Source organism: Sparus aurata, chromosome 14 (genome assembly GCF_900880675.1).
Source record: "Sparus aurata chromosome 14, fSpaAur1.1, whole genome shotgun sequence".
NCBI classification, from domain to species: Eukaryota; Metazoa; Chordata; class Actinopteri; order Spariformes; family Sparidae; genus Sparus; species Sparus aurata.
This window is the reverse complement of record NC_044200.1, coordinates 851,960-924,048: the sequence shown is the minus strand read 5'-3', so window position 1 is coordinate 924,048 and position 72,089 is coordinate 851,960. Positions and strand designations below refer to the sequence as shown.

At 41.1% G+C, this 72,089-nt stretch overlaps 3 protein-coding genes and 2 long non-coding RNA genes across 7 annotated transcripts in view; 4 read left to right on the top strand and 1 right to left on the bottom strand.

Annotated features, from left to right (window-relative positions):
• The window catches only part of LOC115595306 (uncharacterized), a 27,870-nt gene extending 7,526 nt beyond the window's left edge, over window positions 1-20,344 (top strand). For 2 of the 3 annotated variants that reach the window (XR_003986679.1, XM_030439598.1), the window contains 10 exons: window positions 10,307-10,408; window positions 10,519-10,677; window positions 10,851-10,895; window positions 11,011-11,103; window positions 11,604-11,692; window positions 11,784-11,886; window positions 11,978-12,355; window positions 12,524-12,670; window positions 13,865-13,922; window positions 19,947-20,344. Coding sequence is in view for 1 of the 3 variants with exons in the window: in XM_030439598.1 (XP_030295458.1) it covers window positions 10,352-10,408; window positions 10,519-10,677; window positions 10,851-10,895; window positions 11,011-11,103; window positions 11,604-11,692; window positions 11,784-11,886; window positions 11,978-12,130 (699 nt within the window). In the remaining 2 variants the exon portion in view is untranslated. The remainder of the gene's footprint in view (window positions 1-10,306; window positions 10,409-10,518; window positions 10,678-10,850; window positions 10,896-11,010; window positions 11,104-11,603; window positions 11,693-11,783; window positions 11,887-11,977; window positions 12,356-12,523; window positions 12,671-13,864; window positions 13,923-19,946) is intronic. The other variant, XR_003986680.1, reaches the window with a different exon arrangement.
• A 4,541-nt stretch (window positions 20,345-24,885) lies between these two features.
• LOC115595307 (beta-2-microglobulin-like) lies at window positions 24,886-29,913 on the top strand. The gene is made up of 4 exons (XM_030439600.1): window positions 24,886-25,144; window positions 27,602-27,874; window positions 28,961-28,993; window positions 29,095-29,913. The coding sequence occupies exons 1-3, from the start codon at window positions 25,078-25,080 to the stop codon at window positions 28,972-28,974; spliced, it is 354 nt and encodes a 117-aa protein (XP_030295460.1). The 5' UTR covers window positions 24,886-25,077; the 3' UTR covers window positions 28,975-28,993; window positions 29,095-29,913.
• A 12,966-nt stretch (window positions 29,914-42,879) lies between these two features.
• Window positions 42,880-44,539, top strand: LOC115595195 (uncharacterized). Its single transcript, XR_003986658.1, has 2 exons — window positions 42,880-43,265; window positions 44,030-44,539. It is a non-coding gene; the product is annotated as an uncharacterized LOC115595195 (long non-coding RNA).
• A 70-nt stretch (window positions 44,540-44,609) lies between these two features.
• LOC115595194 (uncharacterized) lies at window positions 44,610-45,850 on the bottom strand. Its single transcript, XR_003986657.1, has 2 exons — window positions 45,400-45,850; window positions 44,610-45,047 (listed from the first exon to the last, which is right to left on the bottom strand). It is a non-coding gene; the product is annotated as an uncharacterized LOC115595194 (long non-coding RNA).
• Window positions 45,851-46,440: 590 nt separating this feature from the next.
• On the top strand, window positions 46,441-70,470 carry hspa14 (heat shock protein 14). The gene is made up of 9 exons (XM_030439289.1): window positions 46,441-46,566; window positions 59,090-59,170; window positions 64,024-64,106; window positions 66,007-66,055; window positions 66,265-66,370; window positions 66,453-66,543; window positions 66,649-66,753; window positions 69,183-69,344; window positions 70,162-70,470. The coding sequence occupies exons 1-9, from the start codon at window positions 46,510-46,512 to the stop codon at window positions 70,319-70,321; spliced, it is 894 nt and encodes a 297-aa protein (XP_030295149.1). The 5' UTR covers window positions 46,441-46,509; the 3' UTR covers window positions 70,322-70,470.
• The last annotated feature ends 1,619 nt before the right edge of the window (window positions 70,471-72,089 follow it).

Below are 72,089 nucleotides of genomic sequence, written 5' to 3'. Positions count from 1 at the left end.
TTAATCAGTGTTTTATTAATTTTAACTGTATAATGTTAAACTGTTGAAAGGACAATAAACCATAAACATTGACACTATGAAAAGCACTGAAAATATGTAAAACATAGCTTTATTGCTTGTAGATCTTGTTAAGTTGTTAGCCCAATGTCCTTCATGACCAAATTGGAGTGTGGGCACGAAGAAAGGTGCATGTTGGCACTTTAAACACTTTAACTCTGGTGACCTGATTTGGGGGATGTCATTATAGGTAGAAAGGATCAAAAACTGTGAAAATAGCAGATCTACATGCTCAAAACACATCACATTGCAACATGTGAGTTGTACGCTTGTAGATCTGCAATTTTGTGTGGCATCCTTTGATGAAAGTATGAAATAGGGCTTAAGTGGTTAATAAAAGCAACTAATGAATTAATCAGGATAGTATATGAATATGGTTATTGTTTTCCAATACTTTAGATAACTAGATTTAGTTGTAACACACCACACCATCCAGAGTTTGCTATTTATTATGTCAAGTAAAGTTCATAGACAGTTAAGCAACCGTTCTGAACCATTTATTTTAATGAATGTTATCCACACCATTCTAGAAGGCACATACCTGCTTACCACGGTATCACTGCCTCCTTCACATGGTGGAGAGTCTTCCTCAACACTTATGTTTTCAGCCTCCTCCTGCACCATAAGGGCAGTGGTAATGGGAGCCTCACTCTCTTCAGACTCACTGTCAGACTCACGTGAAGGACCCGCAGCTGAAGCTGCAGCATCGGTGCTGCTAGCCCCGGCCAGGCTGGCCCCTGCAGCAAACATCTGCATAATTGTTTTACTTTTAGCAGCCTGTGCTGCTAGAGCTTTTCTTTTCCTTTCCCTCAAGTTTTCCGCATCGCCTTTAATTTTTTTACTTTTCTTCTCCATTTTTGTTTTTCGTGTGTTGTTGTTTTTTTTCTCTCGCTCTCTCTCTCATCATCGACTCCTCATCATTAAAAGTGATTGGACGAGGGGGGGTCTAGAACATGCGTGGGTGGGACTCCTGGGCCTCTGTAGCCTCTCATTGGGGCCATTGGGCCAGGTATTCTTTAGACAGACAAGCCACTGGGCCAATCGTAACCTCTCTGCTGTGTCTGCAGCTGACCACTGTGGGCCGAGCCGATGCATGTCTCTCTCCCCGGGCCGGGAGAGTTACAATAGTCAACAAGGCAAGGCGAGTCATGGCAAGTTAAATAAAATAAATAAATAAACAAAAATAAAACAAAAAACGGCCTTTCATCTGCCCATTAGTGACCGGCCCACCGAGAAAAGTGCCTGCTACCCGCCCTATCATCCTCTGCCATGGTGGCACACTGCAAAATCTATGTCTATGTCAATTCAATATCACACGTCCTCAGACCACAACAGGACACAACAACAACACCCAGAAGATGTTCAGAAAGCAACCAAACGAAACATATTTGAACAATAACAGTCTCATTAGCACTTGAGAATTCCCTCCCATGAGTCTTTGCGCCATCAGCGCTCACCGTCCGCATTCGGTACCCCTCCAGTCACTACATTTATAATCATCAGAGAAGATCACAGACGTTGTTTTTGGTTCCTATCTGTCTCCTGAATATATCCATACATCTGTGAATGTGTAAATGCGAGACATTAACTTATTGAGAGAGAGGAGTTGTCGTCATGGTACAGAGCCCCTCCCCTCGATATCACGGTATCTCGCGGGATCTTCTCCCTCTCCGCCATGATGGCAGGAATGCCGGTGTTGTGCCAGAAAACGACTGCTTGCCAAAAAACGACTGACCCCAACGGGAACGCCCATTGGGGGTGTTACTGCAGTCCACAGCATAACTGCGAGGATATGTTGTATTGAGAAGTAGGCTGTCATTCTGTCATACGCTACAACTTGTTTTTAAATTAACAATCATGAGATGAGTTTTGGTGGTATACTTTTATTGTCGTTGTTGTTTATGCTGTTGCTGCTGTTGTAAGATAAGGAAGCATGAGGCTGCCTGACAAGGTTACAGGGGGCAGTCACTTTTTGGCAAAGCCTTGCCAAAAAGTGACTGCCCCTGTAACTCAGGAGCGCAAAGGGCAATATTCACAGAATTTTCTGGAGTTATAGTAGAGGGTAACAGGTGTATGTACAGTGAATTTGGTCAGTGTCACCCTTTGCACTCCTGAGTTACAGGGGCAGTCATTTTTTGGCAAGGCCTTGCCAAAAAGAGACTGCCCCCTGTAACTCAGAAGTGCAAAGGGCAATATTCACAGAATTTTCTGGAGTGATAATAGAGGGTAACAGGTGTATGTACACTGAATTTGGTCAGTGTCACCCTTTGTACTCCTGAGTTACACGGGGCAGTCACTTTTTGGCAAGGCCTTGCCGAAAAATGACTGCCCCTGTAACTCAGGAGTGGGCGTTCCCGTCGGGAGCAGTCATTTGCTGTGGAGAGACCAGTAACACCACCGATGGGCGTTCCCGTTGGGGTCGTCGTTTTTTGGTCTCGTGTTTGAGTAAGTGTGTGTGTAACCCTCAGTCGCTGTGTTGTTGCTGGTTGTTACTGAAGACGTAAACAGGAAAAGGGAGAGTTGCTTTTCCTGTGAATGTTTATCTCTAATAAACCTTTATTAAATACAAGTACCCGTCTTTGCTGTCTGAGTAAACATGCATCACATATGGAATTCTTTGAAACAATAAATGGAAAAAAAAAAAGAGGTACTGGACTCGAACTCGTACTCTGTGAGGGAAAACAACTGCAACGCGGCATATATCTCATTTAACCAGCGAAGCCACAATTCCAATCGGCTTCATCACCTATTTCACTCTTCACAGCATACACACAGCCACTGTTTGGATGCAGAAAGAGCCTCGATCAACTTGTGACCGTAGTTTCTTTTCACCGTGACTGTACTGTGGTGGCTCATAACACAAATAAGCATAACCTTAGTGAAATGCACTTACTTGTTTTTGCTGTCTGTTTGAGTAGCATGCATCACATATGGAATTCTTTGAAACGAAAAATAATAATTAAAGAAAATGTACTGGACTCGAACTCGTATTCAATGAGGGAAAACAACTGCAACGCGGCATATATCTCATTTAACCAGCGAAGCCACAGTTCCGATCGGCTTCATCACCTATTTCACTCTTCACAGCATACACACAGCCACTGTTTGGACGCAGAAAGAGCCTCGATCAACTTGTGACCGCAGTTTCTTTTCACCGTGACTGTACTGTGGTGGCTCATAATACAAATAAGCATAAGCTTAGTGAAATGCACTTACTTGTTTTTGCTGTCTGTTTGAGTAGCATGCATCACATGTGGAATTCTTTGAAACGAAAATTAATAATTAAAGAAAATTTACTGGACTCGAACTCGTATTCAGTGAGGGAAAACAACTGCAACACGGCATATATCTCATTTAACTAGCGAAGCCACAATTCCGATCGGCTTCATCACCTATTTCACTCTTCACAGCATACACACAGCCACTGTTTGGACGCAGAAAGAGCCTCGATCAACTTGTGACCGCAGTTTCTTTTCAACATGACTGTACTGTGGTGGCTCATAACACTAAGCTAAAAATAAGCTGCCGTTCGAAACATTTTCCCAACTAAATATAAGCAATTTATGTTAGTTTCAGCAAGATAAGATAGATAAGAAAAGCCCAAAGTACTGAAGTACAACTAGACAATACCAAAATCAATGAAAATAGCCATATTTGTTTTTTAAATAGCTATTTTTTGTCTTCAATATGATACATTCAAATCATGTGTATGATGTGTATATATATATGTATGTATGTATGTATGTATGTATGTATGTATATACATACATATATTTAAATGTGTATATGTGTATACTATATACATACACAAACGCACACACACACACACACACACAGGTTACTACCAAGAAAGCCCAGAGAGAAAGGAAATTAAATGTCCATTAAAACGTTCCTTTGTGTTTTTGTGATTTATTTTCAAAAAAGTCACAACAGTTGAGACAGCGCCAGACTCTTTTACATTTAGAAGATGCTGTTTTCCAAAGCAATTTACAATAAGTAAATTTGTCATTTTGACTTTGGTGGAGTTCATTCCACCATTGAGGCGCCAGAACAGTTGTGATGTCGCTGAGAGACCGTACTTTTCTCTCAGCAATGGTGGTACTAGCCGGCCAGCCTATGTAGGGCAGCAAAGAGGGACAGCTGGCGGCCCTTATCTGCAGGCAGGACAGAGAAACTCCTGCTGCACGCTTGGGTTCCCGACACAGTCCACATGAAACCACAGATTACAGGCTTCACATTCAATCTGAAAGATATGCAAGTTAGATTTTTAGAGAAATTACATCCACACTTTATGTAAAGAACTGTAGTCTCCCTACCCAGTTATCCATAGGCGTCTCTGAAGGGCCCCCTTCTCCTGTGTCCCTCTTACCGCAGAAGCGGCACAAATCTGCCATGTTGTCTATTAAAAGATATTTCAATGTCACACTGGTTCAAGTGTATACAGATTTCAGCTAGGCTGATAAATCGATTGAATCTTACCAGAGTGGTCCATTAGGGCATGGGCTATTTCTCTTCTTATTTGGTTGATTCCAACTTCAACAACTGGGAAAATTATAGGTTCCCCTTTCAGCAGAACCTCTGCTATCTTAAAGCGCATGTTATCGTCAGTGTCAGTGTCTCAATTCACACATTTAAAATACTTCATTAGGATCCATAATCTTACTTTGCAAATTATTACTCCACATGATGTGGAATCCTGCTGGCGGGGATGTGTAACAGTCTCGCAGGTCCAGCGAGATATATTCACAATTTTTTTTCGCATGAAGGCCCTAAAGCACAAAGGGAAGAAAACAGTTACATTTGAAACTTGCACATCAGAATTCATTTAACATACTTTAAAGGCACAATAAATCCTGATTTACTGACCTTGTTGAATCCCTGCACTGTTTTATTTGATCTTCTGTGGCTCCAAAAGGGTAAAAAAAAAAAAGGCAGCGCCTCTCGTTTGGATACATTGCCTTTTACAGATAGGATACCTCAATGCACTAGAATTGACTTGTGTCTATATTTGCATAAATGGCACTCATCAAACTGAACTTGCGACTAAAGTCCAATGATGATCCTTACCGACGGCCCCAATCAGGACATGCCAGTCCACCACATCAAGCTGCAAGTGAGAATTTAAGATTCAAGATGTGTAATTGTAGTGAACACCTTTGAAAAACAACCATTATTCTCACCATTCTCATCCCCCTTGATGTCCTGTTCCATATAGCAGTCATTTCATATGAGTCGATAACCCTCACTCTCGATGGATTGCGTTTGGTAAGTAGTGTGAGGTAACCATTGATTATCTGCACAAATCATATTTAAATAATTAACTTGCATATCAAGGAAGGAAAATTTGAAACAACTCACAAACTCACCTCACACACCAATTCCCTCCCAGGTGCCAGGCTTTTGAGGTCTGCCGTATATAGCTGATAAGGCCCCACCTTGGCCCACAGAAGCTCGCCCTTGCACCTCCATATATGCTCGAGTGCTGAAAATATAAAACAATACAGTAATTTTAAAGCATATATAGTGTTATTATACCGTGTGAGATTACTGAACAGAAAGTACCATTGTGGATAGGTCGACCCTCTGGTGACCCGGCTGCTTTAGGGGCACAGGTAACAGGCATTCGGGGACTGGCGAGGCTGGTGGGGGCTGGCGGGGCTGGTGGGGGCTGGCGAGGGCTGGCGGGGGCTGGCGAGGCTGGCTGGGGCTGGCGGGGCAAGCCAGAGGAGAGCCGCTACCTTTACGGAGCTTTGACAGGATTCTCTCCTCTGGCTCGATGTAATGAGCCAGCTGGTCAATGTTGGCCATAAGTTTGCAAGTTTTGCTGGCCAAACTCACATGTTTTCCTTGGATCTCAGTCACTGTGAATGGCCCCAGCATATCTGGAGCCATTTTGCCTCCCTTCCTCTGTTGCTCCCTGATGTTCTGTTTCAAAACAGTGTCACCAATCTGAAAATTGTCATCTTTGCCCTGGGCCAATTTCCGTTTTGAGATTTTTTTGTGGCTTTTAAGCATGTTCTGTTGGACATGTTTAAAAGTGTCAGGCTGGTCTTGAAGGCCACGAAACACCTCCTCCTTCTGGACCAGGTTCTCCACTCTGTCTGTTGTCACCTAAATTATGAAAATGCCATATGGTGTTATATTCCAAGCCATTTATCAAAATTATGACCATAATCCCTTGATTTCATAAATATGAAACAAAAACTTATACACACTTACCTCATACTCCTGTGCCACCTCTGAAGGGTACCTGGCCTCCCTTCCAAACATCAGGTAGTATGGACTATAGTTGGTGGTAAGGTGCTTCTTTGACCTCAGGCCAAACATCGTGGCCTGCAAGAAGGTGTCCCACGTTTTTGGAGACTTGTAGGCCATCTTGTTCAGGGATCTGACAATGGTGCACATTGGTCAACAAAAAAGCAGCCATTTTGTCTCACCAATTACCTACCAATAAAACAATGTGCATCTTACCTCTGAATGGTGCCATTTAGTTTCTCCACCAATTCATTAGTTTGAGGGTGATATGGGGCACAGAAGCTCCTCTGAATCCCCAGTGATTCGCACAGGTTGCGATTCAGCTTAAAATCAATTTTGAAAATAATTCATCATCTGCTGTATACCTGAGTGAGATATAAATGTTTCTCATATCTTTACCTGGTTTTTGAACTCTGTGCCCTGATCTGTAAGCAGTCTCTGAGGTGCACCAAATTTGTATACAAAATCAAGAATACACTTGGTTACCTCCACTGCAGCCTTACTCTTTAGAGGGTAGGCCTCTGCCCACTTTGTGAAATAATCAACCATTACACAAATGTATAGATTACCATCCTCTGTAAGTGTCAACCTCATGAGGTCCATCCCCACAAGTTTCAGTGGCTCTGAAACCTGAAAACGGCATAGGATAAGTAGACATCTATACATGAAGTAGTTAGTGGGTAAGCACATTTTGCTGCATGTGAGGGTCAGTTGCACAAGTAACCTCACTTGTATTGGATTATACTGCACTTTTTCTTTCAGACTGGCCCGCTTAGCCGGGCAGTCTGGACACTGGGCAACCTAAAGCCAAAAAATGTTCAAATGTCAATCATACGCCTTTGGTTTAAAAAAAGACAGTGAGTGTTTAATTCAATCCAATGTATTATTGTTTCAACTTGAAAGATTGTTTTTACAAAGTAGGCCTTAATGCAAAAAACTCACTTGCAAATTTGGGTGATCCCATTTACTTACCCATTTGCGGATGTCAGCCTCCATCCCAGGCCAGTAATACCTACTGATTATGGCGTGGTGGGTTTTCTCCACTCCACAGTGGGAGCCCAGTGGACTACAGTGCAGTTCATGGAAAATCAAACCCGCTTCTTAGGCCGACGTGACCACTTTTGCCAAATGCTGTTTTTTGTCTTGACGCCGTCTACATATATAATAAAGACAGCCATCTGGACAAAAACATCATCAAACATTGTAGTCTTAATACAACACAACAAATGTACTTATTGTAACTGATGGTACATCCATTCAATACTTACCCTTCAGTACATATGTCGATGCTCTTCTCTTTATTGTGTACCTCTGATGCTTAGTCAGGCCCTCCGGAAAAGAGCAATTAACTTTGTAGTCCATTATTTCCTTAACCATCATATTATCCATGTTTTCTTTCTTTTTGTTGACCATACTCCTTACTCCCAACACATATTCCATATCTGCATAGCCTTTTATATGTTTTTTCTGAATTGTTTGCTGATGAGATGATTGGAACAGGCTTGCACTGATGCATGCTGATTTGTCATGAGGCCTATTCTGGGGAACAAAGCCATAGTACTACCCATGTCATTTTGATGGATTTCTCAGAAATCACATTTGGATGTAATATTTTGGTGTTCATATATCTAGTCAGATATTGTATGTTTTAAGTAACTGATTTTTACATTTTAAAACTTTTTTTTACAAATACATATTTTATATCCTGCTTTGTTAAACATTTGCAGGTTATCTGTCCGTCGTTGCATGTCAATCATCCGCCTAGGTCCCTCCCACAACTTCCTGTTTCTGAACAACCAAACTTGCTGCTTGGACACTTTCGTGAAAAAAGACAGTTTTTACCATTTCTTCCTGCACCAGAAACAAAGCAAAATGTGACGGCGATGTTCGCGAAAAAGCTACGCAGACATTATTTACACTAGGTCCAGTTTTGGACGTGCCGATGCTTCCGGTCCATCGCCTTGGGAGGTGGGCCGTGTAGCTAGCCGCTAGCTTCTAGCTAGCGGCTAGCTACACACTAACATCCACAGATTCCGATTCCACTTTGTTGTCCGCGCGTCTCCGGATCTCCTCAGACCCGAACAGACTCGGTCAGGACTCGTTTAATCTCATTAATCCACAACAGTCAGTTTAGATGCACAGAACAGAACAGATCGGGACCGAACCGCCGGCAAAATCCCGGTCCAGCTCGCGCCGCTGCAGGTATAAATCTGCTTGTTTCTTAAGGTGGGGGGTCGCGGTGGGCTCTGCAGTGATTGGCCCTGGTGCGCGCGTGGCCACTGTGTGCAGTGATTGGCTCTGGTGCGCAAGTGAGTGTAGTGGCTCCGGTGGACAATGCTCATGGAATTTGTAAAGCATTTATGAAATAATTTATTAACGGTATCATTGCAGTCCAAACAAATGCGAAATATCAACCCATTGAACCACGCAGCAGCCATGTTGAAACTCTCAGGTCAGTCTGATCCTGATCCGCAGAGATATTTGAGGAACACACACACACACACACACACACACACACACACACACACACACACAGACAGACAGAGGTTACTGTATTTATAGATAGATAAACAATTCCATTAACACAAGTACATCTTACTGAACATTATTTAATATTTTCATGCCAATTATCATAGTAGAACAGCTTTATCAAGCAGTTTTTGATGCATTTTTGAAACAGGAGATGGGCTCCTGGTCTAATGGACCAGCTGGCCTGAGAAACCCGTTCTCAAGGACTTACTTCTGGTCATTATTTAAGTAGCACACACATATTTTGAATGCCTTCATCAGAATTCAAATGAGCCATTTTAATCTAGATTAATCTAGATTAACTCCAAGATTGCAGTGAGATTAATCTAGATTAAAAAATTAATCTATGCTCAGCACTAATTTTAACAGAATTTTGAATTTATATTTAAATTCCTTTGCATCTTAACTGCAAAATACATTGATTATTTCAGCCCTCAAAGAAAGAACTGCAAGACGCTTGTGGAGCACTTGGTGTCAGTTCCGAGGGATCAGTAGCAGACTTAATCAACCGACTAGAAGAGCTATTGAACTTCAAGGAGCTGTACCCAAAGCTCTTTGTCAAAATACAAAAAACAGGAGGTGAGAAATAGAAAACAATCCAGTGTTTTAGGCTGAATCTGCGAGAGATCATGTAGATGGCCTCCTAAGTTTCAAGAGTTTCCCAACAGTTTACATTTCTGATGTTGCAAGCCAGGTTGCACGGCACATCAATAACAGAACCCAGCAAAAGTACTTCCAACCCGATGATGGCCGGCTGTGCGCACCATCAAAACAAAACATCCAGTCAGCCTTAGATAAGAAACTTGAGGTGGGCCTTGAGTGGGTCAGTAACCTCAGGTCTCCAGCAGCACCACATCCACAAGGACAGGACAAAGACCGGTACACTGCAGCACATCCTATCACAAAAACTCACCACAGATATGCGCTGTATGACAGGTTTTATCAAAAGAATCAGAAGAGACCGGAAGAAAAACTGAGAAGCCTTAACATCTGCCCTGCTCTACATTCAGAGATAAATTCCTCTGTGGCAGAACAGTTCAACGGTGAGCTGGCAGCATTCCGGTATTCTGTGTGTCAAATAAAGGAGGCACATTTTAAACAGACTGTTGGAGTTCTCATTGAACTGCACAATAACAAAATCAACCATCGCTTCATCAAAAACATGTCAACGATTTGCAGCACACCTCTGACGTTAGGACGGTACGGCACGCTGGTGCATTTATGTGATAGACAATCACAGGAAAAAAAACATTTCATCATTTAAACTAAGTCTATGTGTACACATGCAGCAACATTTAAATGACCCACCTGTAACAACCTGTAACAACATTCAAAATACTCATTTGTACAATCTTCTTAAAAAAAAAAATGATGTGACCTATTACATTTTTAAGTACATGCTGTGAGTATGAAAGAGATCTTCATTTGGTCAATTATGATAACGTGACAATACACTCTTTTGCAGTTGAGCAAACAGCCACTGGCAAACATATCAGACTCGGAGCCAGCCATGGCAAAGGTCAGTGCATTCTCAGCCCAGAGGTACATCATCGATGACACAGCCACGGTGAGATTTGCTATGGAAAAGATGAATTTCCCTACTAAACAGTCACAGAAATGTTTGTGTTTGAGTACCTGGCTATTATACACAAATTTTCATTGATATGTCTCACCCAGGAGAAGTTAAGGACTCTTCTGACAGGCTCGCGTGATGAAACAAAGGTGATAACCACCATCAACAGGAAGTTCCCATTATCCATAAAGGATATCCGCAGTGTCTGTCCTGTTGAGTTACTAGGCGAATCAGCATGGGTTATGCCATGGCTCACAGATGATGTAAGTTGTGGACTATGTGGATATAGTTTGCCGAGAATGTCGGTATGCAAGTATAATAATTACATATGTATACATTTTTTAAAACATTTTCAGCAAGTAAACTAAACATAGCTAAGCATTTATATGTTTGCATTTCTGTTGTGTTTATAATTTTGATTCCATACTTTTTTTAGGCCGTGAACTATCGGGTTGCACAGCTTGCAAGGGGCAACTCAGAGGTAGGTGTTGTCACTTGGTTGCTGTAATATATTTTGTCAGTTTAATTATGAAAGTGATTTTGTACTTGTCATTGAGCATGTCTATTAGGTTAATTTGCCTTATTTCATTTTTCAGACAGCAGCACTTGGTCATTTCGACTTCATATTGTGGCACAGACAGTGGATCAAAAACAAAAATGTAGATGACAGCCTACTAAATCATCTCCCTGTAAGTTCACACACAATTCTCGACAACATAAAGACAATGACTGTTAAAACCTTCACAAACGGAATGAAGTACTTTTTACAGTGATAGAGTAATGTTGTAATTCTATATTCCACAACAAGATGCTAAAATCATCTTTCTGCCAAGACTTGTGGGTCACGACAGCAAAGAAACTGGCAATCACTTCATCCTGTGGGTATGCGATAGCTGTTATTTACATCTTTAATGATGGCTTTGACAAATAACTGTAAAGATGTGAACGATTATATGAGTTGCAAGACCAGAGGAATGCTGTCATTCAAGGAAAAATATTGATGGAACCTCTTCATGTTAAGCAGCATATAATACATAATAATTCACGTTTCACATGTTGTTGTGTAACGCTTTTCAATAATTTTTTTTATTTCTTTGCTCCACCTGATGAAATGATCTAAAATATATTAGAAAGAAGGAAATATAAACAATTTAGGAATAACATCTTTACATTATTGTTTTTCTGCAAGGTTCTGGATTTCTCCAAAAAAGAAATTTGTGTCTATGACTCGTTGAAGACCATGACGAGTATTGATGAGGATGATATGGATCTTCTAAGGTTACTTTACATTAACAAATTCATAACTTTAGCTCTGAAACTCATTTTCATGTGTTTGACATTGCATGTTTTACATTGTTGGTACCACCAGAAATGTCTTCCGGAAGAGGGGAGGGTTGAAGGACTGGAGGGAGACGTACCATGTCCAGTGGCGTCAGAAAGACTCTGTCAATTGTGGGATTTTTGTCTGCTCAGTGAGTAAAGTAGTGTATTATGTGTACATAAAAAATATTTTATATATATATATAAACTTCAGTTCAGACTCTCTTATCATTTGACATGTAGGCTGCTGAGAATGAAGTCAACAAGTTAGATGTCCAAGAGGAGGGACTGACAATGACCCAATGCCGGATTCTACGTAGATTCCATGGAGCAGAAATGATAAAGAATGTTGACGAGGCTATAAGAAATGTTGATGGAAATACAGCTATTTTTTAGCGCTTTTTGTTACACGTATTTGTGATGTGTTGTATAGACTTGCCAGTAACCCTTTCTATTTCTTGAAAAAGGCCTTCCCTCCCACCAATGAAGACTTGGAGAAAATCAAAGGCGAAGAGGCTAGGCTGCAGAAGAAAGAAGAAAATGAGGGGGACTCCAACTGTCACTGCATTGCATGGCCCATAAAAGCCTGCATTTACCAACACGCATTGTTGGGTCAAGCAAGTATGTTACAAATCAGCAGTCTTTACTATGAACAACACATACTTTTTTAGTTATATTAAGTTTGAGATTATAAGACTTGCACAACATTGAGATTGAGAATATTTAGCCAATATTTAACATTTGGTGAGTATTACAAGTCTTTAAATGACACTTTTGTTTTGGACTTAGATGTCTTCATGGAAACATCAAGAACTACCAGTGGCTTCAGTGTAAAAACTGCAACAAATGGATTCATTTCCATTGCGCTGGAGTAATAGGAGAGTGGACTGAAAGAGACTTCGATTGTGGCTGCAATAAAGCACCCCAAACAAATGTGTAAGTGCTCCTGCCTTTGAATGATTTCTGTATTACATGGGCATTCCATGATAATGCAATCCTTTTAAGATTTGGGGAATATATTTGTGTATTTATTATTTACAACTAATTATTGTGGCTTGAAAGAAAAGATTGAGGCAGTTTCACCACAAGAGGGAGATTGTGGTTAAAGGAGAACTTCGGTCGATTTAAACATGCAGCTTCATTGCTCAAGCTACCCTTGACTTGCCAGTACAGAAGACGCGAACACATTTGGTCCAGCCATTACAGAGCTCCATGAACTGAGACTTAGCATTGAACGCTACCAGCATGGGGTCAGAACTTTACACTGTGTTTTAAGCGTCTTAACATGCTCCAGATCTCACACCAAAAGTTATGCAACATCAGCAGACACCTTACAACACAGCACTGTAGCGTGTATGACTCAAAATGAATAAAAAAGTAGTTAAAACAGTGTGTTTGTGCAAGCAGCTACTTACCTGTTTGTTGACATCCGCGTCTTCCAGTAGCTAGACCAAACCAGCATATCCATCGAGTGTGCACTTAACAGGCTTAACAGGCTATTGTAAGGCTCATGGCTCATGACAGGCTGTAACATGGACATGTACATTATGAACAGAAACACGAAAATGCTGGAATACGTTTCCGTGTCCGCCAGTGAGGGTGTAAGCGCACGCTCGACGGATTGACTAGTTTGGTCTAGCTAACGGAAGACGCGGACCAAATGTGTTCACGTCTTCGGTACTGGCAAGTCAAGGGTAGCTTGAGCAATGAAGCTGCATGTTTTAATCGACCGAAGTTCTCCTTTAAGGGTCGTTCTTGATCAGCATAGGTCAATCTATGCATTGTGTTGCTCTGATGAATCTCAGAGAGGAGTGCATGATTTACAGTGCCGCTATATGTTTATGTTTGCAGGCAAGCAAGCCACAAAACTCACATCTGTAACTATGAATCAGTGTCTCTTACGGTCTGAGTAAGAAAGTAAAACAACATACAACTCCAAGCGCACTGTGGTTCATTCAAGTGTGCTACAGTCAGACTGGCACAGTTGTACCAAAATAACCAAATACATTAATATTTTAAACCTAATATTCCTACATGCTAATATATAGCATGGATAAAACCGTTAAAGGAAATTGTGTAATCACTGTTTTGCTGACAGGTGGTTTAAATGTTTTATCTGATTCTCAACAGTAAGTCAAGACTGGACTCAACAGAGGTGGACAGCATGTTGACCGACCAAGAAATACGGGTATGAAAAATATGTGAAGCCAAGTTGTATAAAGAATGTATAAGTAAAAGAACCGTTATTAATGACTTTAACCTAACCAGTAACACAAGTCAATCCTAAGCATGTTATATTGGAAAAGAGTTGGCAAAGGATTTAAAAACTAATTCTTTAAGCCATATATTGGTTTTCACAATTCTCAGAATTACTTAGTTAATTACACAATAATGATTTTTTGCTAATCACAAAATTATGGTTTTCAATTGTAGTGTAAGATATAATGGAACTTACTAAGCTGTAAAGAGCAGCTGTTGTTCATATTTGCATCACTACCCTTCAATGGGGAATATGAAGACTTGTACATTGTTAGGTTTAACACTGAATGAAACAATCACAAACAGACACGGACTCAGAGTTTGTCTTTCTTTGCAAAGGGGAAGCACGGAAGTCAGCACTGTGAGTCTGATCATCAGCGTTCCAAGGAGTTCTTCCCCATGCACATCTTTTATTGTCATACATTTGGGCGTGATCGCATATGATTGGTTCTTACAAGATAACAAGTTGCAGAGTGTTGCTATGCAAGATTCAGGCACATACACATTTCTGTGGTTAATGAGGTGTAACGTAACGTTCCCACCTTCTTTGTTTCAGGCATGTTCTGTGCTTTGCACGACATAAATACATACATAGACAGTTGTTATTCACACATAAACAGTATAGCTTCACCCAGTGGTTGAACAGCAAGACGCTGTTCCTCATAGTATTTGTCCACTCAGGTGACCTTGTAGCCTTGTAGCAAGAATGTTGATTAAATACAAAAGCTATGCGAGAAACTGATAATATCTTGGTTACATTTTTCCAACATTTCCCTCCTGTTTATCAGTTTTGAACTAGCTTTTTTTTCAGACATTTACTACCTGTTATTCACAGTTTCAGTAAGGTCATCATTGTGCTTTGGTTAAAACAACACTTTCTGACATTCCAACTTTAAAGTTTCATCCTTCAGTTGGTACAGGCTCATAGTAATGTGACAGTAATTGCATTTGCACAAAACTTCTTTCAATCATTTTTTCAAACATTGATCGAAGACATGGCAGTAGACATGATACAACCAGGCAAATTAATACAAGTACAATGATAACGGGCTAATGCTTTGAGTAAGACTTGCCACCAGGAGCCGGAAAACAGTCTGTCTAACCAGACAGCTGGAGGTGACGCCCCTGGGGTGTTGTCCAGTACATACCTCTGGAGGTCGGTGAGATTTTGTAATGCTCTATGTATGTCTTCTCCATCGCTGAGACCGTCCGGAATATATGTACAGCAGGTTTCTCCAATGATGGTGCACACTCCTCCTTGTGACGCTGTCAGTAGATCGAGGACGATGCGATTCTGCATCACCATTTCACGGATGCTGTGTTGTTCTTTTGCCAGTGAGCGCCCAAGGGCTAGGGTGACGTTGATGTGTCTTAGCAGGGCATAGCGGTTGATTTCCACATGGTCACGAACATATCCCAGTCCCGACATTAGGAACAGACTTTGTCCGAACTTGGCTCCTCCAGACCAGATGCAGTATTCCCAGGGTACGGAATCAGGAAAAGTTTCCGTCTCCCGCTTGCTCCGGTGAGCTGAGGCCAGGCCAGTAGGTCCGTACTGCCCGAACAGTTTTGGTCCGAGAGGGGTGAGTCACTCCAAGTGATATTGAGTGGCTGCTTATAGTTTGCGTCGTACCATGCCACTCCATTTCCTGGGTGAGTGGAGAATCCGACGAGGCAGGTTGTCCTCCTGGCCGGAGCGTTATACGGCCAGAGTCCTGGTGAACTCGCTGAGACAGGCATGTGTGTGCACACGTAACAGTTCATTCTATTGTTTAAGTGTGCAGTTGTGTTCATAAACCTCCACCATTCGTTTGTAGAGAATTCATGTGGGTACTCGTGTGGTTCACCTGGCTGTCCTCCAGGGCTCGTCTTTTGATGGGAGCCAACGTTTCTGGTAACATGAACCAGATGAATATTCCGAGTCCCACTAGTGTAATTTACCCTAGACAGCACCACAGCTCGTGGCACCAAAAAGCACATTTCATTTTTCCTCCTCCCCGTCTTTGGCGTTGGATGCCAGGGTTTTTGGGGTCGCTGGCCACGGCGTCCTGCATTGTCTGAGCCTTTTCCTGACCTCCTAATAGAGCAGGGATCGGTTGGTTTCTTCACTGGGTTTGAGACGCTTGGCTTCTATACGGCCAAGCCCCTTTATAGCCCAGACTTCCCCACTACTCAGTTGAGGTAGGAAGCAGCTGTAGTTTGCAGTGACTGAGATTAATCCACATTTGAATTGAATTGAAACATTGAATTTCTGCAACTTTCACAGCAGTGGGCGTCGTCAGTAGATTCCCACCGTGGGCTGGACCAGCACTTCCTCTTTATGACTTTTACGAATACCGAATCGCCTGGCACTACCTTCGGGATTACCTGGGGGAGGGGAGAGGAATCAGAGGGCAGTAAATTTGCATTTGACACTTGTTTTTCTGAGAACAGCTTCCTCATGTGTTCTGCTAATGTTGTTTCTTCATCTGCTTTCTCGATTTCTGAGGAGAAAGCTGGAAGTTTAAACGCCCTTCCGTGTACGATTTCAAATGGGGTTAACCCTTTGTCAGTGGGTGCGATTCGCATGTACAGTTCTTTACCGTGCCGTTTGTTCTTTCCACCAGACCTGCACTTTGAGGGTGATAAGCGCAGTGGTTTTTCAGTCGTATTTGTAAGTGTTTTGCCATCTGTTGTACCACTTCGTTTACAAAACGAGCGCTGTTATCGCTGTATAGTATTTCAGGAATACCATGTTGTGGGACTATGTTTTTACACAGCGCTTTGGCCACAGTTAGAGCATTGGCATGTTTAGATGGAATTATCTCAACCCATTTAGAGAAAGCATCTACAATAACTAAACAGTATTTGTAGGGTCCGCTCTGACTTAGTTCAATAAAATCCATGTGTAGGATCTGAAACGGGTGCTGTGGCTCTGGGAATTTACCTCGTTTTGGTCTTATATTTCCCTGTGGATTGTGTTTGATGCAGATGACACATGACCTACAAAAATTTTTTGAGAAGGTGTTAAATCCATATGTGACAAAATGTTTGTTTACTAGGTCTACCATCCCTCCTGTTGAGACATGGCAAGGCCCATGACTCAAAATTGCAGCGGCCTTAAAAAGGCTTTTAGGGAGGACGGTTTTACCATTGTCACTGTACCGGCCGCATTTGTCAACTTTGGCGCCATGTTTCACCCAGAACTGCTTTTCGGTGTCAGGTGCGGCCTTCTGCATGTCTATGATAACTTCACGGGTGATAAGGGAGTCATCAGGCTCAGAGATATAAGTATCTGATTTCCCGAAAGAGCCGACCGCAGCTGCTTTTGCAACTTCATCTGCAAGTTTGTTACCGCGCGTGACGTCATCTGTGACCTTTTGGTGTGCAGCACATTTACAAACAGCTACTTTTTTAGGCAATTGAACTGCTTGGAGTAGGGAAGTCAGTAACTGCACGTGTGAAACAGGCTTTCCTGTCGACGTGACCATCCCTCTACGTTTCCACTGGGCGGCAAAGAAGAATAGAGTGGAGAACGCATATTGGCTGTCAGTATATATTGTGACAGTTTTATCTTTAGCCAAAATGCATGCGCGAGTTAGCGCGATTAGCTCTGCTGCTTGTGCGGAGTTTTTAGAGGGAATCTGTTTAGCCTCTATGACAGTATCAGGCAGTTCGACGACAGCGTAGCCTGACTGTGTTTCGCCTTTATCATTTTTAGTAACATGAGCCGTCAACAAACCACCCCATGCCTTCCTTTAGCGGTTGATCTGTAAGATCTTGTCTCGGCAGTTGCAGTTCAATAGAACTGTGTGGTTCGCCCTCCGTGGCTATTGGCAGCAGTGTTGCTGGGTTTAGGGTGGTTGTAGTGTAAAATAACCATAGTTAGTAGATAGTGGTCAGTATAAAATAACCACAGTTAGTAAATAGTGACTAATGGTAACTGATAATGTTATAATGATAAAAGTAAGAAACAAAGGGTAACAAGTGTGAAGGAGTTGCTGAAACATACTACTGGGCACCAGCTGACTAAAAAGTGCATCTACTGTTTAAAGCTGCTATAGTCAGATGATGTCAAGTGTGAAAATGTAACCACAAATCTAAGAATAACATCATATAACCAAATATGTAACACTTTCATTATGTTTAAAAATGCAGTGCCAAGAGTGGTCAGATATAATGGGATATATCAAGGAGGGGAGTGAATTATTAAAAACCTGAAGGCCTCAAGGCCAGAGTTTCTAAGAGCCGGTGATAGCGGCACAGAGCAAGCCCCAATGTAAAAAAACAAAGCGAGGCGAGGTGCAACTGGTTGACATGCAGTTCTGCACGTACGCCAATCTCCGCGCAAGCGCAGAAGGTAATACAGGCTTTTTCCACTAGAGTACGGGGTTTTTCCACTAGAGGTATGGGGATTTTCCATAAGAAATATGGTATTTTTCCATCGAGAATTAACAGTGTCAGCAGAAATTAAGCAGAATAATGATTGGTTGAGGCCATGTTGTCCGAACGGACACACCTACTTTTCTGTGTTTAAAAGAGGACGTTCGGGGCTTTGAGCCTCGGGTCAGTTTGTTTTTTTCACGGATTTTGTCTGTGTCTGATCCCGTTCTTTTTTGCCGGCAAATAAAGTCCTACTGCACTCAGCCTTGAAGACTCCTGGTGACTTTTTGATCCTTGAAATCTTTTGGACCAACCGAGAAAATAGAAGTCTTTTTACGACATTTTGGCGACCACGAAGGGACTGGAATCGAGCTAACTTAGAGGGTCTGCCTTAAGGGTCGGAGGATCAACTTGCATTCCAGCACCAAGGCCACCAAAAAGTCAAAGGTAAGCAGAGCCTTTAATATCTGCCAATTTGAGTTGGTGACTGAATGCAGGTGTGATTTCCACCCAAAGGTAAAGCCCATAAGCTCACCAGTTTCGAACCTAATCAGAATACTAAAATTAACAACTGAAAATACATCACCAAAGGAGAGAGTCAAGACTGGGTGCACTTTATGTATTGTGTGTCTTGTATGTCACTGTGTTCATGTTTGTATGTTTGTAAGAGGGCATTACTAAATGGCGCGGAATAAGAATGAATGATACAGAGTATTGGGATAGAGTAATATTAAATGTGTGTGTTTCATGTTGGCTCGCTGCAACCAGGGTGTTTGCGGGAGGATTGATTTGGATGACAATTAAAGCACAGAAGCTATCTAACCAGGAGGATAAGGCCGGAGCTAAACAAGGTCAGCTGTTGCAGCTGTGTGAAGGTAATGAGCAGGCGGTGTGAAGGACAGAGAAAGAGAGTGTGTGTGTAACCGAGGTGTAGTGCTATGGAAGATTAAAAGCTGCCGCCTGAACATTGGAAAAAAAAGAGGAGAGAGAGAGTGTTTCCAAATCAAAATTAAACAAAGCGGGTGTGTGTAAGACAGAGAAATTAGGGAGAAACCGTCCACGTTTTAGAATTTTGGCTCTGTTCCCCATTTGTCATCATTTACAACCACCAAATCAACCCGGGCAACACACCAGCCCTGTGTTACAGCAGAAAACAAATCCAAATCTTTGTGGACAATATTTACATTCAAGATGAAATGCAAGCCCTATGTCCTCTCACACAGTACCAAGAGTGAGCCACAGTTGTTACAAAAGGAAAGAAAACAGTAATGTCAGCAGGACTTTATTTTAGCTGTCACAGCCTTCACAGAAGTAGTCCCACATAGTAGACCAACACTACATCCAGCATGTGGTTCACTCAATCTGAACGGGAAACAGATGATTTTGACAAACAGGTAAGCTATTTTGCGCCTCTGCAGCGGCTCCCTGAGTGCCTCTTTACATGAAAATTAATCTTCTTTTTTTTTTTTTTATCATCATCAGTGTTTTAGGCCTACAGTGATTCTGTATTTGTATCTGTTTTTATCAAGTTGTGATTAATTGAATGATCCAGAGTTAACAGCACGGCGATCGGTATGTTTTTCCCGGTTAGCGGACATGGCCGAGGACCCCTCTCCAGACGGGATTCTCAAACCACACCTCCAGCACATCTGGGACCCTCGCCAGTTAAAATGAACGCCAGTTAAACTGTCACACCGGTAATGAATCGCTAGCAACTTTTATATTAAAGATGTTTGGTAACTAACAAGCAGAATTTACATGTATTATCAACGGGTTTTATTTATTTTGGCTTTTATCTGCTTAACCTGACCGTATCAGCCATCGTTAGTCGGTTATGTGTGTGATATAGGACTCGTTCTAGCTGCAATAGTAGAAATAAGGGGGCGTTTGTGTGATAAATATGTCATTTAATATTTCATTGAATTTTGGGACATACCTTTTTTATTATGTGACGTGTTGTTGGCTGCATTTAATGTTTTGTGCTGTTCTGTGTTCAGTTTAACATGGTTACTCTCATTACTTCATGTAGGCTAATGCGCTTTATTTTAAGCGTCTGCTGCTGGAGGCCACGACGGCTGACGATGGTGGTCACAGCGGCTGACGGTGGTGGTCACGGCGGTTGACGGTGATGGTCACGGCGGCTGACGATGGTAGCGGTGGGTGCTGCTAATGGTCTGCGAATTGGCTGCTTATTTGGTCCTTCTCCTGAGGTTTTTTTTTTTTTTTTCATTTGGTTCTTCATGGTTGCGATGTCATGGATCACCTGCCCCTGGTTTTTGTTTTTCTTGTTCACACACACAAACACACATTCTTGTTGTCTGTCATTGTTTAATAAAAAACACTTTCTTTGAAAACATGGATTTGTATCAGCCATCCTTACACTGATGACTCAAGAGTTACAAGTGTTTTGTTATTTGCTTAAGTTACTTGAGTTGAGTTACAGCTAACGTTACGAACCCAGAACCACAGAGAAAAATCTTAATAGCTCTGCAGTTACCTATAGACCTAAGCATGCAGGCGTAAATTAGTTTTTTATTCTGTAAGAGTTTTGATAATATATGGCTTAATCTTCAATATTCTAGTAATATTCTTAGTCTTAACGTGACCATGTTTCAAGTTGTGGTCCTGGGGTGACCATGTTCATCAGAAGAAGTGAGCTAGCTGCTAGGTGAATGCTGAATGGACCACGGCAGACCTCTGCTACCACAAAGGTAAGCAAATGGCTGAATCGGAAATTTATAAGCGAAATCACGGTAATCAATAATACAGGCCAGTTGCGCTAAAATGAAAATCATGACGATTATCATCACATGAATGATAATTAAAAGAAAAGTTAAACATGAACCCTAAGCTTTTCCCTCCAAAAATGTAAAAATTAAAGTAATACACAGCTTTTCGTTGTCACCCTTACTCTCCAAATGCAAAACTGACATTAACAAAAATGCAATAATGCAATAACTGCTGAAAAAGTACTTGGATGTATGTTTTTTTTATATTTTCCGCTCAAAAACGCAATCACTGCTGTCTGTCCCATCTAATAACATGACAGTAGTGTTGTGACGTTCACGAACGAACCGTTTCTATTGAACGACTCGTTAACATGAACGATGGGAACCGAGTCGCAGCTGAGCAGCTGCAGTGGTCCTAATTAGGAGGAGGACAGTCACTGTCGTGTGTCGTGACGTCGTCGCTTGGACAAAATGAGCCAAAGGAAACGGAGCAGCATTTGGATGCACTTTTCTCTTGTGGAAGACAGTAATGCAAAATGCAATATTTGTCATAAAAATATTTCTTTTAAGTCCGGTTCAACAAATAATTTGCATAGACACTTCAAAACACAACACCTAACAGTAAAAGTGGCAGAGGTGAGAAGAGAGCCAACTGACTCAGGCAATAGTGACAATGAAGTCTCCATTGACACTGAAAATGCTAGTGCTTCCCCTGCCTCCACATCAGGTAGTGCTTTGTTTTTTAATGTTTATTTGTAAGTGTTAAGGTCACGGTGTTGCATGAATAACAAGTCATGGTAGCTTTACACACATACAAACAATTTGTACAAAGGGTAAATCCAAAATAGCGATGTCACTGTCAAAGCAGAGTGATATGGCGCAACCTTGTGGAATATTGACAGTGAATCCAGATCAGACTTTAAAATCTAGTCCACACATGTCAAATGAGGTTATAATCAATATTTCAGAATAATTCAAACTCAGATATTGGTGGGATATCTAATTTTGTATTATTTTGTTACAAATCTCACCCCATCATACCTACCAGTGATTATTTCCAAGATAAAATGAGTTACCACCAGGCTGGCTTCTTAAAACTTAATAAATGTAAAATCAGTCAAATGAGCCAGTTTTTTTAATGACTCGTTGAAAGGAACGGCTCACCAAGATCCGGCTCCCCTCAAAGAGCCATAAATCCCATCTCTACATGACAGCCAGCCTGTGTTTTGGAACTATTTGGGCGTTTTCTCTTAGACAGTAGGGGTTTAAAGTGACCAATCAGAAAGGGGGGGGGGGGGGGTTGCGGGGCCGTCTATTCAATGCCCGCCCCCAGAGTGCCAACACTCAGTAGAGTCAAGCGAGCAGGAGGCAAAGAGGGAGACAGCAAGCGCATAGATACTGACCGCGAGCGCGCAGAGAGTGACCGCGAGCGCGCGAGAGTGATCGCGAGCGCTCAGAGAGTGGTCTTTATGCGCGCTTATTATGGTTTTATGCGCTCGGATATTGGCACTGAAATGATGCCATAGGTCTAGCCTTTGGAGCACATCCTGGTTGCATCACTAGATGTTTTACCCCAACATCACCATTTCTGCTGCCCAGGCCCGCAAAAGCGATGATCTACACCACACGATGTCGCTATTTTCTCTCTTTCTTTCTTCCTTTCCGGGCACACAAAAAATCTTTGGATATGTGAGGCCACGAAACCATGCATCCTCCAAAAAGAGGGAAAAGAATGCCGCATTTGTGGGCTGCATTTGGAGGAACCTTCGGATTGGGACAGCCTTAGCGCAGTGTAGTGACGTAATTGGCCTTCAAATGCGACCTCCAAAGGATGAAGACCCTGAATTGAAACACAGCACATGTGGTTACGTCCACTGGCTCTGTTGCAGCTTCGGCAGTCAGGATGCTCCAGGGCAGATACACAAACAAAACAACATTGTTACAGCCTAGCTTAGTATCACAATGTCAAATACTACTTCCACAGCAAAATTTGTGATTCAGAAGTATGGAGCCAGAACGGTGACTTTAAAATTTGGCATCCAAAAAAAAAAATTGGCATTGAAAACAAAACCAGTACTGAAAAAAGAACATTGTCATTGAAACATTTGTATTGAAAACAGTTGTATTGGCATTGAAACAAGTATTGGCACTGAAAAAAGAAAGTAATTCAAATAATTCAAATCCGAAAATATTATCATTTTATTTTATTGGGATTTTTTTGTATTTTTCAATGACAATCTTCAGATTTTTTCTTCATGTCACTTTTTTTTCTGTGACAGATTTTTTTTACAATGTCAGTTTTTTTTCAGTGTCACTGATTTTCAGTTTCAACTTTCTGTCACTGTTTTGGTGTCGAGAGGGAGGGGCCTGAGGGGAGGGGCAAGTAGAGCGTGGTTTGCATATCATTTGAGAAGGTGATGGCAGCAGCCTGCCAGAAGGCGGGGCTGGACGGTCCAGCCATAATACCGTTGTAGCCGGCCGTCTCTGGGCAACACAGAGCCCAACTACCTCGCAGACTTTTCTTCAAGCTCTCTCCTGATGTGTCCAAGTCTCTGTGTATCTGGTTCTGTCGCGGAGCTCCCGAGCCCCGCTCCTATATGCGTATGGAGTGTGGTAGTAGTACCTGGCGCCGAGCACGGAGCATTAGCCACAGTTAGCATAACAGTAGAACAGCCTGTTGCTCCGAGCCGGGACTGCAGCGCCGACAGCAGCGCTCTGGTCTGCTCCCCGAGCTCTGTGCCACCGCACCGCTACCGGAGACCGGACCTCCCGAGCTCCAGTATATATGCGTATGGAGTGTGGTAGTAGTACGGAGCTAACGAGCATTAGCCACAGGTTGTTCTACTGTTGTGCTGACTGTGGCTAATGCTCCGTGCTCGGTGCCCCGGTACTACTACCGCACTCCATACGCATATAGGAGCGGGGCTCGGGAGCTCCGGGACAGAACCAGATACAGAGAGACTTGGACACATCAGGAGAGAGCATGAAGAAAAGTCCATCTGTCACTAAAAAAAAAGTGACATGAAGAAAAAATCTGAAGATTGTCATTGAAAAATACAAAACAAATCCCAATAAAATAAAATGATAAGATTTTCGGATTTGAATTATTTGAATTACTTTATTTTTTCAGTGCCAATACTTGTTTCAAGTGTTACAATGACAGTTTCTTTTTTCAGTACTGGTTTTGTTTTCAATGCCAATTTTTTTGTTGGATGCCAAATTTTAAAGTCACCGTTCTGGCTCCATACAGAAGCACCTGATGTTGAAATTGCCGTCTGCCATTATGACCATGTCTATGTAAAGTAACTTTGCTTTTTATATGCATATCTAATCAAGTAGGCCTCGGCCTGTCATCACAAGTTGTGTGTGTTATAGGAATAACAAAGAGAAGTCCTATGAATCCCTCTTAACTCTTTTCTTGACTTATTATTATTAGTAGTAGTAGTAGTAGTAGTAGTATTAGTATTATTATTATAAACAATATTATCATTGTTGTTATTGTTATTATTATTGCTATTATTATTATTATTATTATTATTATTATTATTATTATTATTAATAATAATATTACAATAACCATAATAATAATAATAATAAACTACATAAACTATCAAATAGGGCCAAAGCTCTCACAAGTCCCAACTTGAAGGCAGATGAAAGAAGCATGAGGTGATTATTATTTGAAACTACGTAATAGAGAACAACATGATGGACTCCACTCTACATAGCAACAGCTCCTCTGGAATTGTTACTGGTGGAAATTATGTTACCGCCCTAGGTACGTCGAAACATGATATGTGGGCGGGGTTATAGCGTTTCACTAGTTGCCTGATTCGTTTAGAAGTAGGAACACCACCCGAGCGTCTTGCTGCTGGCAATACCTCTAAGATATGTCTACTTTCGTTTTTGGTCACGGAGCAGCTTTCTCGTCTCTAACCTGAATACATCTTCAGTAACTTCTCCAGTGCTCAGAGACCAATTAAAGGTGAAATCATGACGACATCCGTCTTCGCAGTTGTTTTTGGACTGCTCTGTCTTCAGTGCTCAATGGCCAAAGAATGTAAGTAGCCTTCTATACCAGTTTATAATTTACAAATGGCGAGTTGTTATATCTAAGTCTCCGACATGACATGTCGCCTACGACTAAGAGCCTCGACATTTACTGCAGATTCAGTGTCAAACTTCGGCTATACCCAATATGTAGAAATAGCCCTGGAAATAGTTCCCCTTGAAAGAAAGTAAACACTTTCAGAAAGGTGGCTTCGCACGAATCAGGACGTACAGTGTAAAGGTTAATGTCTTTCTAGAAGCTGTGACGTCGTAAATAAGAGGCCTACCAATCCACGCTGTGTGACGCATATATTTTTAAAAATCTGTCTTTTATTAAAATCAAAACCCATGAATGCATAACAAATATTGTCTCCCTACCCTTACCCTTTTCCTTTTGCTCAGTATCCTTAAAGTTAAATATAACCAGAATATAAAATGAAAAGGATTGTTTTAAAGACGTGTATCCATATTAGTTTACTGGACATTTCGTGGACCCAGAAATTGTGTTTAGTATAAACTTTTATTATTGAAATGTAATCTATAGGCCTAGTGGAAAAAATTCTACTTGGTTGCTAAGAGTTTCATGTTGGGCAATTTGCGCAATTAGCATAATTAACTAAATAATGGGAGACACTACAAGTGAAGAACAGGGACAATTTTTTAACTAATATATATCACCATGAAACTTACCCAGTTGATTACTTACAGCACAAAGGAAGCAGAGGATACAGACAGTCAGGGACATCCAGACCGATCCAGCTAAGAGAGACCCTGCTCATAGAGATGCAGACAACAGGATATGTGTTCCTCACATTAGGATGAGACAACAAATGTGTTTTTTATATATACTGAGGTATAAGGAGATTAAGGTAAAGATAAACATAATAACAAGAAAAATACATAGGATTCCCTGGTTTTCCCTGGTCTTATGAAATATCTATTTGAAAGTAAGCAGTGTCACGTATATAATTATATTATGGTTATAGAATTTGCTTATTCTAATTTATAATAGAAAATGAATGTCTACATGAAACAAAAAATTGGATTGGATTGGATTGCATTGTAACCAAACCGTACCCAATTCAATTTTTCCAGCCTGAATCATATTGAATTGTTCTGTAATCAAAAGAAACATCCCTGAATTGTACGGTAGCCCATGTATGTAGCTACATAAGGAATCGTCTTATAAGGGATAGATGCACACAAAATCATGTAGACCAAGACCAATCCTAGGATTTATAACACAGAAATGTCAACCTTCTGAATAGTTTGGTCATTTATGTACACAGTACTTGGTTGGGGCTGTTATTGCAAGAATTACTGCATCAATGCGGCGTGGCATTGCTGAGGTTGTTATGGATGCCCAGGTTGCTTTCATAGCAGTTCTCAGCTCATATGTATTGTTGGATGTGGTGTCTCTCATCTTCCTCTTGACGGTACCCCTTGTTTTCTTTATGGGGTTAAGGTCAGGTGAGTTTGCTTGCCCAATAAAGCACAGTAATACCATGGTGAGAAAACCAGTTACTAGTCCTGCTGGAAAATGAAATCAGCATCTCCATACAGTACAAATCTGCAAAGCAAGAGTCTTTAAGGATTCTTTAAGGTTCTTTGTGTAACACTGGGAATGAAGAGGAGGAAACTGTATTTCCTGCATAGTGAATACCAAGGAAGAATTGATATGGTAAGAAAAAACATTGAATCAGAGAGGACCAAGCACAGAACCATAAGGGATGCCTTGGGATGGAGGAGTGTTGGAGGATGTGCAGTAGTTGATGTTGATGAACTCTACACTTGTCTGTCCTTGGTCAGAAGAGGGCAGTGCTGGGGATATTGAGGGATTATTCCAGGTGGGAAAGAATGGTTTCTTTCCCCAACCAGCTGTGTTTTGACTCCAACACGGCGCAGCAACAGCGAGTTGTGAGACCAAGAAGTTCCTGTTATAATTAAAAAATCATGCTCAAATGGAATTAGAGGTATGTGTTATATAAACAACAACACAAAATGTTCCATCCCGAAGGATTAGAATAAGTGCTTGTATTTGTCTCTTTTTGGAGACTTTAGTGTTGGCGTCAACATGAAGAGATTAATTTCGGATGTTATGTTGTTTCAGTGTGTGTCTTCCTGTCTGCTCCGTGCTGAATTTGGCTGAATTGCTGCACCTGGCTCTTGCATATCTGCTTCGGCCAGAGTGCTGGTGAAGCAGATACGCAACGCAGCAGTGGAAGTAATCATATAGACTCGAGTGAAACCTATTGGCTCTACTGCCGTGGCGTAGCCATGATGGAGCAGAGCTGCACCAGTTGTGTATCTGGTGGAATCTAGCCGTTAGTGACCAGAATCGTTGGTGACTTTGAGGAGTGCCGTAATACTAAGATATTTTTTAAATCTGAAATTAGTTTTTTGAGTTTTACTATGATTTCATCAAATTGTTTCTGCACGTGTCAAAGATGTTTCTGTTTCTATGTAGCTCCACCAAAGGTTCAGGTGTACAGCCGTGTACCTGGAGAGTTCGGGAAAGCCAACACGCTCATCTGTCATGTGAGCGGCTTCCACCCACCAGAAATCACCATTGAGTTGCTCAAGGATGAAAAGGAGATGCCTGGAGCCAAACAGACTGACCTGGCCTTTGAAGAGAACTGGCACTACCACCTCAGCAGACATGTGCGCTTTACTCCAAGCGAGGACGAAAAGTATGCCTGCAGAGTGACTCACATGGGAACTTCAAAGACGTTCATTTGGGGTATGTGTCTGTCTCTCTGTGTACTGTCCTTTATTGGCATGACAACAAATACAGTATGCAAGTATTCAAATAAGAATTTCAAATAAGAAAATTATTATAGTCGACAAAGATAAATGATTTTTATATACATTGTTTTTTTTACACATTATTTCGCTATATAACTCCAAACTCAAATAAATTCAACTATAAAGTGCAGTTTGCTGTTGAATTTTAACGTTTCTCCGAACAGAAACTTAGTCCCCCTGTGTGTAAACCAGCCATGATGTTGGGTAAATAAAAGTACCTCAACAGAGTGATATGTAATGGACAACAATGCAGATTGAATGGCAAGTCTTCTGCTTGTTGGCTTAAGACAATTAAGAGCTAATCCAGACTGCTCCATAGGTTAACTTATTGAAGGGCACCACCTCTCACTTGTGTCAAAGTGGGTGTCAATGCATGCTCTCCGTCATCAGGCTGTTGCGCCAGAATTGACGATGCGTTCAGGTGTGCTCTCAGTCAATGGGAGAATAGAGTTTCAAAGCTGGGGCACTGTAGCAACCAGGCATAGCATAAGCCACTTTAGCCAGGACACTGGCTTTGCTGCAGGCTTTGATAGTGCTTTGAGGCAGCATTTTAGGTTTTGGTTTACTTTAAGGCCTCTTTATTGTAAAGACCATATGGTGGTGGGGTCCCAACACCTTGCCACCAGGATCTTCCTCAGTGTCACCCACATGTATGTACATGTATGTATATGTATGACATGTGCCACTGCTATTGGATTACTGTAGTAGCGGGACTGAGAACGAACAATGAGAGACATGATTGAGCTATATTTGTTTAGTTTTTTGGTCTTTCTATGGCTTTATTGATTGAACAGTTTAAGAGGATGTAGAACTTGATTCACAGATGCATAAATGTGACTTTACTTGTATATTTGTGGTGAGAGTTATATTTCTATAACTATTCTAGTTATCTAGTCTATAACTATTTTATAATAAATGAAAGCTGAGATTGTAAAGACTGAAAATACAGTTTTGAGTTAAGGTGCAAATTGATATAACAGATTCTTATCATGTTTGTTTCTTCAATTATGTATCTCTACAGAAGCAGATATGTAAGTTCTGTGCCTTGCTTCAGGTATGTACCACATTCATCCTCAATGTCATTTTCTCAATTTAGCAAAACAAGCAAAATATTGAGTGTTGATAACAATGTTATCCTTTGTTTATTAATCACAGGTCTGCTTTGTCTGAAGAAAATAAGAAGATTGAAAAGTTTCACCTATAATCTGAGCATCAGCAAATGAGAGCAAAGATTGTGATGTGATTTCTGTCAGAAATTTAAAATGGCAATAAATTCAATAAGTGATTGTTGACCACCAAAGAGCAAAAGACTTACAATTTCATAGAAACAAAACTGTGGCTTCCAGATTTCATGGGTTCATTAGGAAAATCATTTTTTAAAAAGGGCTTAATTAATACAAGCATCCCCCATCACAATTAACCTTCTGTTTAGCCTCTATACTGTTTGACCCATAGCACATGTGTTTTACTTTTGTACATGAACCTGCTTGCTCATACTGCACGTGATTTCAGAAATAATGAAAAAAATTAAATCAACTTGGTTAAAAAAGATATGAATTAACTGATCATTTGATTCAATAATCAGATAGAAAGTATTGTTTCATGGAGCTTTAAGATAACTAACACTGATGATTGGGAATAATGTTGGCATTCTTTGTGTGTTTGAAACTTGCTCTATAAAAGCTTAAAGAATAATTGTAGCTGTTATCACTGGTTTGTCAGTGTAAATTATCTTGTTCTTTAACACCATGAGCACATTTTATTTTGTGAAATATTGATAGGAGTAAGTTTATTATCCAGTTTACATTTATAGTTGTAGTATGAAGCCAAAACCTGAGCACTTGCTTATGCCATTTCTGAAGTAGTAGGTTTTAGTTTGACTCACACAATACATAAACATGTTGACTTATACAGTGTGGTCAGATCATATGATCAAGTGTTAATGATTCATTAAATAAAAATATTTGAAAATAATCTGATGTGTTTGCTGTGTACTGTCACAATATTTTGAAATGAATAAGGCCTGAGGACATTTAGAATTTACCTGTGGTTTAGGGAGGCCATTGACGATTTACAAGGTAATCTGTAATTATACAACACAAGGTTGCACAATGAAATTAATTTTTTTGTTCCTTCATGCTGCACAAACATCTGTCTATAAATACAAGGAATCTCTGTCTGTCTGTCTGTGTGTGTGTGTGTATGTGTCTGTTGGTCAATTATCTCTGCGGATAAGGATCACACTGACCCGAGACTTTCAACATGGCTGCTGTGTGGTTCAGTGGTGTACATCTAAGCATTTGTTTGGACTGCAATGATACCGTAAAAAAAATTATTTCATAAATGCTTTACAAATTCCGCCGAGCATTGTCCACCAGAGCAACCACAGTCACGTGCGTACCAGAGCCAATCACTGCACACCGTGGCCATGTGCACACCAGAGCCAATCACTGCAGAGCTCAAGCCCACGACATACCTGAAGAAACAAGCGGATTTATACCTGCAGCGGCGCGAGCTGGACCGGGATTTTGCCGGCGGTTCGGTCCGTTCTGTTCTGTTCTGTTCTGTGCATCTAAACTGACTGTTGTGGATTAATGAGATTAAACGAGTCTGGACCGAGTCTGTTCGGGTCTGAGGAGATCCGGAGACGCGCGGACAACAAAGTGGAATCGGAATCTGTGGATGTTCATGTGTAGGCTAGCCGCTAGCTACACGGCCCACCTCCCGAGGCGACGGACCGGACGCATCGGCATGTCCAAAACCGGACCTAGGGTAAATAATGTCCGCCACGCTTTTTCGCGAACATTGCCGTCACGTTTGCTTTGTGTCTGATGCAGGAAGAAACGGTTAAAACGGGCTTTTGTCACGAAAGTGTCCAAGCAGCAAGTTTGGTTGTTGAGGAACAGGAAGTTGTGGGAGGGACCTAGGCGGATGATTGACATGCAACGACGGTCGGTGTGTAGACAGCGATATTAAGAGTTGAGAGATTTGTAACATTTAGCGTGTTTGGAGTGTGTAGTTAGTGTGTTATGTAGTGTTTGCTGTAGTGTGTTTAGTGTGTAGTGGAGTCGGTTTTTTGTTTAATGAGTCAGAATAATGAGGAGAAGCTGAATGTGGAGCAGGCAGTCCAGCTATTTATTCAGCTGGAAGGAGCTCAGGCAGACCTGAGCATTGCCTGCATTTAAATGTAAATAGTTACATATAACTTTGTACATTTTTTAAATGTATGCACAATTTAGCAAACAACAATTTATGTTTGCATTATAAGTAAAAAAAAAAAAAAAAATGGTTTGTTAAACATATTTGTGGTTTTCCCAGTAAAAAAATCTAACTTTTTCTACGTTTTTTTTTTCTATGTTTTTTTTGTGATTTTAGGTCCATTGTGTTAATACAGTATGTCAAAATGAAAAAAGAACTGTACAGTCACACATGTGAGGTTGTGCTGAAAATAATGACGCCAAGTAAATAGCTTTTAAGGTGAAATATAATGGCAAAATCAAAAATAGTCAAAAACAGCCAATTATACCCTGGAATATCGGATTTCACAACAAACCTAAATATCCCTGACGTCCCACCTTCAAACACAGCCTCATTTGGCCATCCATGAAAAAGCTGCTTAACCTCCCACTTTTTTTATAGGAATACACTTTTCTTACGGGCACTGCACTAGTATATATATATGTACAGTTATGTATTTACAGTAGGAACCACAAGTCTGACACCACTTCTTGTGACTTCTGTTTTGCATTTGTTTTGAATTACATTTTTTTCCTTTCAAATGATAATATCAGCTTAACAGAATCTTGAATGTCCTTGAATTGCGTTGTTTCACCCAATGAGAAGTGGTACTACTCTTCCCCTAAGACCACTTGTCAAGTAGGAGATTCAGAATAAATTGACCATCATCAGTGGCATTTGTCAGAATGCAGGACAGCCAGGAAAGTTTGGCAATTAAATCTTTTAAAAGGTTTATATCTTCAAAGTCCAAGAATTCTTTATATAAGCTAGGGCCCAGGAAAACACACAAATGTTGAACCTTATTCACTTGAATATGTTTTAAGCATTTTGGAGTCACACGCACTGCACCCTAGAAATCTTGAGTCTTGCAATGATTTGATGCTGAGACAACCACTCTGCATAGAATTACAATTCGACTTCTGACAATTAAATGTTCTCAAACTTTGTGATAATTTCCAGGTTAATGTGACAATATGAGATTTTCAATGTGGTGTAAGACCCCATTGTACACACAAACAGGTATGCACCCCAGAATTCTGCCTGTTGGGCATTTTTCTTTTTAAACCAAATTAATAGAAAGCACCAACAACATAGCAGTGGAATCTTGTCTTTACCTTTAAAGTACAACACCAGGTAAACACTGTACAAATTTGGCTGCGGTTGAATCAACCACGTAAACAATGTGTCCACCTTTCCTTGTCCTGGGGGGTATTCCAGAAAGCGGGTTTTGTGAAAACTCTGAGTTTGTTAACCCTGAGATGAGAGAAAAGTTTTCAGTTCTAGAAAGAGAGGTAACTTGAACTCTTGGTCTGTTACTGCGGTAACTTTCTCTGTGAACATAACCTGCTCACTGGAAGGTTTACCTGAAGAAACCCTGAGTCTGACGGAGCTGTCTGACAGCAGCTGTCCTTTCCTTCTCAGTCCGATCATGTTGAAGCAGAAATAATTCACATAGTTTTATATCAGGAGGAGAATTTAGAATTATTTAGATGTGCTCTCACTCCCTGACGAGGACTGAACCGAACAGCAAACCGCTTCTCATTAGGGGTGGGCGATACTGCAAATTTTGGTATCGATCTGATACCAAGTAAATACAGGGCCAGTATTGCCGATACCGATACCGATACTGATACTTTTTACCTGAAAATTCCTGATCAATTAATAATTTGGAACAATTGCCTTTAATTAATTGACCATGATTATAATAATGATAAACACAGGACAAAGATTTTAGCCAAATAAGAAAATTATATTTAACATAATTAAATATATAACCTATCTGCATGTGGCCCAAATAGGAATACTAATGTTCCTTCAACAGATACACAAAAGGGTTATTATTCTTGAGGTAGGTTATATATCTTAATATAAGTATATATTTTTGAGTTACAGTGAACCTGAGTGAGCGGAGTGAGAGAGGTGAAGAGGAGTGCTGCGCTTTAAGGACTGAGAGAGACACTGCACTCACACAAACTCTGTGAAGAAATACGTGTGATTTGCTGAATTTATAGAGGCAAACTACAACAAAAATATCAATCTCATCACGCTAGTATCGATCCGATACCAATACTCACCTTGGTATCGATACTATCGATATTTGGATTGATCCGCCCACCCCTACTTCTCATCAGTCCGTCATTTATATTCTCCGGCTGCACAGCGAATGTCAGGCTACCATTGGTGACGTGCTCTCAGATCTGAACAATCCTCTTCGTTTTTTCTTGTTTTTTTTTTTAAAAATCACTTCGCAGGTTAATCAATCACCTTCCAGCAGCCAGAAAAAGAGTAAAAAACTCACATTTCATTTGGTATTCTTTATTTCCCACAGATAACTACAAAAGTAACCATCAGTAGCCTATTGTATTTTTTCCAACAACGTTATTTCAAAGTCCGTGTTTCTAGTTTGCTGCCGCATTGAGTATAAGATTAAATGACTTCTAGTTCAATCTGTAGACAGTAAGTGTGTGTCTGCCTCTAATGTTGGCTCCTGGGGGTGAGTGACGCCCTCAGCCTCTGGTCACCCAGCGACCTGACTCAGGACCAGCTCCTCTGCCTCTGTTGGACGTGCTGGAGGTGGAGGTGAGCACCACTTCATGTTCATCTACTGAGCAGGATGTCAGGACACAGATGTGTGTTTAACATTATCTGTTGGTGGTAAAAGCTACTACAAGTTAAAATATCCACTGAATAAACTTTTCCTTTGTTTAATATGTGAAATAAAACCGAAGGGAGGAGCCATCGTGAGATTGTTTCTATATGTCATTTTCAGCTGATTTAAATAAAATAAAACAGCCTAAAATAAAATTAAACAAAACATTTAACAACATTCAACCACTTCCTTAAAGGCTAATATAAAAGATGAAGTGATGTTAAATGAAAATGAAAAGACGACCTCATCTAAAACTCTGTCAGTGGTTTTTATTACGGCCGCAGCCGTGTTACTTTTTTTTCCCCAGAAAATGTCTGTTTCCTGTTTTCTCCCGTGGCCATGGTGAATCACTGTATCGGAGCCCAATTGATGATGGCTTTTTACTAATTGTCAGGCACAAGCTCAACTCAGAGTTAACAAACTCAGAGTCAACTTACCTAACTCAGATTAGCTGTTCTGGAACTGAAAACTCAGAGTTTCACTTCACAGGGTAAGTCAACTCAGAGTTCAGGTTTTGACTCAGAGTTTGTTAAACTTGCTTCCTGAAACAGGCCCCTGCTAGAGTCATGTGCTCTGTCATCTTAGAACACAGTCTACCTGTTGAGTGCAACAGTATGATCCAGTATGTTGTAGTGAAGACATAAACGATGTGGGCACAACAGTCTGTGTTGTGCCTTTCAGCAGTAAACCCAACTTAATCTTCAATCTCTGTCTTTAACCTGCATAATTCAATATCAGTCATTCCAATATGCTCAATAAAATACTTTTAACTGCATAATATTCTGACTAATGTATACACTCTACCACTAACCATTTTTGAGTGCCAATTGCTTCATTATAAGTTCACTATCAAGGCAGACACCCTAAAACATAAATGGAAGGTATTGTCCTTTTTGAATTAGATGGAGTTTAGTGTAACGCCAAATCCTTCCTTCCCCAGTGTACTTTGTCTTCCAAAAATCCAAATGTCTTTTCCCCAATGCCTTAAACCAGTGGTTCTCAATTATTTTTTGTCATGCACCCCCTAGAGGACAGATTTTTTTTCGCGCCCCCCCAAATTGAAATACTATTAAGGACCTGATAATACTTATTTATTTATCTATATGACACTGTATGAGTTGCAGCATTCTGCATACAATCACCTGATTATCAAAATAGTTTCATGCTGTCCGCTGCCAGAGTTTTTAGCATAAAACACAAACAGGTCTTTCCCCATTTCCGACCGGGTTCATGGTAAACCCAACCTCTATGCAAGCATCGTCGTATTTCCTGCTGCAACCGAGAGATTAGCAGAAGAGCTTGTGTTTGTCTTTTTTTAGAGGTGTCAACACGGAGTGTTTTATTTTGACCGGATGTTACGTTGTTGTTTTGTCGCTTGACTTCCTGTCTGCTCGGTGCAAAATTCAGCTGAATTGCTGCGCCGTGCTCCGGCATCCGCCAGACATATAGAAGTCCTGCGTAGCTGTTCTGGAGGGCTCCGGACTGCCGGAGCTGGACGGAACAGACACGCAGCGCAGCGGACCTGGTGGAAGTAAACACATAGGTTTCACTTTCACTTTAGTCGATCAGCTCCGCTGGCGTGACGGAGAAGGAGACCTTCGCGTCCTGCCCTGCTTCTCACGCCCCCTCTCTCACTGCGCCCCCCCAGGGAGGCGCGCCCCACCATTTGAGAACCACTGCCTTAAACCCAGAATGCTCAATGACATATGCTGCATTCCATTGTACTTGGAAACGAAGAAAAAAAAAACCTCTGATACCGAAAGCACAATGAAATGGTCATCAAAGTCCAAAATACAAGTAAGAAGCTTGGAAACAATCAACCAGGCCTGACTTCAACAACATGCACACATGATGTCACAGCAGAATTTATCATAAATGACTTGATGTAGTGTTTGTGTTGTCAAATGTGCTGTAACAGCTTTGTAGCTACTATTTTGTTTTGTTGTTGTACTTTGTTAGGCGTCTTTGAATATTCAGAAAAGTGCTGTATAAGTTAAATGTATTAGGGCCCCCAGTGCAATCAGTGGGAGGCCCTAATGTATCTGTAAGTTGAAAGTTTTTTTCTTTCCTTAAATTTTGTGAGTCTGTTAACATCCTAGAGTCCTCTAAAAAGTGTCGGAAATATGAAAATTGAAGCGCCATTCAAGATGGCCAACTTCCTGTTAGGGCAAAAAAATCCTCAAAATGAATTCTTGGCTATATAATCAGACCCTGCAAGTTTAATGAAGATCAAAGAAGGGTCAAATCTGGCACGTTTTTCAAAGTACATACACTGCGTAAGTGTAAAGAGAATGCCAGGTAGACATCATCCAACATTAATGGATAATAATGTTATTAGTTCCAACTTAAAGTAAGCCGACTGTCAAGCTACATGCACCAAATCCAAGTACCAGAGAAAATAATACAGATACACAAATTAAACCACACCACCTAAATCAGCAGCTCCATCATTGCGCTACCATCATGGCAAAGCCAGAGTAATGTAATTTATTTTACCTGAATAATCCCATACCATTAATGGTGAAATTGCAGGTACAGTATAATGTCTACAGTAGAAACAATGTAGAAAAAATTTACAGTGTTAAACACCTAACTTGGTCACGTTCTCTCCACATGAAGAGAAGAGACTGATCCTGATAAAATACATGTAATGTGAAAATGTGCATTTAAATGACACATTTAGGTGGTCAATTTACATGGGTGCAAAACTGTCTACCTGGCCATTTCAGTCTGGACTGAGAGTCGCTGACTCTGTCCCTGTCCCTGTCCCTGACTCTGTACATGTCCCTGACTTTCTTTCGGCCTTGCCCTTGAAATCAGAAACAGGAGGTGTCTGGCCATCTCTGTGGCTTCACGTGCATCATACTGGAAAGGGATTTCACATTTATGGACATTGGTAAAAGGACATCAGTACATTACAGTACATTACAGTACAATGCATTACTGTCACTTAGGCTGTACAGAAACAAATTAAGCAATGACTTACCCTAGCTTGTGACTGCTATTGGTTTTCCATTCTGGTATTAAAAGAAAAATGGACGTATTATTTTGACAGTATTTATGTAACATTGCATAACAATAAAAGTCATGGTCAATAAAAAACAACAGCGAATGAAGATCAATGTAGTGTTCCCAATGACTCTCTAGATCCATTCCATAATATAACAGACACATAAATCTGATTTTGGTAATGTGCGTTCATTTGTTAAATTATTCGCCACATGTGTTTGTTGACATTAGAACAGCTGTAGTGAGAACGGGAGCCAGGAGGAGTAGCGGCAGCCCGCTACACAGTAGAAACTGGCACCGCGTTCAGTGGTAGTTTAGTAATCCACGGTCAGGGTTCTCCCCAGACGGTGGAACAACGGCGCTGCGCCGCTATACTGCTAGCTTAGCGCCACTATACTCATTTTCAATGTTAGCTGCTTTATAGCGAGTGTTTGTGGGCTGCTGCGGTCTTCTCTGACCGTCCGTCCCCTAGCTGACAGTACTGTTGTGTAGGAACAGTGACGTTTTGGCACCGCAAGTACCATGCAACACTAAATGTTTAAATCACAGCCCTACGTTGTATACACCTCCCTGTAATTCACTAACTCATTAGGCTACTCTGCTCAGGCCGTGACTAGCAGAGACAACCATGTTGCTGCTAATCAGTGTGCTTGCATTCATTCATCATGAGCAGACGCACAAAAAAGTCCCAACAGGGGCTGGCTCAATTTGCGGCAGCGGCACCCAGCTGCAGCATCTCTGGTGGCACTCCCAGATGCCGCAGCTAGGTTTGCCGGAGGTGCCACTGCATGCCGGGAGGTGCCACTGCGTGCCGGGAGGTGCCAGTGCTTGTGACACTGCATGCCGGGAGGTGCCAATGCTTGTGACACTGCATGCCGGGAGGTGCCAATGCTTGTGCCGCTACTGGTGACATCTGCCATGGCATCCAGGAGTGCCAGCAGGGGTGTCGCAGAACATGTTGTGGCAAATGCCGCTGTTTGGGCGAGATGTCGCTGCAGAAGCTGCTGTTTGGTGGAGGTGCCACTGCTTGTGCCACTACCCGTGACATCTGCCGTGGCATCTAGGAGTGCCAGGAGGGATGTCGCAGCAGATGCAGCTGTTGGGGGGAGATGCCACTGCTTATGCCGCTGTTTCTTGCTTCCCTTCATGGGCTCCCAGTAAAATACAGAATAGACTTTAAGACACTCCCTCTCACATACAAGGCCCTTCATGGTCTTGCCCCTCCCTACATTGCTGAACTCCTACACCCTTACTCCACCTCTAGACCACTCAGATCCTCCGACCTAGGCCTCCTATCTATACCCCGGTCCCTCCTCAAATCTAAGGGTGACTGCGCCTTTGCCGTCAGGGCCCCGTCCCTCTGGAACAGTCTACCCGATTCTGTCAGATCAGCTGAATCACTAAATGTCTTCAAAAAACTTCTTAAAACCCATCTCTATCATCTTGCATTTCCTACAACTGAACAGTAATCTTCCCTGGCACGTATTTGTTCATGTATGTTTGTTTTACTTTATCTTGTTGTTTACTTTCATGCTTGTTTTTTATTATGTTTTACTTATGTTTTATGTTTACTGTACCCTGTACAGCACTTTGCAAACATTGATTTGAAAAAAGTGCTATATAAATAAAAATTTACTTACTTACTTACTTACTTACTTTAGGCGAGACAAGAGGGTCTGGCTGCCTCCAGTGTGAGGCTGCTTCCTATACAGACTCCGCTCTCGGACCGCATCCAGCATAGACTATACATAGACGCCTCATTCAGCGCTGGACCAAACGTCGACGTCGCCGCCATATTGGAAGGCAGCTCCGCCCCGTGAACTAATACAAGTCAATGGAGTGAACTTTATAAAGCGCCTTCTACAAAGTGCTAAAAGTTAATGCCTCATTTACACATTCACACACATACGCAGGGCCGCCTTAACCTAATGTTAGGCCCCGGGGCTGAGAGGTTTTGTAGGCCCCCCATCCCCTCGATTTATAGAGTCTCATTTTAAAAAAGCATAATATCTAGGTAATCTACATCACAAAATGCAGTAGTTTCTTTCGAGACATACAACAGTGAATTTTCCCTCTTTGAGCCAGAAAACACCATAATATTGTTATTAACATATCACTGAGCCCACTTGAGTAGAAACACAATACACTTTATTTAAGAACCACACACAGCAACTTATGGTGATAATAAACCAAAATGTGTGCAAATATGATTTCAAACAATATTATGAAAAACATCACCAACCATCACCTGTCTGCACAAACATTGATAATAACTAATAACAGTATAAGCGAAGAACAGCAACAGATCAAAGTTAGTGACCTGTTCTCCGGCCTCAGTGGGCCTGTGAACCAATCACATGCACCTGCACAGACACACTCCATTCAGCCCCATGGATAGCAACATGGCCTAATGCCAGGTGCCAAAAAGATGAAACTGAGCAACATTTACAGGAGGTTTGCAGTATAATCTAAAAACATAATTTAATTGGCGGAAACAGAAATATATTCTGTGCTCAATAAATGTATTTGCATGTTTGCTTTTATGCATTTTAAGGTGCAATAATAACCCCTGCACTCTCACAGACTCTTGCTGGCTGCGCTGCAGACCGCTCACTCTTGCTCTCAATCTCTCCTTCTGTGCGCTCAACTTCGCCTGCACACTGGCTCAAGTTAGCACTACGTTAACAACAGCTAATCTGAATTTAGCGTCTGATCTCCAAGTCTCCCACTGGGTTGACTTTGTAGCACATTTATATGGCTGTGCCAACTTTGAGAGTTCGAGTATTCGCCATCATTGCTGCACTCTGGCCTCTGCTGCAGCGGCGCAGTTACGCGCGTCTCCAAGCTACACCTCCATCCCGATACAAGTCCAGCAGGCTCCACATTGATATAGTAAATAGCTACCCGCAGTGACTCCACCTTGCTGAGTCGTTTGTCTTTCAGCTCCTGCGGCAGATGCTTTCTGAGCCGCGCGTGGCCTTCATTTACGCAGCGCACTCGAGCCGCTCCTTTTGCGGATGAACGCAGGCTGAAGGAGTAATCACACACGCCGAGGAGTCCGTGAAAGGAGAAATACGAGAACCGTGTGTAGGGTAAACTCTGGCCGAGTACGGGGTCGAGGTATGCGGTGTCCAGGTGGAAGGGCAGTACGCATCCTTGTTGTGCGCTCCGGTGTGGATAGGTCATGGAGAGCAAGCGTGGACATATGAAACAGGCTCCACTAACGCCTCTCTATTAATTAAAAAGGATAGAACATGTTTGCATGGGGTGTGATCCATCATGTTAGCATCTTTACTTTGACAGGACTCCATTTTCGCCCAATAAGCGCGCACTTTTGCATCAGTATTGTTTCCCCTGCGGCCCGGGTCACTGTTACATGGGTCATTTGACTCGTCTCCCCCTGACTGCTTTGCAGCCTGGTCCTTTCTCTGGGGCCCGTGTGCTTCCCCCTCCTCCTGCCCTCCACTGCTGCGGGCGGTCCCCTGCTCCTCTCCAGCTACATCCACCTGCGGGGCCTGCGCATCCTCCGCTCCGTCCGGTGTGTGAGATAGCGAGCTTCCCCTGGTGCTGGGTCCATCTTCAGCAGCAGCTGGTTTAAAAAAGCATTGGGATGCTCTTCAGTAATTATTTTTCGCTCAACTCTTTCTTAATAAGTTTTTTTCTTTTCTGGGCACCACTCTCAAACGTCCTCCCCGACATTTTCCACTAAATGTCAATCAATGGGCGCGTTCAAGTTGACCTCCTGCTGCCTGATCACATCAGCGAGATCTGCTGACGACAGCGGGGGCGGGGATACAAACGCTGCTATGAAGTCGGACACTCTCTCTTCCCGTAGACGTGACGAGACCTGGCTGAGGTTGCGGTGTTTGCCTTCTTCGTCGGTGAAGAAGTGGAGGAAATTGATTTGAAAAAAACATTTGGGCTGAGGGAATAGAGCAGTGGAACTGCTGCTGTGTTGCATGCAGACGACCGGGGATCAAGACCCGTGTCAAGCCTGTATTTTTGCAGAGGATGTGTTCATCTGATTACTTATCTGATTACTTCAAGAGTAGATGAAGAGCCTAAATGTTGTCTTACTGTAAATGATCATGTTCTGTTTTCCTTGTAATGTCACCATTAAATACATATGAACTTTGTCTATCTGGTACATTATAGTAAGTCTTGCACAATAACAATACAATTACAACAGTTATTCATTATTATGATGACAACTGTGCTTAGGTGCATCATGATTAAATCACAGCTGAGGGGAATTTGCTGACTACATTTAACAAATAAGCATAACTATAGACACATAAGATGATGCATTTTCTCATAGCAACATTTTTCACAATGAATTAAATACATTTCACTGAATGAATGAAATACAATAATCAGAACAAATGACTGAATCAGATGCCTTGTCCCGCTGCGCCATCTCATCACATGCAGAATAGCTCAGGATAATTCTTTGTATTGTTAATGTGACGGGAACAGAAAGGGTTAATTAATAAGAGTGGATAGTACAGATAACACTGGACACAGCAGTTAACCACTTCTCCATCATCACCCTAAGCTGACAGAACTGAGCAGTTTATTGACGACATCTTTCAGGGTTGTTGCGTTACATGAAGGATTTTATAGGTTTATTCATGGTGACTATCCCATAGGTGCAGCCACACGGCTGCTACTTATCTGAAAGTATTTGATATTTGAGTAGAAAAGAGGCAGCGGCCTTATGGATATGGAAATTCATCGAAACACACGTCATATACGTCAGCGTAGATGAGAGCCAATTAGGGCAAAGTCCTGACGTCATGAAGGTGGGTCTGGGGTCGCGCAGTACCTGGAGAGCAACTGCGCGAATGCTCTGCAGCAGCCTCGCTCCCGCGATAACTTAAGGTCATGTGACATCAGATGCGGAGCAGAAACCACTCCCATCCAGGTCATCGTGGACACATTTTAACCAGCATGCATCACGATTTATGCAGCGCTGCGCAGCAGACCCCGTACTCGGCCAGAGTTTACCCTACACACGGTTCTCGTATTTCTCCTTTCACGGACTTGAACTCGCCTAATCATAGAGGGACACACCCCAAAACTAAATATAGACATTCTGATAGGTCAGCCCACGGGCCATGGGGCCACGTGTGTAACTCCTAATTTGGATCAATCAGCAGCCACCTAAGGTGCGATTAGAGTGATTGACAGAAAACCTGACAAGTTACAAAACAATATGATCTTTTCAGCTCATTGTGAACCTGAACTTGGGAGGCCCCTGAACGCGTGAGGCCCCTGGGCTTCAGCCCAGGTAAGCCCGTGCATTAAAGCGGCCTAGCACTACGGATATATTCAGGAAACAGAGAGGAACCAAAAACAACGTCTGTAACATTCTCTGATGATTATAAACGTTAACTACTCCTCATATGTTCTGTATACAGGTCCGCACCAAATCATTTTATATTGTTTTTATGAGTGTTAACAGCTGCTAATGTAACGCTGTTACTGTGATGATACAACATGACAGTTATATGTCACATTATGTTACATGACAGACATAGCATGCTTTGCCTCTGCTAATGTTATGTTGGACATTGTACTGCTTATTCCAACGCTAATATACTACATTCAGCTTTCCAGCCGTTTCAGACATTCTATAATACCTACAGGAGGAACAGCCCACCAAATCACAGGACAAACTGAAACGGAAGGTGTTGTGTGGGTAAGCCCGACGGCAGCATGCCCCGACACACGTGGACTGCGAGGGCCCGTTCATCACTGCTTGCAGTTTTAATTCATTACTTGTGTTGCTGTTGTTGTTGTTGTTATGAATGTACGGCAGGCTGTAGCCAACGATTTATATAGCGTAATTCATTACTTATGGGAAACATTTTAAAAGCAACAGGCTTGCCTCCAAGCAGCACAGCAGAAGGGAGAAGTGCGTGTAATGCGGAAGACGTCGCTGGCGCTGGAGCCAGGTCAAACCAACCAATAGAAACTCTTCTCTCATCCACCAGCGTAGGCCCCGCCCATCAAGTGCAGTTGAAGTCCCGCCCCTTCCGGTGGACCCCATGGGACCTCTGGGATCGTAAAATATACATGGGATTGAATGGACAGAAAGTAATTATTTTCTGGTCCCAGTCGTTATATGCCTTGGATTACACAAATGTTGTTTGTGGGTTTAAATTATATTTTTTCACGTCAAGAGTTTGACAGTCTATTGTGCAATTGTTCAGCTAAAGGCTGTAGAGAAAAAATGATGAGAAAGACTACATGTCGCGTATGTGACGTCACGTCATCAACTTTTCCCTCCGCTGTCAAGTGGCTAAGTCAAGGTTCCTGTATTTCAAGATGCTGGTGTGTTTTGTACCAGTCCTCATTCGAGCAGGCACGGCTGTTGTTTCTTTCGGATCCCTTCAGATGTGAAGAATCCCTGGCTCAAACTGATCAGGTAAGAGATTTGTATATGCGAATTTAGCAAAGATAACTTAGCTGCTACCCAGCTAGCAGCTAACAACTGGCGTAAGCTAACACTAACTTTAACATTAAGTTCAGCCTTGATTTTCATAGTTTCAGTACATCCTTATCCTTATCATTATTTTACACAGTTGGAAAAAAAAAGAGTGAACCTTCTGGAATAGTGTGGATTTCTGCATGGTATGATGGTGCAGATGTTTTATGCATGACTGCTCATACAGTGTGACATGTTATAAGCGCAAGAAAAAATTGTCCCGCTTAAATTGTCTTCATTGAAAACCCTCAAGCCAGTGCTCCTGGTGACAATCAGATATCCACATTTTTATAACCAATCAGTGCAGAAAACCACACAATTCCAAAGGGTGCACATACTGTGATAGCCATACGTTTCATCTGACTGTGTAAGAGTACTTTGGCTTCAGAGTTGTGATGAAGGTAGTGAGCAACATGTAATGATAACATTTACTTTTTAATCCGCTCTTGTAATCTTGTAAATTTAAATACAAAATCAGACTGATCAGAGAGAGTCGAAACTAAGGAGACCAGCAGCCAGCCTTGCATGAAATTCTACTGGATTGTTTGTTGCCTAGAGTTAGACCAATAACATACACAAATGATTACTGCAACCGTGTCTGAATCAGTCTTTAAAGAATTAATTAATAAAAGGGATCTACTCATCCTTCATCAGACTTTAAAAGAAATCATGTTCTGCTTTGTTCACTTTCTCTCTTTTTGTAGGAACAGCTAAAGCCCCCAACCAGGACTGATGGACACAGGAATTTTCAGGTCAAGTGTTTTATTAATTTCACTGCATCACAGTTAGCAGTGTCAGCATACACAGCAGTATCTACAACTGACCAGTGACCAAATTAAGCACTTAACAACCACGAACATGTCCACAAGTCTCCCAGTCCCTCAAATTGTGCACAATGCACCACCCCATGTCAATCATATTACACGCAATATGTGGGATAGTGCCTTGTGCATATGTTGTGACTTTTCATCATGGCATTATTAATGCAATTAATTATTTAAGCACCAATAAGACCTCACATGAACGTTTACACACCAAAAAACAGTGTAGCTTTTTAAGTGAGTTTAAGTGAGCATTAATTCCATTTTTATCACAAGTTTATGTTTTCTATATTCTTCTCTCCTCAGCACCATCATATCCTGTTCCTGTGTGTCCTGCTTGCAAGTCAGCGCCTTGGATTTGTATACCATTTCAAATAAATTAAGTTGACTGTAGTTATGACCTTGAGCTGTGTTTCTTTGAGTCAAAAACAATGTTTGTGTTTAAAAACAATCAGACACAGTCTTTAACAGAATACACGCTTACTTTATTCCCAATGTGAAAGATGACAGTCATTTACCTAGATTAGTGTTTATAACTTAGATTTCATTCAAATCCTCAAGTTCAATATTCATGTCAGATAAATTGTATGGGCTGTAAGTGTGATTTTATATTTTATCACCACACACACTCATTTGTAAAAATCTTACCTGATGTTTCAATGGCTTAACTATGATATTAAGCCTAATTGCAAAGATATAATTACAGTGTAGGACAAAAGACTGGCAGAACAAAGTGTGTTGTACATGTCGCACATGATATGTCCATCTTATGAGATATTTGCTGACGTCTCCAGAAGAGTGAGAAAACAATACTCCTCAGAGCCATCTTCAGGCACACCGCTTGAAGGGACCATGCTGAAGCTCACAGTGAGGGTCATGTCTTCACTGTCCTGGCACGAGTCTAAAGGGAAAAGGAAAACAAAACACACATATAGGCAAGAATATACAATAGGACTAACACCACTCACTACTAGCAATGATAACACACTGACCATGACGAGGGCATTTGATGCATACTCATATCGGGAGCTTCATTTAGCTACTAGAGCTACGGCAGTTAGCTGGCTAGCAAAATATGTGAGATGATTCAGACTGGGTTTGGGTATATTAGTATTTGCATGTTCTGCTGGGTATAACAGACGCTAAAGAAATTGGTAACTTTGCTGACTCTCTTATCGAGAGCTTAAGTTAGCCACTACACTACAGCACTTGCAATTAGCTAGCTAGTTAGCTAGCGAAGTCGTAACACTCACCGAAACCTTATAACGATGCTCCCTGCGACTCGCGTGGACAAGACCGACCATCTCCCCATCGGCATGGTTGCAGCTCTCTACATGCCCCGACTTATAATGATGTTCGCCTCTTTCTAGGCTGTTATCCTCCCCTTGGAAAAAAGCGGTGAAGTAGTGCAGAGAGATCGCCAGAGAGCGGGTGGTGACGTACATCATTCGCGTCGAGAGCGGCGAAGGGCTGTAGTTCACAAAGCGGCCTCACACAAAACCTAACATTATCAAGCTTCTTCACGCTAAATTGTAGTAATCTTTGCATGGAAAATTATCTTTAAAAACCACAAACAACATATGTGAAATTCATAGCAAAATTCAAACGGGACCAGAAAATATTTGTTATCTCTCCATTGACTGCCATTCATAATAATTCGCAACTGAGGTCCCATGTACCGGAAACTGAAGGGCGTGACTTCGCCACTCTATTCTCAAGCAAAACTTTAGAACTTGCAAGCAAGGAGGATAGGACTGATTTGCAAACAAAACTTTATAACGCCCAAGCAAAGAGGACTGATTTGCAAGCAAAGGTTTTTAACTTGAAAGCAAAGAGGACTGATTTATAAGCAAAATGGTTGTATGTTTTACTTACACACATTAGTTTTCATTGAAGTTTTTTTTCGAGTTGAAGAAAGTTGAAGTTGAAGAAATATGTTCTCTCATATTTTTTTTTCAATTGCAACCTGTTCTGTTTCGATCTAAAAAAAATAAAAAATGATTGCCACTTACTCTTTTTTGCTCTCAAATTATTTTGATTATTATTATTATTTGATTGAATAATAAAGGAACAAAATTCTCTCCATATCTATTTCAGTGGGAACATTCTTAAAGTTATCATATAATGTTTGTGCCTTCATTTCTCTTAGAAGTTTTAAAGATTTCATGTACAATTTACACTCATTAATGAAGACAATAAATGTTGGGGATGACTTCATAACTCTATTCTTGTGGATGAAAAATTTGGCAAGAAGAAGAACTAACACGCTTTTGTTCTGAAAAGTATTACCGGAAGTGGACCCAGGGAGCGGAAGACGGGTCGCATGCTTGTGCTTCCGCCAGTTTGAGCCGAGGTCTTTCAGCATGGCTGCGATTGGTGTTCACTTCGGTTATACATGCGCTTGTGTGGCTATATTTAAGGTGAGTCGCGCTCAGTTTAATTCTACGTATTATTCTGTTCGATAAAGCCGTGATCAGTATGATCTTAATTCGAAAATCCCTCTGTAAAGGCGCCGTTTGCCAGTAAATTTACGTAACGGAGTATGACAAATTAAGTCATTCCATGTTGAATACTTTCGACATAATAAAAGATCCGTAAAGATTGTCTAAATATACGAACATCTATAGATGTCTTTTTTTGATATTTCACCGCGAATGGGAGTTGTTAAACAATTTACTTTTCTTTGTCCTTACCAATTGCGCAGTGCACACTTAAGTAGGAAAAGTAGGCCTGCTTGAACTATTTCAAAGCCGTTTCAGAAAGTTTAACCCCCCCAAAAAAGGTTTTCTTTTTATAGGCGAATTGGTTATGTGTTTAGTGTGCTGTGTGTTTACAACAGTTCATAGTGACAAGGATGAACAGTATTCTGAAGTTCCAGTGCAGTTTTGAGCCACAGCACCAGAACGAAATGCGGCTGAGATTCATATAAACCTTTTAAATGAACATCTTTCTCACGATTGCCCTCATAATTATTATGTTATATAACTATTATTATATTACTAAGGGGAGCCCCCCTCCTCACCGTTTGGGAAATGAATAAGGCCTTATCTAGGACCTAATATCCCGTAGTCGTTGCCTTGAATCCAAAGCATGATACATGCTGAGATACATTGTATTGTATATTCCACTGCGTCAACGTTTCCCTCTACTTCATCCAAGCCCCTCAGACCAAGGATTTATGGAGGGGCACGAGCAAATCATGGGAGTTGAGAGGAAATGAGGAAATGTGTTTTAAGCAATGTTGGGCACGTTACTTTTACTTACGATAAAAGTAGGGCACGTTACTTTTTTTTGTTGTTTTTTTTTTTTTACTTGAAGTATATCTAAGAATTTTATTTTTTTTCTAAGCGGGTTTCACAAGCCAGTTGCATAGAGTAGAACTGCATAGACTGGTGTCACAAGTTTTTGTGAAGCTGGAGCAGAAGAATCCAGCTGTAGCTGCTTGGAGGACTCTGTCCTTCTTTGTTAGCAGATCTCACGTTAGCCACACTTGGCATGCTATCATCAACAGTAGGGCTGGGTAAGAATCTCACGATTCGATTTGATTCTTTAGGTCACGATTCGATTCAATATCGATTCGATTCAATATTGACTTAAATGCTTCGATTCCGTGTTAAGTAGCAATAAACAAATAATTCATTAGAGTACCTGTTGATAATTTTTTAATTAAAAAAAGTCATCCTAAATGATAAATCTTTCCTCTAGGAAGTTCTAGTTCGAATTGAAATGTAAACAAAGGTATTCGATGTGTTTAGTTATAAAATAGTGTAGTCCATGAGCCAGGGCCCCAAATTTGGGCCATCGGTATCAACGGGGGGACAAAGTCTCATAGTGATTTTTGGCAAGGTGTACACCCCTAGTACTAGAAAAATCACGATAGCAGTGCAGGGGTGGTAGCCAAATCAATTTTTTCAGCTCATGAAGTTACTAACTCCCTTAAATAAATTTGTTTTTGAAATCTGGTGTATATCTGGTTTAGGCTCATGGTACGGATATTGTCAATATTCCATAATATAGTGCTTGGTATCATTGGAAAGGGAACCTTTTAGGCTTTTATTTAAGCCCAGTACTGAATCTGTCTGACAAACACAGACGTCACATGACTTCTTTAAATCAGAAATAACACACATTTTCTCACAATTTCCGCCCAAACTGTATGCTATCTTTTATCCCTGTGGCATGAAAGAACACCAGGGTGACAAAACTCAAAAACTTCAATACTCAAGGGACTCTGATGATTCAGAAAATGTATAATATACCCATACTATTTATTAGTTACAGCCTTAAATTAGACTTGTAGAGCCAGCGCAAGTCTTTAAAATAGAATGGAGCCAATAGAATGGACAAATAGAATACCCTATTAGTCCAGGGCCAAAAGGCCTATTCATTCATGTACAGTTGTAATAAAAAGTAAATGTTTCAATAGTGTTGTCAACATAACACTTGTAAGTGGTTTAACAAAATGTTTCTATCATGTATTTTGATATTCACCCATTTTCAGTTAGAATGTCATAAAGTAGCTCATGCACGGAATATTGATGGATTTTGACAGTTTGACAAGGTTTTTCTCAGTTTTGTGAAAAGATCGTTGGTTGAGTTGAGTGGTTATAACAACACTACCATCTATGCCATCTTCAATCAACTTCCAAAGCGTTCCAGGGGTATTAAATTTAAGTATAAAATGCTTTTTCTCTTGTGCTTGTGAATTGATGGGGAATAGACAGAGGGAGATTATACCTATAGATGTACCTGTAACAGTTGCTAATGTTAGCTTGGTGTCTTTTACAGGCTAGCTATCTAGCAGGCTTGATAGCTTGCAGGTTAAACCATAGACGTATACATAGACACCTCATTGAGTGCTGGACTGTATGTTGATGTCGCCGTTATATTGGAGGAGGCAGCTCCACCCCGTGAACTGATACAAGTCAATGGAGTGAACTTCAGACAGCTCCTTGTACAAAGTGCTATAAGTTAATGTGTCTCATTTACACATTCACACAAGTATGGATATATTAAGGAAACAGAGAGGAACCAAAAACAATGTCTGTAATGTTCTCTGATGATTATAAACGTTTACTACACCTTACATGTTTAGTATACAGGTCGGCACCAAATTATTGTATGATGTTTTTATGAGTGTTTACAGCTGCTGATGTATGTAACGCTGTGATGATACATGACAGTTAAATATTTAATCTGTGTCTATAATAACCACATCCTGACATGTAAATGTGACATCTTCCTACCATACTGTCAACTTGTTTCATTACATTTAAGTTTCAATATGGACAACTGACTGCATAATATATGAATCAGATGCAGAAATACTTCATTGATGCCCGACGGGATATTGCAGCACTACAGATGCTCCCATTGAAAGTCAAGAATATGCAGAAAAATAGTACTACTACTATACTAATAATAATAATGAAAACTATATTGTTGTGTGTATATATTATAATAGTAGTTTAATAATATATATAGTATATAGTATAATATATATTATAATTATATATTTATAATAGTAGCCTGCTGCAACTTTACTTTTTTTTTTACTATTAAATGTTATTGTATACATTATCATATGTTATAATATTCTGTCATGGAGTATATCTCTTCACTGCTGGAAAAAAAAGAAAGGCTCCCGGCTGTTGCAGTTTCCGACCTTGATTTGCAGACTTTGTTAATTTTTTGTCGCCATGATTGTTATTATTAGTACTTCAAATCAGATCATCAAAAATCACTGTATTTATAAAAACAACGTTGTTTTTTATTCACAGAGATGTCACATTTACATGTCAGGATGTGGTTGATATAGAAACAGATTAAGTATTTAACTCATGTATCATCACAGTAACAGTGTTACACATATCAGCAGCTGTAAACACTCATAAAAACATCAAAATCTATTTTGTGGTTTGGTGCCGACCTGTATACTGAACATATAAGGAGTAGTTAATAGTTATAATATCAGAGAACGTTACAGATGTTGTTTTTGGTTCCTCTCTGCTTCCTGAATATATCCATACATGTGTGAATGTGTAAATGAGGGGCTTTATTTTATGGCACTTTGTAGAAAGCATATTATAAAGTTCACTCCATTGACTTGTATCAGTTCACAGGGCGCTCAATGAGGTGTCTATGTATATGTCTATGGGTTAAACAGTGTAACAGTAACTGCTACAGTGCAGGCTAGCTAGCTACATCAGTTGGACATCTTCCAACATTTCCAAGAGGATGTGAGTGACATCAGGTTAAGCTTATGTTATGATGGGTTGGGTTTAAGTAATGTCAAGTAACAAACCTTTTCTTTCTTTTTTCAACACAATTGTTCGTTAACCTGTAATGTTTACATCACCACCCTTGTGATTTTGTTTTTAGTTACTGTGAGAAGCTATTCTCTCCAGCATCATCTGTAATGCTTTCTGTGGCTTTCCTTTTCAGAGTCTCTAATTTTCTTTTCATTGTGAAGAGGCTCCGGCATTTTCTGTGATTCTTGGGACTTCTTCTTCTCCGAGGTCTTTAGCAACATCTGTAATACTGGCATAGTTTCTCAATTTGGCTGCGTCAAGCAATGTTTTCTAGGATTCTAAGACCAAATATTTTAAGACCAAATATTTTATCATCGTCTTTTGATGTTTCATGGTGTATGATAGACACTTCAGATTCTTTGTACTGGCTGTCCATTCTGAATCCAGATCTAAATCTCCTCTATTCAGTTCTATTGTGCAGGAGTATCCCACCATCACAGTAACTAAAAAGAAAATCACAAGGGTGGTGATGTAAACATTACAGGTTAATGAACAATTGTGTTGACAAAAGAAAGAAAAGGTTTGTTACTTGACATTACTTAAACCCAACCCATCATAACATAAGCTTAACCTGATGTCACTTACATCCTCTTGGAAATGTTGGAAGATGTCCAACTGATGTAGCTAGCTAGCCTGCACTGTAGCAGTTACTGTTATCGTACATTCAGACCAAAGGCGAATAAAGAGGAAAATGATCCATTCACTCAGTCACTCACTCATTCAAGTCATTCACTTTATATTGGGAGCCAGGCGGAGAAGGAGGGAAAGTGGAAGGCGACAGCAGGTGGAATAGGCAGATTATGAGGGAAAAAAAGTTTAAAATCCTCCAACTTTATGTAATGAGCTATGAAGCGTCTAGGTGAAAAAGCCATGCGAAAACCAATGGGGATGTGTCGTTCTGCTGTCATCCCTCGGACAGGTTGGTCCCAGAGAAATTTGACCCTGTTTGCATATAGGGATTAGACCTTAGATCGGGCCCACAAAATCAAGCCCGACCCAACCCTGTGTAGTTCTGTCCGAGCCCGGCCCGGCCTGACACATTAACTGGAATTATGAGCCCAGCCCGATTTAAACCTGACAGTTTGTTAATATGTTGGCTGTTATAACTGACATTCTCAAATACAATTCCGAGTTGTTTGAACTAATCCGTTTAGAATTATCTGAAGGAATAAAGCAACAAGTGCCGCACTTAACACACTCGACAAAGACACATTAACTGATTTTGAGCTGACCACTTTTTTCAGTAACAAGTAATCTAATGCGTTAATATTTCCAAACCAGTTATCAGATTAAAGTACTTTTCCAAGTCACTGTGCGTTACTATTATTTTTGTCATTTCCTTAGTAAAAATATATATTTTTGCTCTTTTCTTGCGTCTCGGGGAGTGATGTCACATATGTGACAAGCCACGTTTTTCAACATGAGGTCAACTCACATGTACACCATGCAGCGATACATACACAAACAAAAATGGAGGGACGAGATAGATGCGCTTTTTCTAGCTGGAAATACACTCATTATTTTGAGTTATTAAAAAAACAACACACAAATGCTTGATCAAGGGCCCGGCCCAGCCTAAGGATAGTGGAGGAAAATATCGATGTCAGGCTCGGGCTCTGGCAGAGAATCTAAACTCTAATAGGGATCAATTAAAGACGGCCAATGCGCCTAGTTGTTGGTTTGCCTGCTGAGCTTTTAATTGTGTAATATCTTTGTAAGACAGCAGAGAAATAATAGCATACTAGCATTGCAACGTAGCATGCTTGCATGCTAGTTAATATCTTTATCAAGTAACTTTGAAAGAAGTAACTTTCTGTGATCAACGATGTCAGTAAATGGATGGGCTGTGCTATAGCAGTAGTTTTGTGGTGGTGTTTAACGCAAGTGGCGTGCGGGCCCTTTAAATTTAGAAGCAAGAATGAACAGGGTGACAAAAGCGACATAATGGACTGAGGTGGAGTGGACAAGGCAGACAAGGCGGATTTCCCTCTTTGTGCGCTTTTGGTCTGAACGCACAGTTACACTGTTTAACCTGCAAGCTAGCAGGCCTGCTAGATAGCTAGCCTGCAAAAAACACCAAGCTAACATTAGCTACTGTTACAGGTACAGCTATAGGTATAATTTCTCTCTTTCTATTCCCCATCAATTCACAAGCACAAGAGAAAAAGCATTTTGTACTTAAATTTAATACCCCTGGAACGCATTGGAAGTTGATTGAAGATGGCATAGATGGTAGTGTTGTTATAACCACTCAACTCAACCAACGATCTTTTCACAAAACTGAGAAAAACCTTGTCAAACTGTCAAAATCCATCAATATTCCGTGCATGAGCTACTTTATGACATTCTAACTGAAAGTGGGTGAATATCAAAATACATGATAGAAACATTTTGTTAAACCACTCACAAGTGTTATGTTGACAACACTATTGAAACAATTACTTTTTATTACAACTGTACATGAATGAATAGGCCTTTTGGCCCTGGACTAAGAGGGTATTCTATTTGTCCATTCTATTGGCTCCATTCTATTTTAAAGACTTGCGCTGGCTCTACAAGTCTAATTTAAGGCTGTAACAAATAAATAGTATGGGTATATTATACATTTTCTGAATCATCAGAGTCCCTTGAGTATTGAAGTTTTTGAGTTTTGTCACCCTGGTGTTCTTTCATGCCACAGGGATAAAAGATAGCATACAGTTTGGGCGGAAATTGTGAGAAAATGTGTGTTATTTCTGATTTAAAGAAGTCATGTGACGTCTGTGTTTGTCGGACAGATTCAGTACTGGGCTTAAATAAAAGCCTAAAAGGTCCCCTTTCCAACGATACCAAGCACTATATTATGGAATATTGACAATATCCGTACCATGAGCCTAAACTAGATATACATCAGATTTCAAAAATGGAATTTATTTTAGGGGGTTAGTAACTTCATGAGCTGAAAAAAGTGATTTCGCTACCAGCCCTGCACTACTATCGTGATTTTTCTAGTACTAGGGGTGTATACCTTGCCAAAAAAATATGATAGCATTTGTCCCCCCGTTGATACCGGTCAACCCCCCTGGCTCATGGACTAGTGCAACCATAGTTAAGCTGAGAAAGTGCCATTGTTTCTGGGACTGCATGGTACATTTTTGTCTGACATAAACAGACATGACCGCTGTCCCTTTGCCCTCCGGCTAGACGTGAGGGGGGTAAACGTTGACACTGACCCCCCTCTCTCCCCGGAGGAGAGTGCTACCCGGGCGCGCACGGTGCAGCGGCCAGGGTGAGACCTGCTGCGCTGGGAGTTTACTGTCTCTGAAAGAATAGTGCGTCAGACATTGGCTGCCCGCCTCCGCAGCTCCGACTGTGTTTCTACGGCGCATCACCCTCCAACCCTCAAGCGAGGTCGCGGACGAGGCGCTTTCAGCTGCTGGAGGCGCGGACCGAGGGTGGCCGCTTGCCTGAATCGATTCAGAGGATTTCATGAATCGATATTGAATTGGGAAAAAATATATTGCATTGCATTAATGAATCAATATTTTTACCCACCCCTAATCAACAGTGCCAACAACGGTGTTTTTGGCCACTAGTTTTGTAGAAGTGTGTGCCGTTGAGAGATGCTTCATTAGATTACAGTTGCCTACAACCAGTGGCGTAAGTATCGGCGGTACAACCAGGGCCCAGACACTGCCAGGGGCCCATGAAGGAAAAAGCTGACCAGAATTGCCATGTGTTGTTCTCTCTCTCTCTCTCTCTCTCTCTCTCTCTCTCTCTCTCTCTCTCTCTCTCTCTCTCTCTCTCTCTCTCTCTCTCCTCTCTCTCTCTCTCTCTCTCTCTCTCCCCCCTCCCTCCCTCTCTCTCTCTCTCTCTCTCATATCATTGACTGCTCATCATTAAAGGTGATTGGATGATGGAGTCTAGAACATACGTGGGTGGGACTCCTCCTCCTCTGTAGCCTCTCATAGGGCCATTGGGCTAAACAAGCAAAAGACTGAGAAGTCCGAGTAAACGGCAGCTATCCAGTATATATTCCACAGAGCGAGCGTCCACGGCATCTGCTCCTGCCTGCTCCATTAAGCCCCCACACACTGGCCTGCTGCTTGCAAAGTCGCGTGAGAGGGGACGGGAGAGACCCTGGTGCTGCTGCAGAGGAGCCGTGGACTGCAATGACTCTGAGCTGCATGTGAATTACAATATAATATATTTCTCGCCTTTCGCCTGATGATCTGAATAAGTCGCTAAATTTGTCACTAGTCGCTTTTTAGAAATAAAGTCGCTAAGAGGGTCTGAAAAGTCGCTAAATCTAGCGAGAAATTCGCCAAGTTGGCAACACTGTGTGTGAGGCTGCTGTGTGCTTGTGTGGTTGGCGTGTAAACTGAACACTGCCTCTGATTCGCTTACAAATTCTTTTTTTTTTATTAACTTTCTTTATTGGGAGCCATTTCACAGACAAGACATGACAGTACGATGTAACAGAGAGGGCTTCCATTTTTCCTTTTTTTTTTTATCCCTCCCACAATCCCACCTTCCCCGAGAGAGAGCAATTCTCAAAGTAAATCCAATATTAACATATGAAGAGTATGATGTGCATAAAACAAAATGGGTACATAAATAAATAAGGAAAATACTGAAATAAATATGTAAATGAAATAAAAGTGTTGAAAAAAAATAGTAATAATAAAGAACTAAAAATAATAAAACAAATGAATATAAAAAAATGAAAAAGGAGGGGGGGGGGGCTCAGATGTCACTGTCAGGCAGAGATACCAAAGATTCAATATAATTTAAGAGAGGTCTCCATGTTGTTTCAAATGAATTTAAGGAGCCATTGAGGGAGAATCTGAGCTTTTCAGGTCTAGTGGTCAGTAACACCTCTTTCACCCAACTGCTATAAGATGGAGGCCGGGGGTCTTTCCAGTTTAGGAGTATGAGACGCCTGGCCAACAGGGTGCTAAAGGCAAGAATGGTCTGCATGACTTTGGAAGCAAGAGGCTGCAAAGGGGCACCAAACAAAGCCAGGAGAGGTTCAGGAGAGATAGTGTTATAAGCTGTGCTAAGAGTTTTGAAGATTTCTGTCCAGAATGTGGCAAGCCCGGGACAGAACCAGAACATATGGGAATGGTCGTTCGGGGATTGTTTGCACCTATTACAGGTCAGTTACGGTTACATTGGGTTAAATCCGAGACAGCCTCGGATTAGTGTAATGAACTTTGTGTACCACTTTACACTGTAAGAGGCTGTGTCTCGCACAGATTGAAGAGGAATGAACTAACCGTAAGACTTGTTTCCAATAATCATCAGGAAGAGTTGTTCCAACTTCTCGCTCCCAAGAGTCCTTGGGACTAGGGCTGTAGCGATACACTAATCTCACGATACGATACGATACACGATATTCAGCTCACGATATGATATATATCACGATATTCAGCCAACGATACGAATCGATACACTTGCATCATTTTCTGAAAGACTTTAAAAGGGACAGTGTGATTTTGGTGACATCTTGTGAGTGAATGCGACAATACAACCATTGAATTAATTGTAGGGCTGGGTATCACCAGGTACCTCTCGATACAATACCATCACAATATTTTGCCCTCGATAACGATAATATCACGATACAGCGATTCTGCGATAATCGACATATCGCAAGAAATTTCATCCACGATGCATCACGGTATCTGTGTCACTGAAGAAATTAAGAATTTATTGACTGCACTGAATCCATTCACAGGAATTACAAAACATTGTCAATCAATTTCACATGAATGACAGCCAAGTAAACAAAGAGTATATTGCACAGTGTCTCTTCTTAACACACACACTGACTACAACTATCATTAACTATCTATATGTGTGGGTTTCAGAGCTACTTAAACCATTTTTTTAATTTTATTTGGTTGTATACCTATGTTTGAATAAAGATAAAGCTGTCCTCCGAAGAGGGGTGGTGGGCCAAAAAAAAAATAATTTTTTTTTTACATTTTTAAATATCGATATTTGGCACCAGTGTATCGATAACATACCTCAAGATGAAATATCGTGATATATTGTAGTATCAATATTTTGGCACACCCCTACTTGGGACCGAATGCTGGGATGTCAATAGTTGAATTAATAAGGCTGTAAATGCTAGAAATTAGCTGCTTTTGTTCCGGGACAAGAGACAACAACGAGTCAACCAGAGATTCCGGGGGTCGACTCAGGAATTTGGGGTTCTGATTTCGAACAAAATGCCTGAGAGCCAAGTTGGATGACAACAGCTTCAATGAGTAGCCTCAGTTTATAACGCGGCACATTTAATTGTCGGTATCGGTAATGGCGTTGTAAGGATGGAAATAGTAATTAGTTAGATTACCAGTTACTGAAAAAAGTAATGCCGTTAGTAACGCCGTTATTCCCATTACTCCCCCCCCCCCCCCCCCCCATATAAGTCAAGGAATTTAGAGAGATTCACCATGTTTTATATACCCAAATCATTGTTTTTGGTAAATGTAGCTAATTTGGGCATTCAATTCCTCAGTGCGTTGTGTCTTAAAAGAGAAAGATGGGTTATTAGTTTTACTACTTGCATATCCTGGATGCATTGCATGCAACCGCGTGACAATCCACCCCCTAATCATTCCAAACCTGCCAAGCCCCTGGAAACAGCTCTTTCTAATTAGGCTGTGTTCAAAAAGATATCTGAAATAGGTTGGCTATGTCACTGCCAGTAAAGAGGAAAAAGAGAGAGTATGTGCTGAGTGTTGTTTAATAATGATAATAATAATGGATTGGATTTGTATGGCGCATTTCTAGACACTCAAAGCACTCTTACAGGTTCCATTCATTCAAACACAGTCATACTGGTGGTGATAAACTACGATGGTAGCAACAGCTGCCCTGGGGCAGACTGACGGAAGCGTGGCTGCCATTCAGCACCTACGGCTCCTCCAACCACCAGCTCAAACATACAGCAGTCAATTTTCCTCCTTTCCCTTTATTTTGTTGAGTGAAGGACCTGTTTAGTTATCACACTTTAAACACCATCAGTTTGACACGCCCCTGCTCCATGCTGCCATCTTATCCATTCGCACAGGTTCGGTTTGCCAATGCTGCACCTCTGATAATACCTCCGGAGGGACATCAGAGGCGCATTGAAATTTCATCATTGCATATGTTCTAAGGTTAACTGTATGCCTACATATTTTCTGAATATATTTACATTTTTATCAGTTACATTCTTGTTTTCATTGTTTCCCCTTTTTCATACGTCATATTTCTCAGCAATCTTGAAATAACTTTGAAGCGTATTTCCAGGAAAGCCGTTTTCCCTGGGGTCAAACCCCCAAATGCATGATATCTCATCCTTGTCCCTTAGCTGCAGCTCAGCCCCTCTCCATTGGATTTTTTCAGCTGTTTACTCTGACTCAATTAAATCTCATGCCGGAGTATCCAAGTCAGCCAGAACACTGTAAAAAGTCTCCCCCTCCATTACCTTCCGTGCTCCATGTTAAAATGAGGCTATTGCTGTTAAACACATGGCTAATTTGCATACAAGCAGACAAGAGAGAAGTTTGTGTTTGGAGTGCTGACATACCTGACTTACCCCCCCATGTATGTATTCTCTTGATCTATCATGCTCTCTGGATACCCCAAGGTGGCAACTAGAAATCCATGCTGAAATAGTAGTTCTTGTGAGTGCCAGTGACTTCACTGGTTCTCGGAAAGTAATCAGATGTTAAGGTGCCCCCCAAGATACACAGAACAGTGGAAGGGGTTGACTTGTGTGTCCCTGAATATGCCCCAAATTCAAATGGATGGAGCTGAGCCTAGCTGTCCGAGATGGCGATCGTAATTCCATATGCGCCACTCATCAGAGGAGCCAGTCACAACAGATGTGAAGCGATGCCCATTTCTGATGACAACAGCTACTAACCCGGAACTAAAACTTGTTTGTAAAATCTGACTCTGACTTTTTTACAGTGATTAAAGGTAAACAAACTATGTGATTGTGAGGGAGGACCCTCTACAAAAGAAACCAAAATAAAACTTTTAGCTTCTGAAGGCAAATAAGACGGCTTTCTTAGCAGATTAAGGACCCCAATTAATGGTAAAAATGCTGAGCAAAAGACTGAAATTAGTGCCTCCTTTTTTATACATTCAAACAATAATCAAGAATCCCTTTTGAATTATACATCTATTCTGAATTTGATCCAATACTAAAATCGAAATTGAATTGCGAGTTCGACGAAAATTCACACTATCCTCATATGTGCGTGTCTAATATGTGATCTGTCGGGCGCTGTTTAGCTCACTGGGTAGAGCAGGCGCCCCATATACAGAGGCTTTGTCCTCGCTGCAGCCCTTTGCTGCATGTCACTCCCCCTCTCTAATCTTGTTTCCTGTCCGAGTCTTCAGCTGTCCTATTCATAAAGCCAAAAAAAACCCAACAATGTAATATGTAATATATTCCTACAATAATCCTCACAATATGTAATCACTAATTAAAAAAAAATGGGATATGATGCACCTGTTGGTATTCTGATTATTGATTTCAGTATAAACACACTGTGTGTGTGTGTGTGTGTGTGTGTGTGTGTGTGTGTGTGTGTGTGTGTGTGTGTGTGTGTGCGTGTGTGTGCTTGCGTGCGTGCGTGCGTTTCAGGACGGGCGGGCTGATGTGGTGGCTAATGATGCAGGAGACAGAGTTACTCCAGCTGTGGTGGCCTACAGGGACACAGAGCAGGTAAAACATATTGACCCCAGTGGAATTCTTGATTGATGCTGTTCACTCAAATGAATAATTTCCTGCTAAATCTGAGCAAACTTCTCTTGGATTTTCCACTGGTAATCAGTTGAAAATGATTGACACTCCAAGGTGCTGTAGTGAAATATAGAATGGGTAGTTTGGGGTGCAGAAGGTTATTTCATAAAAATATATATATTAAGAATTTTTTAATTTGAATTTAAGTGCTAGCTAATCTGCCACTAGTTCCCCACCCCATCAAATATGACCGATTGGCACTAATTTTATTGTCAAAATAATAGTCAGAAGATGCTGTAACAGTTGTTCTAGATTGGATATTGTGAAAGCAATTGCATATGATGGCAAATATCACTATTATATAATGTAATAATTGTTCAAGCCTACTACATATTCATATTTATAATGTTTTATTTTAAGTATTGCATTCTTATCAGCAAACATCTTTTTAAAGTTTTTTTACTGCAGTATTTTTTAATAATTACTTACTGAAGACATGAGATATGATAGATGTGATATGAATTAATTGATTATATTTTATTTTGGTCTCACCAATTTTTCCTGACCCCTGACCGAAAGATCATATGCGGAACTATGAAGTTCTACATATGACATAAATATACATACACACAATTGTAAAGCTGGAAACATTCCAAAAAATAAAATAATTCTCATACGAATGTAACAAGTGTTAAACCGTTAAAATATAACACAACATTTTACACTTTTTTGGTTCAAACAGCCCTTCATTGAAGGTTAGTCTGCAAAGACCTCAGGCTTCTTTCCCTTCCATCATCATCAGCTGAGAGAACAGAACAAAAATGATTAAATCAACGACAATAAGCCCTCATTATACATATATGACATCTCGGGCAATCAGACATTAAGGTATACATTTAACATCTACAAATAGATCTTTTACTGGTCCATAAAAAAAAAAATAAAAAAATGGAAGTTTGAGAACCGCATCTTAATAAATTCCTTTTGGAATAGAGGGTTCATTTCTGTACAAAAAAATGTAACCTGTTATCATTCCTTTAAAATTGTGTAAAATTATCCTAAAACCCTTTTCCCAGTCTAGCCAAAAATACATTTAAAAAGCAATTTGAGTGGTTTTGTGCTCTTTTGAAAGATTATATTTTTTTCCCAAGATGCCAGAAGCGGATGCCGTTTAGCTCAGTTGGTAGAGCACGCTTCCCATGTGCCGAGGCTCTGCAGCAGACCCGGGTTCAACTCCCGGCCTGGGTCCCTTTGCTGCGTGTCACTCCCCCTCTCTCTCTCCCTGTTTCCTGTCATATCTTCAGCTGTTCTATCAATAAAGCCTTAAAAAGGCCAAAAAAATATTTTTAAAAAAGATGCCAGAAGCTCTGTAAATGCATTAATCTATAGTAATTTGAACACAATTAATCAATAATTAATTTTCTTACAATTGTAAAAGGGGAGATTGTAGGGTTGAAGTTTGAAGGAGCTAGTGGCTGCCGCATCCACTTCTGCCACCATTGTCATAGCAATCAGTGTGCTCACCTTCAACGATACAAATTGTCTTTTGATTAGATTTTGTTTATCACTTTTCCTTTGGTTGCTTTATTGGTCCTGCAACTAATTTGAAATAATTTGATGATCAAATATCATTACTCCAAAATGCTTGTAATGAATGGTGTGCCTTCCATATAATTCATATTTAAGTAATTAAACTGACATTTCGACATTTCAACTCATTTGAAGAGCAACAGATTTAATCTGTTACTCTTCAAATGAGTTGAAATGTCTTCAAGGCAAGGCGCTCTATGTGGGGGCCGGGACTTGTTAAGGATCCCAACTGCGGAGGCACCCCACATACTGCCCAGACTCAAACCAACAGCCAACTGCCTTTATCCAACGACTACATTGCCTATAGTCTGACCTGTTCAGTAGAAAAGTTGCATTGAATATACTGCTTCGACGTGCTGCCATCTCCACAGTAGAGTGTACATTCTGCACTTGCAATAAGCCTCCTTAACCGTAGGTGGCGCTAGTCTCGACAACCAATCAGAAAATCCAATGGCTCAGACGGCCAATAGCCAACCATCTCAGACTTCGCAAGTTGAATGAGAGCAGATGCTGTCTGCGCGATTCCAGAAGCTTCCACTGAAGCTGAACACACCAAACAGATATGTTCCCGAACTCGTCAGTCTCCCCAAGCGCTTCAGATGGCCAACGGTTAGCCCGGTGTGTTTTAAGGCCCCGACACACCGCCCAGACTCAAACCAAAAGCCAACTGCCTTTATCCGACCACTCTGTTGCCTCTCGTCTGACCCTTTTGGCAGAAAAGTTGCATTTGACACACCGCTTCGACGTGCTGCCAACTCCACATTAGCATGTATGTTCTGCGCTTGCGCAAGATGCAATAAGCGGGTGGCTCTAGTGTTAAAAACGCTGGACAAGAGGTTTATGCTCGTAACTCTCTTTACTTTCGATCAAAACAAAACGTAACTATTTCAGACAAAAACAGGCGAATACTCGCATTACATACAGCGAGGCATTACCAAACGAACACAGATTAATTCATCCTGAACGGACATATTAACAGCAAGTCTCATGCCAGTACTCGAAAACATAAAAACAAGAAATGATGGAACGGTGTGCGTAGAAAAACTAATCGCACACAGTATTCCGCTTAGTTGTTCCTGACCTGGTCCGAGTCTCTCCAAACGCTTCAGACATCCAACGGTTGGATCGGTGTGTTCCCGCCTTTAGGCTTTAGCCTCCTGCCAGAGGGGAGAGTGACAAAAAGTCTTTGACTGGGATGGGAGGGGTCGGCCAAAATCCTGCCTGCATGCCTCAGAGCCCTGGAGCTGTACAGGTCCTAAGGGATTGAGCGTTGCAGCCAGTCACCTTCTCAGCAGAGACGCTGCAGTCTGCTCTTATATTTAGCAGTGGCAGCAACGTACCAGACAGTGATGGAGAAGGTGAGGATGTACTTTATGATGGCAGGTAGAAGCGCGCCATCATTGTCTTTGGCAGGATGACCTTCTTCAGCTGCCGCAGGAAGAACATCCTCTGTTGTGCTTTTTTGATGAGGGATCTGATGTTCAGCTCCCATTTTAGGTCCTGGGTGATGATCGTGCCCAGGAAGCGGCAGGACTCGACTTTTTCACTGCCTGAACATGGATGAAAATGCGATTTTATTTGGCGAACACATAGGCTTGGCAAAAATGTTTTGACTCTTTTGTCATTGTGAATTTCCACCACTAGGTTTCGCTATAATAAAGAAAAGTGCGTTTTGGCTTTTAACTCTCATATTCTTTATTGCACATACAAAAACTTTATAGCTACGCGTTCCCTGAATTGTGCTGAATCTCATGATATAGGCCAACATTTTTTTTTTTTTTGCAAATTGCCAAAATGTCACAAACCTACTTTTTTGAACTCCTCCCAGGCAATTTCACCAATTTGCATGAACCTTTGCACACAGCATTTGTGGACCCTTCTGACTGATAGTTATCAAAACAATTATGATATTTCTAATAATAATCAAGTTCTTAAATGACAACTTTGAATGACAATGACAACTCAAGTTACTACTTCCCCATGAGCCCCTAAGGCTCTGTTCAAAATTTTGACCAATGACCACTAGGTGGTGCTCTTTAAATTGAAGTATTTTATATCTCCACATCGGTTGGTTGGATGAACACGAACTTGGTACAGTTATTTACAATGCTCTCCTGACGATAGCTGACGAAAGATGTTACCAGGGGGACTCTATAGCGCCCCCTGGAATATTAAAAATTCAAGCCTAGCCTCCTACATGCACATAGATTAGATATGCATGTGCATCATGACCAGACGCACAAAAATCATCAGGGATACCAAACTGTCACTCCAACAGGAAGTTGACCATTTTGATTCAAAGTTCCAATTTCACCCCCATTTTGATCCATTTCTACATCTGTACATCTTTCGGAAGTATCCAGGAATGTAAGTGGCATTTTTCCAACAGCCTGGTCGGAAGTTATTACATACACTTCGCCAGTTCCGGAAAGACCTCTACTGCGGAATCTGCTACAACTATGGGAAGGTGTAAATTTAGTGTTGTCTTGAACAACCAGAATTCAGTTGGTTAAAAAAGCCATACCTCATAATGAATTTGAAGCCAGTGTACGCTTTGCAAGAGGACCCTCAATTTGGGCACACTTTGTGTGAAAGCGCTGGTGACACAAAGTCAGGAAAACACCACTTAGCTTCTAAAAGTCTCCAGCAAAGTCACGCTATCACAGACTTTTGTACGAATTTGTCACCAGTCCCCGGTCCAGGTTCATCCAGTTCTGCTCAACCCAAACTCTGCGCCGCCTCTGCCGTCTCGCAGCAAAGCGATATTCAAACCATCTTCAGCTAAACTCCGACATTGAAAGCGGAGGTGCTTTGGCTTTTGAACACCGTTGCTAAACATCAGTCATACCAAACAAGCAAAGCAACACATACACACACACACCAGGGTTAATTCCTAGATAAAAACTTAACTACTAAACTACTTAATCACTTGTTAAACTAATTAAAACTAAACTGATATAAAAAAAACAACTGACAAAATACATTAAAATAAAAACTAATGAAATGTAAAAACTACAACCCTGACACTCACTCTCTCACTACATTCTCTCGCTCACTCACTCCATTCTTCATTGTTTTTTTTAAGTAATTCTGTAAGTAAAGTATTTTTCCTTACTTTTTCGTACTTCATGGAGGTCTTACATTTTTTCAAAAAGGTCTTAAGAGTCTTATATTTGACTTGTTCAAACCTGCAGAAACCCTGTTATTTGCTAGTCTGCTTATTTACTTGTTTTTATTTTCTGCAGATTGTAGGAATTGCCGCTAAGCAAGGACTGGTCCGCAATGCTGCCAACACGGTTGTGAAAGTCAAACAAGTGCTGGGGAGAAGGTGATCTACTTTTTGCTGTCTTGTTTTCAAAACCTAATGTGAAAGGAGACAACAAAATTGCATTAAATGCATTTTATAATAGGTTCTAGCTAATTGCCAAAATACTTTTAGCACTGATTATACCACAATAGCAAGAAATATAGGGTGTCTACTAGGGGTGCAATGTAACACATATTTGTCACTAACCAGGATGAAACCAATATCATGGTTCATTTCACACAGTCATATGACGAATATGTTTGACTGTCATATGGAGAGTGCATATCTGATCACTGAAGCAAGACAATAAATGAATGTCCCTGCTATTTTAAAGAAGCCTCTAGATGTTGATCTTAGTTTTATTTAAATCTTTATTTGTATAGCATGGAGATGTTCAGGAGCCACAACAAAAATAGCAGCTATAATAATCAAATTCAGGATATTGACAATATTAAAAGCTGTGAAACAACTATATTCTTAATATCAACCGTAATGATACTAAAATGATAAGAATAAGTAAAAAACAATGATGATGAAGATGATAAGAGCCCACTTCTACTTTAGGAGACTCCGGGCACAAATGACCCTGTTTCCTAGGAGCACAGTGTTCTACTGTGGTACTAGGGTACTATGAGATGTAGGGATGGACCGATGTGGATTTTTTGGGGCCGATGCCGATACCAATTTTTTTTTCATCAGCCTTAGCCGATGACCGATATGGACTGCCGATTTTTTTCTTGAGATGATATTTGGAGCCGATACTACTTTTGCTCCCTCAATTTACATCATACAAATTACACAATGATGATAACAAATGTTACGAGTCTAAATTTTTCTTTTAAAAAAAAGGAACATTTATTGAAATTAAAAAAGGTGAGGTAGAACAAGAACAAGTAAACAATATTTAACAAATATAAAAAAAGGTGAGGTAGAACAGTGCTCTGTGAAATGCTGCCACATTGGATTGGTTTTCTGCTCTGCCATTTCTTGCTGCAGCGTCTCTAGCAACACGGAGCTGCCTGTGGACGCCTGTCTGTAAATGATGCCAGATCGGCGAACGCAGCAGCCCGCATCGGCCAATGCCGATACACGTAAAAAACGCAAAAATCGGCCAATGTATCGGTCTATCACTAATGAGATGTGAAAGCAGACAGGGCAAAAGACATGACCAAAGTAATCAGCATTTACATTGCAGTACAGTAAAAAAAAATTTTTAGCAGTCCATAAAGGTGAGAGAGTGTGTTCACTGTAAACTGCTTATTGCACGATCAAGCAAGATGAAGCAGCTTTTAGTTTTTATGTTCTTCATCAATTTAACTTGGCCTGTCAACAATTTAGATACATAACTCCTCTGTAATTGCGATTTGGGATTTTTTATAATCTTGGTGTTCCAAAATTCTAACTGAAATGTGACTCATGTACTGAGGTGCGTATAGAACCGTGACTTCCATGTACCATTACCCCCCCAGGGTCTGCTGCTAGAAAAAAACTTAAAAAAAAAAAACAGGGGCAGGCTTGGTTTATTAGTTTGTCATATACAACACAGAAGCTAGAGCTCTTCCTCAGGTAGCACCTGTTGGGAATTCTTAATATAATGCCAGGAACAAGTTCAATCTGTTCAATAACTGCACTGTTGTTACCAAAGATTATTAGATCCTCATATAATGTAATTTATGAGAATATTTTTGCTTTTACAGAGCAAAGAGTAACCTGACTCTTTACTTGAATACAGGCAGAAGGCAGTCATTTAGGTAATAAAGGAAATGTAATCTGCAGATGGATTAACTGATATAACCATCAGCCAAGCCTGTCTGCCAAGCAAGACACCTGCACATTACAGACATGCACCATATTACTAAATGAGTTATTTGAAGTGACTTTTCAATTTTTAATGCGTCTTTCTCTGTGTCTCAATGGGCAGCTATGATGATCCAGAGACACAAACTCACAAATCACAGACCAAGTGTCAGGTGAGTTTATTAACAGATGCCATCTTTGTGGTCTATGACATAGAAGAGAACTAAATGAACTCTATGCAGTTCTTTAAGTACTTTCCCCAAAATTAATGCTTCGCAACACAGATTTGATTTCCTTAAATGACATTCATTTTGTTACACTGTTCATTTATGTGTAGTTGAACAGCTTTTATCAGCTAAGTGATTGTGATTGCTGTCTTCAGGTCGTCAACAGAGAGGAGAAGCCTTATTATGAGATTACAGTGGGAGAACACCCAGAGTATGTTGCTCCTGAAGATGCTGCAAAACTCATCTTCCACAAAATGAAAGGTAGTTAGTGGAAAACGCACACATAGGCACACACGCATACACACACAGCCACAATTTGATTGATTATTTCCATTATTTACAGAAACGGCCCAGTCAGCTCTTGGCTCTGATGTCACAGAGGCTGTCATTACTGTCCCTTTTGAATTTGCACATGCTCAGAAGCAGGCTCTAAGGTAGACCACATTACTACCTGCTACAACTCTACTGATCTGTTTTGAGACTGTCTATCCATTTGTACCATTTAAATGAGTCTATCACTTTGTGTGTGTTTTTCACAGGGAGGCAGCTGAAGCTGCAGGGTTCCACGTATTGAGGCTGATCCATGAGCCTGCTGCTGCTCTCTTAGCCTATAACATCAGTCATGACTGTCCTTCTGGAAGGAGGTATAGCACTGATGCTGCATGCTAAAGAAAATGAAGGGCATGGCATTCCTTGTAACTAGAGTTTACCATTCATTAACAAAAACAAATATGGTCAGTCATTGTTGATATGATAAAGGGCAGGATTTTACCTGAGATTTTACTTGACATTCTTACGAGTGTTAAGATCAACCCCCAACAAACTGTGGACTCTAAGTGTACTTTTGAAACTAAGTTGGACTTACTGAAAATGTATATTCCTCAAGACTGATGTTGTCAATAGGCAGGAGAAGCAAAGAAATATGATCTGATAGGCCAAAATGAGAAAGTGGTGGGTCTTTGTAGCTGCCAGGAATATATGTATACACATGGTCCAGGATCTAATGGGTATCAGGATATGATGGTGGAAATTAGGCAAAACTATTCTGAGGTCCGTTTGATTAAAATCACTAACCACAATGAAAATTCCAACTGGTTGTTTCTGGTTTCTGCAGATGACATCATACAATTTCTGCAGTCCATTTTTGAGTTTGCATCCGGGGGGAAATGTACACAGCAGCAATAAAAACACTGGTGAACTCTCCAGGCAGATAATATAGTCGACATCTTGGCATCAGAAATTCAACATCTGGTGAACACTGTCCATCCACCTTGACTGCGTTTGAGCACCAAGATTAATTTATGTAGACACTTGGTCCAAGTCTGGTCAGTTTAGTTCTGATGCCCCCTCTTTCCTTTCTGCCGGGTCTGGCTAGCCACTTAGCAGGGGTTGCTGGAGAAAATCGTGCTCTGCTGCACACAAATCAAGCCATACGCTTGATGTTGATGAGTGCATCTCTCTCATAGGTAAAGCTTGTTCAGTAGAAAGTGGCATGAAGGCTAAAAAGTATACCAATAATGTAGCAAGATTAATGGAGCTACTGGAAGCTGCAGCTGCATCTGCCATCACCATTGTCATAGGAACATTTTAAAATTGGGTAAAAAACATGGCAGGCAGCAGTAAGCATGTGTATTAATTTGACTGACACAGAATTCGATATATCAGACAATTATCAGCTGGTCACCTGTCATTGCCAGTCATGATGAAAACTGGCTTATTTCAGTCTCTAGTTGATAAATTGGTGCTTCTCTAAAACTAAAACAAAGAGGGACTCTTATCATAGAGGTACTTAAATACATTTTACAGCCTGCTGAGCAGTCTCCCTCATAAGACATGACATTACAGCTTCTGTAGATGGCAGACAACTAGGTGAAAACTGTCATCTGTCTGTCCTACCAACTGTTCATCACATTTCTGCCTGAAAAACAGCATCTGTCCCTGGCAGCAGACCCATGCTTCTCCCGCTGTTGAATGGCGGTGATTATGTGATGCGATTTAGAGCAAAAAATGTAACTCCCATGTCTTCGTCACCTTCAATTATTGTGTTCTTGTAGTTACTGTCTCTGGAAACTCGCAGCGACGGTCAGCCCTCCCAACCAAGATTTAAGTATACTTTCCCCCAGAAAACAGCCTCCCCCTGTGAGTGAGACAGCCAGACAGTGTCCGCTGTTTAAGAGCGAGAAACATAACTTTGACCCTCTCCAGGATGAATGGGGCGTCAGGATCTCAATGACAACACATTATAACAGCATCCATATGATTATAAACGGTCAATAGATATATGTTTACATTAACAGGTGGACACCCGGGGAAATGCATTGGGAAAAACAGACACATGTCAATGTCATTATGTGTACCGTAAGCGCCCTTTTTGATGTGCAGCTGCTTGGTTTGCTGTAAACAAACAAAGGCGGAGAAATGGCGAGCCTTTGATGCGCTGATAATGCAGTGTCTTTTTGTGGAGCTAGGCATTATAGGGCTCACTCTATAGGGTTATACAGAAAGTCCAGAGTTCCGTGTGTATTATATCATATTTGATTCTCATTTTATAACCTTCAACAGATGACAGCATTTTTGTAAAATGCATACATTTTGCATTGTCAGACTTTATGCGGCTTACTGCAATTATAATAATATGCATTTACTGTGACTGCAGCAAGGTAGAGCTTGTAGCTCTGTCACACAATGGAAGAGAGACGCTCCTTATCAGCACCCACTACCACCCTTTATTCTGACTGCTGCTGTATAGAGCGGTGGTCTGCTGTTTATTCAAAATGAAATAATAATGAATGTGTCAAGTTTGCACGTTACAATTCAAAATTGGAAACCTGCCAAGTATGAAGTATGTGATGTATCTATGAAGATGAATGTTTGATGAGAAATGCGAACTACAGAGACGGACAGAGGTCTCTTACTTTATAGTAATATTGATTGTTTGCTTCAAGTGAGGTCCATGGGCGCATGTATCTGGTTTACTTGTTAGCGTTTTATCCATTTCAGCTTAATGGCCTCATTTCAAAATCAGAATTAAGAGATTCCAAATGTTTGATTTTGATCTGTACTGCATTTACAGCCATTTCCTAGTGTATAAGCTGGGCGGGACATCCCTGAGTGTGACGGTGCTGCAAATCACTGGAGGATTGTTTCGGGTTCTCAACACGCACACTGACCACAACATCGGAGGAGAGGGCTTCACCCTGGCATTGGCCCAGCACCTTGCTGCCGAGTTTAAACGGTAGGCACTGTGTTTTCTGCTTCTCCTTGAAGCTCTCCTAAACCTCATAGCTTTATTTTACACCACATGTTACACAGTTTTATGGAGGGGGAGTTTCTCTTCGATATAGCTATAAATTTACATGGCATTACAGACAAAGCAGGGATGTCAAATTTTATGGCCAACTGTTAGCTAAAATATTAACAGCGAACTGCATTATCACAACGGTACCACTATGCCTTAGATAATATCAAAGCTATCAAACAGTGAGCTGTATTCTGCATGCCTGTTGCATTATGCTAAGCATTGATTGATTCAGTTAACAGCTAACTAGGTTACTCGACCTCCTGGCTATGTGTGCGGTGTTGGTGCCTTTTGGAGAATTTTCCATGCAAATATTGGACAAGTAATATGTCTTACTGCACCGCAAATTGAACATACAGGCTGGAGCGGTGGGCCAAATGCCTGTCTTTTGAATTGCAATGCAAGTGGCGTTAGGTTCAACTTTTTTGCTCAACAGCCCTATAACTTTTTTTTGTTTTTTTTGGTCTGACCATGTGTGCTGCTGTTGCCTTTGCATACAGCCATAGTGACATCACCTGTTCCAAAGATCAGCAAGTGGTAGAAGACCAGTTTAGCATGTGTGTTTGAACACTAGGTTTGAATTTTGCCTTGTTGGACTGCAAATATTTAGATAAAAGATAGAAACTCTTGTATTACCCTGATTTAAGGTCCCTTTCCTTCTGACACACCAGCACCTATACAATGTGATCATACCTTTTTAATACTTGCCTATTCCTATTCATCCTCATGTCATTTGTCTGTGTTTGTTGTGCAGCACCTTTAAGCATGATGTGACCAGTAATGCACGGGCAATGCTGAAGCTGATGAATGGAGCAGACATGGCCAAACACTCTCTGTCCTCATTAGGATCAGCCAACTGCTTTGTTGACTCCCTACATGATGGCATTGACTTTGAATGCAACGTCTCTAGGTAAGCTGGTAGGACGATAGCTTGAAAGCTTTTTCTCCCTTTTTTTTCTTTTTTAAAAGCTAACGATTACAACACAGGAAATGGGGAATATGAAGACATGCTAAAATACTAAATGCTAAATTTAGTATTTTCTTGCTGAAACATGTACAGTTGAAGTCAGGCTGCTACTTTGAAATGTCAATCAATCAATCAATCAATCAGTGCTTTTATTGTCATTTTGATGTACTAACAAAGCAGCAAATGATAAATTATATTGCGTTTCTTCAGGATCAACAACAGAATATGCAATAAATATAATGATTTATAACTAAAACTATGACTGGGGGCTTGTGATGTGCATCAGTGCACATGCTCCAGATCGGCAGTTCATCAATCACAGCTTGTGGAAGGAAGCTGTTGATAAGTCTCTTAGTTCAACCTTTATGACTCCGGAACCATTTTCCTGATGGGAGCAATTCAAAGACTGTGTTGAGAGGGTGGGAGGCATCCCTGATGATGTTCAGTGCCCTGCTCCTGCAGCGGCTTTAGAAGAATTCTTGAACAGAAGGGGAGGGAAACTCCAATGACCCTCTCGGCTCCTCTAACTATTCTCTGCAGGGCTTTTTTTGTCTGACATACTGTAGCTGGAGTACCATGTCGAGATCAGAACACTCTCTACCACACCACTGTAGAAGGTCCTGAGGATGCTGATATGGAGAGAAGCTTGTTTCGGCTTCCTTAGGATATACAGTCTCTGCTGGGCCTGTTTTTGAACCCTGAGGTCGTTTTGTTCCAGCTAAGGTCCTGCGGGATCTGCACTCCGAGGAACTTGATGTTCTCCACTCTCTCCAATGTGCGGCCACTGAGAGGAGCGTGCTCAGGCTGTGACCTCCGGAAGTCGATAACCATCTCCTTTGTTTTGTCGGCATTGAGCACCAGATTATTTTCTCTGCACCAACGTCTAGGTCTTTAACTTCTTCTCTGTGCATTGATTCATCATTTCTTTGAATGAGTCCCACCTCTGTGGTGTCATCCGCAAACTTCATGATCTGGTTCCCCTCGTGTCTGGATGCACAGTTGTGTGTAAACAACAATGGACTGAGTACACAGCCTTGAGATCCAGTGCTCAGCGTGATGTAGTTGGAAGTGTTATTTACGACATGGACTGACTGAGGTCTCTTTGTCAGAAAGTCCTGGATCCAAAGACATTGTTCAGGCCGAGTAGGAGGAGTTTCTTCATTAGTTTCTGGGGGATGATGGTATTGAATTCTGAGCTGAAATCAATGTACAGGATTCTAGCATAGGTGTCTTTCTGGTCCAGATGAGTGATGACTGAGTGCAAAAGGATTGATATTGCATCCTCTGTGGAGCAGTTGGGCCGATAAGCAAATTTGATGCAGGGAGGCTGGCTGCGATGTGTGGTTTGACAAGCCTCTCAAAACACTTCATCACGATGGGTGTCAGTGTGACAGGGCATGTCATTCAGACCGGATAAAACTGATTTTTTTGCAACTGGTATTATAGTGGATGTTTTGAAGCATCTGTGGACGATGGCCTGACTGAGGGAAATTTTGAAAATGTCAGTCAGGACATTTGCTAGCTCACCAGCGCAGGTTCTGAGCACACATCCCGGGATGTTATCTGGGCCTCCTGCTTTCGGTGGATTGACCCTGCATGTGTCTGCTGCGTTGATGGTGAGGGCTGGCCCGATAGATGGTGGAGAGGGACTAGCCCTCCCAATGGTTGTCGGGTTTGGTGCTTCGAAGCATGCAAAGAAGTTGTTGAGCCTGTCT

What these genes read in the sequence shown, in the direction of transcription:
- hspa14 (XM_030439289.1), top strand. Translation starts at nt 46,510, where the DNA reads ATGGCTGCGATTGGTGTTCACTTCGGTTATACATGCGCTTGTGTGGCT. An exon ending in CCTACAGGGACACAGAGCAG is followed by an intron (nt 59,171 to 64,023) that starts GTAAAACATATT and finishes TATTTTCTGCAG; the next exon opens with ATTGTAGGAATTGCCGCTAA. An exon ending in GACTGTCCTTCTGGAAGGAG is followed by an intron (nt 66,754 to 69,182) that starts GTATAGCACTGA and finishes CTGCATTTACAG; the next exon opens with CCATTTCCTAGTGTATAAGC.
- LOC115595307 (XM_030439600.1), top strand. Translation starts at nt 25,078, where the DNA reads ATGACGACATCCGTCTTCGCAGTTGTTTTTGGACTGCTCTGTCTTCAG. An exon ending in GTGCTCAATGGCCAAAGAAT is followed by an intron (nt 25,145 to 27,601) that starts GTAAGTAGCCTT and finishes GTTTCTATGTAG; the next exon opens with CTCCACCAAAGGTTCAGGTG.